Source organism: Macrobrachium rosenbergii, chromosome 41 (assembly GCF_040412425.1).
Source record: "Macrobrachium rosenbergii isolate ZJJX-2024 chromosome 41, ASM4041242v1, whole genome shotgun sequence".
Lineage (NCBI taxonomy): Eukaryota > Metazoa > Arthropoda > Malacostraca > Decapoda > Palaemonidae > Macrobrachium > Macrobrachium rosenbergii.
The window spans coordinates 74,861,868-74,933,956 of NC_089781.1; the positions used below are offsets into that span (position 1 = coordinate 74,861,868).

Consider the following 72,089-nt stretch of genomic DNA (forward strand, 5'->3'; position numbering starts at 1 on the left):
TTTCCCCTATTCCTTTGTACTTTATTTGGGTTCATATGCTCGTGCCAAGTCTCCCAAATCCTGGCTTTCCCATTATCACTCTCATTTCTCCTAAGATATTCCAATCTCTCCTAATCCCCGTCTATTCTTAACCTCACTAATCCCCATCATTCTCGTAAATTTTCTCTCGCGTTCCCTTTTAATTTCGTGCTCTTTCGCATTTTATCCGTACACTCCTTCGCCCTTTACAAAAGAGAGCATTTTCTCTCGGCTGAATTTTTGAGCGGAACAAAACGCAACCGGGCTAATCGCGGGTGCGTTTTATTTGCATAATCCGGAAGAGTTGGTTAATATTTAAATGAAATGCGGAGTTGTTCTCATGAACTCCTGGGCGCTCAAATGAAATTTCTAAATTTCCCTTATAAAAATGGTGGAATCTGGCCGCTGCCTTCATAAAGCTGACAGGCTTCAGAGCCTCCCTTCGTTATATAAGCGTCACGATCAGCAGAAACCAGCTGCTCTTTGTTCGCAGGACGTGTGTGTACGTATGTATGTAGCCTACCGCATGCCGTTAGCGGTAGCCTGTACTTTTATGTAAAGCGAAAACGCAGACATATACTCACGCAAGACATAGTGGTATGGGCGCATTCCTTTAAAATTCGTTGTGCTATTATTTACGTTATTAATGAATTATGCAATTGGTAGTTAACTGACTGTGGTGGGTCATAGCCATGGTGAGTATGGGTATGTAGCTAGCACCCAAGCTCAGAGTACTTACTGAGGACCAGAAGGTTAAACACTTGTGGAGCCACCCCCCTTGTATGAGAGAAAGACTTATAAGATAATATAAATGTTTGTGTTTTTATACATATATATATATATATATATATATATATATATATATATATATATATATATATATATATATATATATATATATATATATCTGTGTATATATCCTCTGGCTTGATGCAGATAGCCTATAAACATCACAAGTCCTCAGTGAATTTTTTGCATATATATATATATATATATATATATATATATATATATATATATATATATATATATATATATATATATATATATATATATATAGCTTGTATGTAAATATAAAGTAATTTGCTGATGAATACAAGGGTATATGCGTCAATGCACATATTTTTCTTTTACATCAGCAATTGTTTGCCTGCTTCTGAATGCAAATCCCAAGGAAACAAATACGTGAAATTCAAAGAGATAAGACGTTCTGCCGTCGCCCCCAGTAAATCCTTTCTGCTTTATTGGATGCCAACGCCTTGCTCCGCGAGAAGGGATCATACCTTTTAAATAGACCCTTTTGGTCGACCAGATCTTCCCAAAGAAGCCCGGGGCGATGAGTGGTTCCGAGAAGGAACTGTGGCATCAATATCTTAAGTCTCTCTATCCTTCACCCTATCCTTCGCTGGTCCTATTGAATGGAGAAAATCGAGGCGTTATGCGTCCGGGGATACGAAGTGCGACATCTGCTCAGGACCCCAAGGAACATTTTTTTTTTTCCTTTCTTTTTTGACTCGCCTGAAACCGAAATAAGATCTTTGCTTACGCGCGAAAGCAACTCGAGATTGAATAACAGGATTACTGTAACTCTATTCTTCCTATTGTGAGGATTCAACAACAGATATACAGTATTTGGGGAGAGAGAGAGAGAGAGAGAGAGAGAGAGAGAGAGAGAGAGAGAGAGAGAGAGAGAGAGAGAGAGATGGGGGTGATGTGGCCATTGTATTGTTATAGCTCTTGAAATGCTACCTAGCTGTGCACGTAAAAACTAAATCAGTAAGCAGGAGAAAATTACTCATATGATATAGTTCACATGTGTGAAAGAGAGAGAGAGAGAGAGAGAGAGAGAGAGAGAGAGAGAGAGAGAGAGAGAGAGAGAGAGATGATGTGGCCATTGTATTGTTATAACGCTTGAAGTGTTACCTAGCTGTGCGCGTAAAAACTAAATCAGTAAGCAGGAGAAAATTATTCATATGATATAGCTCACATGTGTGTGAGAGAGAGAGAGAGAGAGAGAGAGAGAGAGAGAGAGAGAGAGAGAAAAGGACTGGCCATTGTATTGTTATAATATTTGAAATGTTACCTAGTAGTTGTACGCGTAAAGACTGAATCAGTAGGCAGGAATAAGCGATTTACATGATTTAGCGTACATGCGTTTGCGCAAAAGCTGCTTGACAAACTTCTAAAAATAAGAATCAGAGAACTTCTTATCGAAATCTACTCTTTTGAGTGATAACGAAATCAATGACTGAAATTATTCTTTTGGAAACGCATTACTCTTACTTTTCAATTCAGCTCTTGGGGTAAATTTCACGTATTTATCAAGGAAATCTGAATATGATCTAACCACTTTGTAGCTGAAGTCCATGCGGGTGTGTTCCTATAGGAATTACTAAATCAGCAAAGTCATTCCCTGACTTCTTTTGATTTGCAACGTAAATTCAGAGAGCGTCAGACTAAATGACTGATCTAGTTTCTAATATCAAAAACAGATGTTTTATTTTTCAATTTGTAGCTTTTGTAATTCATGAAATATTCTCTCTACATTCACTGGCTGTTACATTTCTTTTCTAGTTAAAACTAGATTTTGTCTGTTTGTTATTGTATTTTAGAGTGTTTTCGAATGTAGTTTTATAATTGCACCGGTCCATTATTTTTTTCGAAAGTAGATCCATGAATTGTTTTTGCTTATTATTTCGCTTGTTACGAGAATTTTGATTTATAAGAAATATCAAGCAATTAAAATTTTCCGAGCCACCGCTTTTCAATTTTTGGGTAAACATCAAATTCATTTTTATCATTTTTTTAACATTTCATAGATTGTATTTTGTCTCCCTTTGTTCCGCATTTTTTATCTCTAACTTATTTATTTTTATACTATGACACGCTACTGAATTATAAAATTGAATATATATCATTTAATCAACAGACGTGATCCATCTTGAGAAAAAACCAACTTAGAGTTTCCCGTTTTTTCCTTAATAAAATAATTGAAATTGAAATTCTTTATCTCCCTTTGTTCAGCAGTTTTTGTCTATAGATTATTTATTTATATTGTCAAACACCACTGAACTATAAAGTAAAATTTGTATCACTTAATCATTAGACTCGATTCACCCTTGAGAAAAAATGCGAATCATAGTTTCTCGTCTTATATTAATATAATAATTGAAATTTTAGACACAAAAGTCGTAGATCAAAAGGTTTTGCGAAGTATTTTAGTTTACATTCATAAATAAAATAATATAATCAAAATAATACTGATTCACAACTAGGAGCTTATCCTAGGAAACATTTTGCCAGTGAAATGATCAGCATTTACTCTAGTCAACTTCTCTGAGCCGAGTCTTTAGCCTTTTAGGGAATTTATCCATCTTTCCTTGGAGTATTGCCCTCATACATTTGTGGGGGCGGTGGCCGTGGTTCAGTGGTAGAGCACCGAGCTAGCATTTGTTAAGCTGTGGTTCGATTCTCACTTGCCACTCACCCAGCCTACCCAGTTGTAGATGGGAGTCAAAGGCTGGGGAAAAAGGGCCCTGCCACCCACTCAGCGTCTCATGACCAAGTCTGCATGCTTCCATGCAAGGCATACCTCATCGCCATTATTGGTGTGACTGACTCTGACTCGACTTAGGGTACATATATAGATACATTATATATATATGTATACATATGTATATATATATATATATATATATATATATATATATATATATATATATATATATATATATATATATATATATATATATATTTTATAATATACAAGAAGTCGCTGCACACCGCCGCCCCCCTCCCCCCACCTAATTTGCCCTTTGTTTATTGAGAATAGAGTCGCCACTGCATGGCCGATTGTAGTTGACCTAGATATCAGAGAAAAGTTATCAACATTTTGATCTGTCCTTTGTACCTGGAACCGATATTGAGATGACACGGATAAAAAAGGGCAAAGATAGGATACTGAATGCTGCTCCCTAAGCAGCTTAGCCCAATTAAGCTGCTTAAAACAACCTTTCTAAAGGCAAATTAAGCTGCCTGAATTGTCTTTTCCGCAGGACCCCTGGGAAGAGGCAACTGATCGCTGACTACCTGGCAAATGACACATCATTTGCACACTGCCCCAGTTATCAGCAGAAGTTTTGCACGCGGCACCGACACCCAGCCGCAGCCTTAAAAGGGAAAGACAGGAGAGTGAGTTAGCAGTTAGCAGTTAGCAGTTAGTCGTGTGAGCAGTAGACATGCATTAGCAGAAGAGGGCTGGTAGCCACACACGCGGGCGAGTGATACATTTGCTGAGAGGCCTTCATCCCCGCCCCCTTGGTCCAACTCCGGACGACAGTCATCCTCGAGAGACGGCGGACATCGCCATTGTGATTGTCCCACGTCATCCTTCGCTAGAGATCCGCTTCCTCTAAGGTAAAGCGCGAGTAAAGACTTTTCAGTCACGACAGTTTGCCCTTTAGAAAGTTATTGGAGGGCCAATATTTCACCTCTGTCCTTGTGCCAGTTTGTCCAGTGCCATTTCCAGTGTCTTGTGTTCAAGTGTAAAGTGGTTATTCATTCCTCGAGCCCTTGGCACCCTCAGGGCAGACTTGAGTCCTATTCTGTGGTATATTTTCCTTTACTGGCGTGTAATGTGCAAATCTCTCTTGCAGAGGGACCTATTCGCAGTGGACCCATCTTGGACTGTGCCTTGCCCTTAGTCAAGACTCCGGTAGAAGGATCTTCAGGCGTTGCAAGCCCTTTATCAGTTTACCTATCCATTTTCCCTTCTAATGCTTTCTTTTGTAAATATAATTCCTTAATTTATCCCAAGTGTTTACGTAACATTTCCTTATGAAGTAGAGCCCTCAGCTCCTAAAATCATCTCTTGTTCTTTATTTTTTACGATTTCCCTTTATGCAAGTCAGAACTCCAAGGCCAATTAAATAAAGTTTCCATTGCCTGCCTGTAAAATACCATAAACCCAGGGAAATTCATAAAATGTATATATATATATATATATATATATATATATATATATATATATATATATAGATAGATAGATAGATAGATAGATAGATAGATAGATTAGAGATAGATACAAATATTGTTTATTTCGCTTGCACCCAAACGGAATTTTAACTGATGAGTGCATCTGCGCCTGCCAGGATTCAAACTGTGGCCTGGTTTAGATACGACGTTAGACAGTAAGCTTGACTTGGTGATGTACTGTATATATAAATATATGTATATATATATATATATATATATATATATATATATATATATATATATATATATATATATATATATATATATATATATATATATATATATATAAATATATATATATATATATATATATTTATATTAATAGATTAAGCCAAATATATTGCTAACTCACTTACACCCTAAAGGAATTATATGTGAAGTGCTTCTATGCCAAATAACCAGGTAGTCAAACTCCTTGTCAATCATTGTATCTATACCAGGCGACTGTTTGAATGTTGGCTGCCACAGAAACACTTGTCAGTCCCATGGTATAGTGAATTCGACATTAGGTGATATTTATGACTTAATATGTGTGAATTCATATATATCTGTATACTTATATACTGTGTATATGGGTATCTATGTTTATATATATGTATATATAATATATATAAATATATATGTATATGTGTGTGAATTATATATATATATATATATATATATATATATATATATATATATATATATATATATATATATATATATATATATTTACATATATATATATATATATATATATATATATGTGTGTGTGTGTGTGTGTGTGTGTGCATATATATATATATATATATATATATATATATATATATATATATATATATATATATATATATATATATATATATATATATATATATATATATATATATATATATATATATATATATATATATATATATATATATATATATATATATATATATAAATGAATGAATTTGATGTTCAGCATGGAACCCACTACCCGGGATATCTGAGAGCAAGTCTCTGATACTTTATTAATATGATGATTCCTCTATATCCCGGTGTTGGATTTCTAGACCTATTGCCTCACGAAATTTATAATACACCTTCTGCACTTATGCCTCGTCCAGCCTTGAGCCATTTTAAAAACAATCTCCCCTGCATTCCCATCGTTGGCTGTTGCATATGAAGAATTAGAGGAATTTATTTCTGGTGATAGAAATTTATTTCTCGCTCTAATGTGGTTCGGATTCCACAGTAAGCTGCAGGTCCCGTTGCTAAGTAACCAGTTGGTTCTTAGCCACGTAAAATAGGTCTAATCCTTCGGGCCAGCCCTAGGAGAGCTGTTAATCAGCTCAGTGGTCTGGTAAAACTAAGGTATACTTTTTCTTTATTTCTTCCGATTTACTGAACGCACATTTACCCCAAATACTGACTTCATTAGGTGTTCAACACTATGCCAGCTTTAATCATTTTACTCCCAACGTCTCTTCCTTTTCAAGGAAACTGCGCTGATTGCTTTTTTAAACGGAGGTAATTAAACTTAATTGGCTAAGGTATGGACCCCGTCTCTGACATGTTTGTGTCTGCTATATTTGTGGCAATTTTTCAAGTAAGTGAACAAAGTCAAAAGTTGCCTTTATTGATGTAATAGTTATATATACTATATATATATATATATATATATATATATATATATATATATATATATATATATATATATATATACTGTATATATATGTATGTATGTATGTATAGAGTACATATATATGTATAACTGAACCACGGAGATATGGAACGTGCCTTTATTCATGCATATATATATATATATATATATATATATATATATATATATATATATAGAGAGAGAGAGAGAGAGAGAGAGAGAGAGAGAGAGAGAGAGAGAGAGAGAGAGAGAGAGACACATCTAATGTTTACTTTCACAAGATACATATGTAGTATTAACAGCCACAATAACCACTTACCCTATCTGTTTTTTCACAGTTTGGATTTGATTATCAATTCAAACCTTTGGTTCCAGATGAGAAATGAATAAAGACTCCCTTCCCTTCCATGGTAGGGTTCGAACCCATACAATGTAGTCAAACTGAGGTTACCACTTTAACCACCAAGTGAAGAAGCCTTCCCCTTCCATGGTAGGATTCGAACCCATGCATGGTAGTAAGACTAAAGGTACCATACAGTGCAAGTGATAAATGTATATTGGAAGTCATATATACATCTGTCTGTCGAATTCACATACATTTTATTTGAGCTGGGATAGTCAAAAGCATATCCAAAAAGTGAGGGGCATCGAGAAGTTAAACCGTCATCGTGGCATCAGCAAGACACAAACACACACAGACAAATACACACACAGACATCAGACATCACACACACACACACACACATACACATATATGTGTGTGTGTGTGTGTGTGTGTGTGTGTGTGTGTGTGTGAGAGAGAGAGAGAGAGAGAGAGAGAGTTTTTTAAAGAGGCATGTTATACGGTACTGTAGCGTCAAGCCTTTATTACAGGGTAATTCAGTTAAATCTGAGTCTTACAAAATGTCAGTCCTTTGCCGACCTCGATTAAATTATTCAAAAGAGATTTGGAAATTAAGAGGTTCTGACAAGGTACCAAGAGGGAGGAACTGGAAATATAAAGGAACCCTTTATTTAATCACAGGATGTACGATATAATCAAATAAGAGGAAAAAGAGACGACAAGGTTTCAAGTAAAAATTCGTAATCTAAAAGACGATGAAGAAAGATCAAGTTTAATTCTTTAGTATTTAAGCAAAAGGGAGGAAATATTGTAAGGAAATGGTGAGAATATTATTTTCAGTTCTTATACATTTTTGTGACTTGACTCGAAGTGATGATGAGAAATTTAAAGGACCAATACAGCAAAGCCTGACAATTATCCGACTATCTTTTTGCACCAGCACATTTTCTCTTTAGTGAGGATGTTACATCAGATACATTGGGATGAGGTAATAACCCCTTGCCCTTTTTCACCCTGAGTCCGTTTATGGAGGGTGTTTTGTCGACCTTACGCAAATGAGACTTCATAAAAGGAAAAATACAAATAACAAACAAAAATGATACAAGTATAATCAATCAAGGCCACCGAAAATGATCTATCTTTCGGTAGTCTCGGTATAATACTGTATGAGCCGAAATCCATGAAACTTTAACCACGGGCCGGTGGTGGTCTGTCCTATATCGTTGCCAGATGCCCGATTACGGTTAAGTTTAACCTCAAATAAAATAAAGACTAGTGAGGCTAGAGGGATGCAATTCGGTATGTTTGATGACTGGAGGGTGGATGATCAACATACCAATTTGCAGCCCTCTAGCCTCAGCAGTTTTTAAGATCTGAGAGTGGACGGACAGACAAAGGAAGCACAATAATTTTCTTTCACGGAAAACTAAAAAACAAAATCCCTTTAAAATTACTTCTAAGTACTGGTCATTAAGAAAAAGATTTCACCAAGGCGATGCCCATAAGAATCTCTAAAAATGAAAAAGTAAAAGGATTTTTATGTGTATAATATTCTTAAAGTACAGGTAAAGGAGAAATTCACCTTTTGGATATTTTCAATATTCTGTCTTAAAAAGGAAGCAGTCGCGAATAATCTTGACAGAGGTCGACGAAGGAAATTTACATAAAACCAAAGTTTTTCCTGTGACCCCATAGATCCCTCTGAAATTGGATCGTAAATTTCAGCCGAATCTCTTATATATCTGGTTAGACAGAGCAGACGCCTGACTTATATTTGTTTTCATATAAATTATTGCTTAGTTTTTCTGTGGATCGTATTTTGCACAGATACCCGTGAGTGAATGTAAATACATATACATCCATATAGATGTATATATACACATATATAAGTGTGTGCGTATATATATATATATGTATGTATATGTATATATATATATATATATATATATATATATATATATATATATATATATATATTTTTATGTATATATGTGTGTATGCGTATAAACACATACGCACACACACACACACACACACATATATATTATATATATATATATATATATATATATATATATATATATATATATATATATATATATATATATATTTATATATATATATATATATATATATATATATATATATATATATATATATATATATATATATATATATGACTGTAATGTAAAAGAAGGTCGAGATGGCGAGACCTGATCCTATGGACAAAATCAGTGATTTTGTGCCTTTGACGTATTTGTATCAAAATTTAATTTACTGTGAATAATTAAACTCAGTTAAGATGAGTGACCTTATTAGGGACGTCCTCGTTCCTACCCTCTATTAATCTCATGCATGCAGGTTGCTTTCTTTTATTACAAACATTTATCAACACCATGGAGCTGTTAATAGTAGTACTATCTTCGCCAAGAGGTTATGTTTTTATTTGGCTTATTTGTTTTTATGGCTGTAAGCAGGATTATGCAAATGCATATATATATATATATATATATATATATATATATATATATATATATATATATATATATATATATATATATATATATAATTAGATGTGTTATGTAAATTTCACCAGAGGTGAGCCTCGTGACTATCAACCAGTGACTAAATTCAGGAGGAACAGAAATGTAAGTTTTGTGGAGCAGATTCCTCGGCCATAGCGGAGGTTTGTGTTCTCTAATCGCTATTTTAAGCTATGTTTAACTTTTTTCATTTATACCGCCATCCAAACGTGTCTCATTTCATTCCTCCTTTCTTCCTGTTTCAGGTGCTCTTCGAATTTCAAAACCCATTTTTTTTTTTAATTCCGTGAAGCACTAGTACATTTATAAGCCAGTATATATACTGAAACCTAACTAGTTCGTGATATGAAGAAACCCGAGAAGTTCACAGTCCAGTGGCTTTTAAAGCAGTAACTAGATTACACGCGTTTACAGGATTAACCGGACTTCATGCATTAATTGGAGTGAATCTATCTCGCCCTCTGTACTGTCTGGATTACGAGCGCGTTAGCTGTTACAAGTCTGTCAGATTACTATTCATAAGCAATCAGTCGCAGAATTCCCTTCGTGATGGCGAGAATAACATGGGAGATATTTTCTTACAACCTCTGTGGGCTATGCGACAAATAAAACAATTATAAGCTTCGTACGACAAAAGATTCAGTGATTTTTAGTAACCAAATGAATCACTTTGAGACCTTTCATGTTTTCCATAATGCCCAATTACCATGACGAATTAAGTACTACAGTCTTCAAATGTTTCCAAATTATGAAGGCAGAATATGTGAGCAAAAAAATGTGTTTGGAGATTTGCCAGTGTATGTAATATCACTTTTACATTGCACCAGAACATCAGATCTGCATGCCTTCGTTTATTGGATTGAATTGGGAAATTAAGCATCCGGGTACCTTAAATCTTATATGAAGACTCACCAGCCCCAAGAACAGTAATCCGGTTTGCCTTGGTATGAAGGGGTTCATCGTCGTTATAGTAGTCATTGTGGACACAATTTAGCCACACCCAGTGGTAAACAGGGATCGGCACTTTGCTGTTTCAGAGCAGTAACGAAATAATCAGTTTATCGAGAAGCATCACCAGTCATATAGCTTACTATTGTTGTCCCTCTTCTTGCCCCTATTAAAGCAGGTCATAAATTCTCTCTTTTTTTTCTTTTACAAAAGCATGAGAATCAGTATACATAAAACTTGAAAACCAAGTACTAAATACAGTACTACCATTTCAGGACAGTAACATAAGATTAGACGTACTAAGAACTTCAAGATATTGTAACATGCCAGATGTACTATTAAACCGAGTCATGAATATCGACATTTAAAGGACAAGACTTGAGGAACAATATGCTTTGAAAATTTCAGATTTCTTCGACTACATACTACTCACGGAGCCGGAACCCCGTTGACAATGAGATGTAATCACGGCCTTATCCGCAGATTAAGATTGGTGCCATATTTTATTGTATTATCTTGAACACCTTATTAGTGCCGGCATTCAAATTTTGTTACAAAACTCAACGCCCTGAGAACTCAAATTAGGTATGTGAGCTAATCCATATTGTTTCTTTTTTTTCACAGGACAATCGATTGTCGTTAATGAACTTGGTGTCCCTAGAGTTCGCATCAGGCATATAAACAAACCCACGTTACATGGCCAGTGTTTTCTTCAATGTGTGCTTGTGATTCTAATCCCCTGTCCTGTCTTCAGCGCCACCTTAATATTTTCCGATGATAAATAACAAATCAGCTTCAATATTCTCAGTCTTTAGTTATTCTATTCCCCGCTTCCACGTGTCTTGAAACTCGTTAAAAAGGAATGATTATCCAGTGCTGAGATTCGGACTGTTTTTTCCCATTTTATTATTATTATTATTATTATTATTATTATTATTATTATTATTATTATTATTATTATTATTATTATTATTATTATATTTTGCATAAATCTCCCATACGAATTCCTTCATTGGCAGTGACTTTTTCGGACGCTCATTACCGTCATCGACTCCCTGAATCTATGCTGCAATGTCTAGACCTTGCTAAGTTGGTTAACTTAGTGAAGCAAGTTTGTGTTTTCCCATATGAATACATTCATGTTAATAATAACAATAATATATAACACTAAAATATTATTATTATTATTATTATTATTATTATTATTATTATTATTATTATTATTATTATTACCTTATAGTATGGATGGCGTTAGTGAAAATGTTCCTTCAAACTAAGTTTTGTACAACGATCCATTAATGCATAAACTTTTTTTTTTTCCAAATAAGTATATTCTTATAGTAAAGATAAAGGACTTCACTCCAGTTCACTCCGCACTCCATTTAGCTCCCTAACCTTTCCAGCGCTGTTCATTTTTTCACCCCAGGTCACTTTGAGTCACCTTTGCGAAAGAGGCTGTATCCAAGTTCCACTTTTCAAAATTCAAAAGGCCCTCTTGTACCGAAAACCCTGCCCCCAGTAACCGCATTCACGGTCAGTATGTTCTTCGTCAATTTTGTTTTCACTTTCCCTGGTTATCTTTTTCTTTCGTTTCTGTTCTCCCTATTTATGTTTGAGTTTTGCTCCCTCCTCAATAAGGCTGCGCTTATTTTCAAACACACTTTGACAATTCTGTGCAGTCAGTCAGAAATATGATTTCGGCTAGCACGTTGTTGGCCCAGCGTTCGACTCTCCGAGCGGCCAGTGAAGAATTAGAGGAATTTATTTCTGGTGATAGAAATTCATTGCTCGTCATAATGTGGTTCGGATTCCACAATAAGCTGTAGGTCCCGTTGCCAGGTAACCAGTTGGTTCTTAGCCACGCAAAATAAATCTAATCCTTCGGGCCAGCCCTAGGAGAGCTGTTAACCAGCTCAGTGGTCTGGTTAAACCACGATATACTAAAACTATAGTCAGAAATATGAGTCATATAGATAGTCTACCGGTCACATCAACCAGTTCTACATAGGAGTTTTGTAATAAGCATTACCTCATAACTTCTCTGTTGCCTGATGTTTATGTAACGCTTTGCACTGGAAGCCTTGAAATCCGAAAAAAAATGAATTACGAAATTCTTCATCCATGAGTGGGAGACCCGAACCTAAGCTAAATAAAATGGAAAATCTTATGTTGTATCAGAGCTGCTGAATGACAAAAAATCCAAACTGGTTTACGAGAACCATATTTTTGCACTCCTTCTTAAATATCTATATCTGTATCTATATGTATAAATTCCTTATCTTTCTTTGTGACCCTAGAATCATGTTATCTTTTTTAGTTTACGAAGGGTCTTTGGCATGTCTCAATCAAGGGAAGACTCTTGCAGAATGGCTTGCTCTTTTAGGCAAAAGAAAAGGATAGTACGTCTGCATTTCCTCTGACTTCATTTCTCTTCTAAAAAGTCTTGAAAGTCCTATTTCATTTCCTCTCTTGGTCTTTCCATTAATTCTACTTCTCCATCTCCTCCTCCGCCTCGTTTCTCTCTCGTTAACTCCCCTCTGAGGATTTAAGGTGCTATCATTAGTACATTTATGTGTTTCTGTTGCTGTTACTTCCTGGGGGTACATAATGTATCCCTCTGTGCGCCAGTACTTTGATGATAACATTTAGGATTTCAGAAAACAAGCTTCATATATTCTTATATCAAACTAAATTTGATTCTATTTCTCACTCAAAGCATAATATGGTCAAACTTGTTCTGTGTTAACCATGTCTTTGAAGTGCGAATACATGTCAAATTTCACTTATTAATTTTGCTCTTGATTCGCCATTAAACTGCAAGATATCAGTAGGAAGTTGCATTTTCCTAGAGTTGAATCTTTTTACTGTAAGAGAAATGAATTAGTCTTTCACCACTTCCCTCTGACTGCCTCCTGGTCTCTTAGCTAAAATCACATCAAAAAACATTTGCTAATCCAACTTCCTCCTCCCCTCCAATCCAATAGTACGAGAGCTGTCTCTCCCTCTGAGGAAAATGCCCTCCAGCCTTTCGCTCTTCTTCTTTTTTTTGCCGAGACAGGCCATTTCCAATGCCTGAATACATATTTTTCCTTGGAGTTTTAGGAAATTAATTAAAAATTTAAAGAGCAGAATCGATGTAACTGATCTGCTCTCTCTCTCTCTCTCTCTCTCTCTCTCTCTCTCTCTCTCTCTCTCTCTGCTGGCTTGTGTGTTCGTGAATTGCATTGTAATATTAATCCAGATAATGCCTTTACCTTTATCTAAAGTGAAGCGTTTCCCTTGTCATACTTTTATCCGATACAAGAAAAGAATTTGGAAAATGCTTAAACGGGACCCTTCCTGGTATGTGCAACTCTAAACTCAAAGAAAAGAAACATGAAAGAAATAATGAATAAAAGAGAACCTTCTCTTTGTTATTCTCTCATCTAAGTCACTTGGTTGGGTCCATTCTGTCCCAACAACACTTCATGCACTTTGACGTGTCGCCAAGGCCTCATCCTCTCAATAAACTTGAGGACAACAATAGGGTACCTGAAAGCAGAGAGAGAGAGAGAGAGAGAGGAAGGAAGGAGGGTGGGGGTATTCCCTGACCAAGGCCCAGGGCTTCTTCGTCCAGCAAGTAATAGAATTTGGGGCAAATAGGAAGCGCTAAATCTAATTTTCTCCGGCAGACGTTTTGGGGGAAATGGCCAGCTATGCTCTTACTTAAGCCATAAGCCTTGTGGCTTTGTCCACAGCGCTTGACAGATAAAGGACAGAGACAGAGACACGGAAGAAAGAGAGACAGAGAGACATAGACAACCCAAACAGAGAGACGACGAGCTTTGTCTACTAAGTGGTTTTCCAGACTCAAGCGAATGGTTTCTGACAGATCCATCATTGAGACAAGAGACTTTTAATTTAATTATGGGTAGAATACCATTCTCTCTCTCTCTCTCTCTCTCTCTCTCTCTTCTCTCTCTCTCTCTCTCTCTCTCTCTCTCTCTCTCCCAGTTAGTAACATTCAGAGCGAGGGGTTCTTACAGAAATAGAAAGGCCACAGTGAGTAAGTGTGCTATCCTGATCAAGGGAAATCTAATTTTCCTTGTCCTGAGTCGAGGCCAGTTTATCTTATTGCTGTTAGAATAAGCTTATACAAAAAAAAAATCGTATTGCTGTAAACGAAATTATGAAAGGCCAGGTCAAGATAGCATGCATATATTTTACATCGCTTTAGTCGTAAAATTAAATATTAATCAGGACAAGTTTATTCTGTGTGTGTGTGTGTGTGTCAATGTCTGTCTGTCTTTGTCTCCCTTTCTTTAAAGAAAATTCCAAATAGGTTTCTAATGTCACCTTCTTCAGAACAGCATGAAATAACCAGTTTTTTATTACCTAACTTCCTTTTAATTATTCATATTAGTGATCACCAACAACGCAGATCAGAGTAGTAGTGGTCACCTAAATGTGAATGTTTTAGGGGAAAATGCAGTTGGCTGAACCCAGAGAAAAAGCAGCTGGAATGGCAGACAGCCAGCCAGCAGCCGGGACCCGAGAAGCCGTGTAACAGATAAAACCACTCTTGGCATTTCTTGCAAAAGGGCGCGGTAACACATTTCAATCCAATTTCTTACTCAGCGACTGAAACATGTCTCCAAGTGGTTCAATCAGTAAGTCCTCACGTCCCGGTCGCGCTTCGAATCTGTTTAGCTTCTGGGAGGAGAATAAAGAATAGAGAAATTAAATATAAGGAGAAAAATGTTTCGGCTGACATATCATAAAACCAGAGAGTTGGGTCGACTGCGGTTCCCGTTTATTTGAACAGTTAGTACAAGATGTGATTTGTGCTCTACCGCAATTCTTAAGCTTAATAATCAATGCTATTAATGCATTTAAATCGCGATTTTCCAAACATTTTAATGACTAAGAGTCTTATATCCGAATTTTTGTATCTTTTAAGGTTTTAATATTTTTCCTCACAAGAGGTTTATATCCGAATTATTTTTTAGTTGTCAATATTTTCCTATCAAATGAGGTCTCACATCACTATTTTTCTCCCTTTTGGATGTCTAATTTTTTTATTTCATCTTTATGATGATTTTCATTTTCCATCAAAAGACGTTTCGTGTCCCTAATTGTCTGCCTTTTAAATGGATTTAGAGTCTTTTTATCACGAGGAGTTTTATATCCATCTTTTAATTCTTTTTGATTGATCACAAAAGACCTTGTACCGGCAGATTTCCATTTTTTTTTTTTTTAAGAAAACTTGTAATCTTATTTTCGATACCTTTCGGTGATTTTAAATTTTGTTTATCACAAAAAGTTATCTAATTTTTTTTTTTATTTATCGTTCACAAGTGACCTTATATTCCTGATTTTCCTCTCCAACAGAGGTTCTGTATATATCCCTGATATTCCATTCTTCCTCTTATGACAAAAGTTTTAGAATTTACCTTTTCCCGTGCCTCTTTTATCGAATTTCATTCTTTTTGGTGATCGCAAGCGAACACTCGTCTCTTGATTTCAATGCATTCTGTTCAGTCCTGCAAAATTGACATTTCGTAACCTTCGTGTTTTTTACTCTAGAAATTTTAACCTTTTTGTTGGTACTAAATTGCTTCGATATCACCACTTGCTGAGCAGTTCTTTGATGTGACACGTACCCTTGCCGCCTGCTTTGATCAACTGTACACCCTTTTGTGTTCCCTTGTAGTTTGGCGCTTGCCCTTTTCTTGTCTAAAAGCATTCTTGCTGGGAAAATATTTAGTGATGATCGTGAGCCTCGGGGAATTTCTAAAATTTTTGCAGGGCTTCGAAGTGTAGGATAGAATGATCAACGCTGGTTACCCGGTTTTATTTAAACATATCATCAAACTTTTTTGGTGGAAAGGAGGATGCGATGTATACTTTGCAATATTCAGAAATTACTGACGGCGACAGTAACCATTGTGGTTGTGATGCCAGATAACAACAGTAAATAAAACCTGATTGAAAACAATGTTAATAATAATATTGGTAGGGTTAGTTGCTTGTCCCATGATTCCTTGGGCAACTTCATGTTCACAGTTGTGCATACAACAACAACAACAACAAATAATAATAATAATAATAATAATAATAATAATATTATTATTATTATATTATTATTATTATTATTATTATTATTATTATTATTATTATTATTATTATTGGTAATAGTGAAGAGTACAGAAAAAAAGCTGATAAAAGAGCTTGAAAGTATCCGCAGGTGCAGAAAGCTGAGAGTAGAAGTGAGCGAGAGTAAGTGGTTGATTTGTATAGGTAGTTTGGAATAATGACATGATGGCAGGATAATAGAAGAGGCGAGTCGTCAAACTGTTGGAGCAGAAAAAGTGACAAGACATGTGCAGAGACTGGGAAGAGACTTGGGGTAAACAAAGAAGCCGAGGCTGGAGTGTATGAAAGTGAAGTGTTGTTGATGAGCTCAGATGAAAACAAAATGGTGCAAAAAAGAGACGAGCTGCTTGTGCAGTACGGGTAAAGTAAAAAATGGAAGTGTGAGAAATGAGGAGATATAAAGGGGTGGTAAAAAAGTTAGCCGGGATGAATGGATGAATCAGAGCTTTTTGAGATGGTGCACTCACTTTATAAAACTGTAGGAAATGAGAATGGTGAAATGAATATGTAACTAGGAAGTGTCAGAAAGATTGATAGGAGAGGATAAATAGAAAGTGCTGGATAGTTGAAGAGGAGTTGAAAAGAAGGCTCTTGATATACAGTAAGAGCAATAGTGCGTGCAAGGGAAAAATAAAGCGCCTGGTGTGTGTGTGTGTGTGCATAAGAGAGGGAGAGTATTGGTGTTCGATGTGCTAGTGATGAGTCTTCTGTGGGGGTAGATGAAGTAATTAACGTCGTGGAAGTTTTCTGCAGAACGAGATCACCCAGTATCCAGAAGATAAAACATGAATATGACAGTTACCATTGTTTTCTTTTTCTCTGGAGCCCCTTTTGTAAGAGAAATTACTGAATGCTGGAGTAATAGTTAATAAAAATATTGATATTTACGACCGTAATTGCTTGTCTCCAAAATTACTTTAGTAAACTTATGTCTACAACTGTGTTGTACGGTTGTTTCACAAGACTACGATTACAGATAATTTAAAAAAAAAATAAAATGCATAACATGAGCTACTGTACATTTCACTTCTACATGGCACTTCATGAAAGCTGAACCTAAAGAATATCATCTGAAAAAGAAATGCAATGATGATGAAATAATAGTAACAGGAAAAGTGCACAAAGTCAGCCGGACTTGAGAAAATTGTTATTAGAACCAAAGATTTGGGAATAGCGTGGGAACACTGACCTTTTTGCAAGACATTACAACCTTAGGAATTTCTAGCTAAATTATATGTAATAATTTTAGCAAGTTTACTTTTTTTAACCGCCCTATGTCATTGTGGTAAATTTCTGTCCTTACTTTCATTTCTTTCAAACGTCCTCTGCTACAGTAGTAATTTTTCTATACTTACTTTTTACTCCTACCATGTCAATTATTACTGTAGCAAGCTTATATTCTTACTTTCACTTTTACGCCTATTAAACGCCTTCTGTCATTGTTACAAACCTCTCTCCTCATAAAGCTTTTACTGCTACCAAATGCCGTCTGTCTTTATAACAAACTTCTGTCCTTGCTTTCATTTCCATAAAACGTTCCTTGGTACTCTAATGAATTTATTTTCTTAGCCTTACTTTTATCAGACGTCTATCCATCCTTCCATTTCTAACAAACGCCCTCACGCCCTCTTTGAGAGAGAGAGAGAGAGAGAGAGAGAGAGAGAGAGAGAGTTTCCCTTATCTGGGGTGGCTTCAGAAGATGTAAACCCCTCTGGTTGTCAGCAAGATTTTCGGAATGAGTTACCAGCTCCATGCCCCTCTCCATCGTGGTTATTACTCACCATGATTCTCTGACTACACTGTATATAACTCACTGTTAAGTTCAACAGCTCTGAATATGTCTAAATTGCTCCGCCTAGGCCTGCAATAGAGCCTGGCTCATTTGCTGATAAAGAGAGTATCCTGGTTGATAATATATATATATATATATATATATATATATATATATATATATATATATATATATATATTATCAACCAGATATATATATATATATATATATATATATATATATATATATATATATATATATATTTGTGTAAGTGTCTGTGTGAGAGAGAGAGAGAGAGAGAGAGAGAGAGAGAGAGAGAGAGAGAGAGAGAATTATATGGCATCTAAGTGGGAATCGCTGGTAATCGTGGTCACTGCAAAATTTGGACGGAGGCATTTAAATTGTAAATTAACTCAATTTTAAGATTTTTCTTCGTAAATAGGGTATAGATTAACACTCTGGAGATGAAAAAAAAAACCCCTTTGCCAAAAAGACCACGCGCATCTAGATTATTACATCCACTTTGGCAGATATATAAAGAGAAGTTCTAATTAAACGGTGGATAATGTGTAAGAGGAACCAATACACAAATTCAGATTAATTGTCTTATCATCTACTGATATCGATTGTGTCGCGAAGGTATCTATTGTTGTTAGCAATATGTAAGTGAAACTGGTTATTATAGGCTCCCATGTAACCTGATCTAGTTCGTTTTCTATATTGTTTTACTCAACACTATTTTCTATGGAAGTGAGTCTGAAATTTTGAGATATTGTTTGATAATTTGTTCCCAGTTCCTATGGCGGTCCACTTTAGTGGTAAGGCGTGACGGTATTTTTAGTTCTGAAGTGCTAGTATTATGCCAGATCTCAAGGACTAGAGAATACTTTGCCAGTTTTCACGATATGCAATTTTTTATAAGTATTCATGTATGTCAGTTTTTCAAGTGTTTATATATAACGCTTATGTTTTTATTTTCCTTAGTCAACAAACATCCCATCAGAACATGCCATAACCCACAATAACCATAAACTCACCTATTGGAAAGCCGCCTCCCAACCTCAGGAAACCGACCCCCAACCCCCTCCTCTCCTTTCCCTTAACTGTCTCGACTGGCACAAAAACAGCCACCACATAGATTTTGACCAATTTTGACCGGGATGTAATATGCTGGAACGGGCGGAATACGGCATTTTTCGATGAAATTTTGACAAAGTCATTCATGGAGATGAATAATTACAAAACTTCAGATCCATAAGCCTGGTAATTACTCAAATTTATAGGTATACAAAGGGTGACCAGAAATTATGAGTATAGTATAAAAATTAATTTGAAACTGATGAGTTAAAACTGATGAGTTAATGTCGAGGGAAACGATGAGGATTACGAAGTAGAAATAGTGGATAAATTAGATATGTTGCAAATCGCGAGGAAGATGAAAAGAAACGTAGGGATCATCGGGGGTAAAATTGGATGAGAACATGTCTGTCAGTGAGTGTGTAAAGTCCCCGCTCAACGCGTTCTCTGTAATGAACATCCCGTTTTCTGTGGTGCCTTGGCATTTGACCTAGGGTCGGCCGAACACAAATTATTATCATTATTGTGAATTGTATATTTTATTGTCTATTCAAGTGACCATGCATTATGTATATGTAACAGAGTATTTTTGTAACAGACCAGACATTGTTAATCATTATGTTTTCTGTATGTACCTGTCCTGTTTTTGTAGAGAAATAGTTTGACCTCAGGTCACCTGAAAATCTATGTACCCGCGGTCTCTGTGTTATACGCAGACGTCCGCACGCCGCTTTATAAGTGGATCACTTCCTCAATAAAAATGTTGCGCAACATTTTGCTGACAGGACCAAAACGGCACATCTGCCACCAGCCACAAGGGAAAGGCAGGTGACACAAGATCCAGGGAGATGGCTAGTTATCAACACAGCATGCAATGAGCCTGACGACACTGACACCCCATTCACAATGAATGAGCTTAACAAAGCCCTCCAAAAAGGAAAGAACACAGCTCCAGGATCAGACATGATCACATACAGCATGCTGAAAAATATGGGCACAGCAGCCAAGGAAGTACATCTCCACATAATCAACAGAACATACACTGAGCAAGTCGGACCCACACAATGGAATCAACAAAACACACAACCAATTTCCAAACCCAAGGAACCAAACTCCTACAGGCCCATCTCTCTCATCAGTTGCACAGAAAAGACTGCAGAGAGAATGGTACAAAGAAGGAATAGGCACACAAAAATGCCTAGCAGATGTAATGTCAACAATTAACAACAGAAAATCAATTGTAGTTTTTCTCGATCTAGAAAAAGCCTATGAACTAGCCAGTGCAGCCATCATCCTTGCAACCTTGGTGGACAAAAGAGTCAAGGGTAACCTGTTAGCATGGGCCAAAGGATACATGCAAAACAGACAAGCCAGAGTCACCTTCCAAGGAGCAAGCTCAGATTTTCTCAACTTAGAAAACGGAACACCACGGGGAGGAATACTTAGCCTCTTCCTCTTCAATGTACTGATGGAAAATGTAGCCACAATCACCCTCCCAGAGAGAGTTGAAATTTTCATATATGCAGACGATGTGTGCTTAGTGAGCACACACAGGTACAGATCCTACCAAAATATGCAAAATGCAGTAACACAAATTGAAAATAGCAAATCTTGGTCTAAAAATCAATACAGCAAAAACCAAAGCAGTGGCGATTAAACATGATCTAAACCCAAACGAAATACAACTCATGGATGAGCCCATTGAATGGGTAGAAAACTTTGTGTACCTAGGAGTAAATATCAACAAACAACTCTCCCCACGTAAAGAAATAGAAATACTCAAGCAAAAAAATCAAATGCAGGCACAATGCCATGAGAAGAATCACCTCTCCAAAACAAGGAGCAGTATACCATGCCCTCAGAACTTTCTACATACAGACAATAAGGTCAACTGTTGAGTACGCAGCACCTGTCCTTACTTGCCTCACGAACACAGAACAAAAAAAGCTTCGAGGTAATCCAGAACAATGTCCTAAGACTCATCACAGGTGCAACCATGTGGACTAACTTGTGTGTCTTGAGAAACGAGACAAATTTACAATCTCTAACTCACAGAATAGATCAGAGAAACATATCCATACTGCTAAAAACCTTGAAAGGTAACAGGAACTGCCCACTCAAGAGAGAAATCAAGAAAAACATTGAGCTTCACGAGGAACTAGACACCCCCAAGACATATGCTGGCGACCTCCTAGCAGCTTTAAGGAGACTAAAAATGCAAAATCAAGCTGCCGCAATCAAGGAAGACACGCCAATCACAGAGTACAAAGAACAAGCACCCTTGGAGCCTGAACTATTCAAAATAAACTTTACGATCCTCCCTGCAAGCAAAGAAGCATGCACTGCTCAACAGCTAAGACTAGCAGCCCAAGAGGCAATCAGGAAAACTGCAGCCACAAATGAATATTTTACCGATGGATCAGTAGATCTCAGCATCCCGGCAGCAGCAGCTGGGGTCCACTCAACAACCCTCAAAGGATGCTGGAGGCTCTCTGACAATGCCTCGACTCTACAAACTGAACTAATTGCCATTGCAAAAAGCTCTGGAAGACTCTCAGCATAGGCAGGGAAACACAACAATTCATACTGACTCGAAAGGAGCAATACAGGCTATAACAAAAGAAAAAGCAAAAGAAAACAGACTTCTATCAAGCATATGGGCAATCGCAAGCCTCCATCAAAACAGAAACAAGCAAATAACATAAAACTGGATTCCGAGCCATGTGGGAATCCAAGGAAACGAAGAAGCAGATTCTTTAGCAAAATGCGGGTTGCTATACAGCACCATTAGTATCAAAATCACCCCCTCGCTCACACAACTGAAAAACAAGGCAGTAGCACACTGCCAACTGCAGGAAGAAAGCAAAGTTAGAAGAGCTGTTTTCGGTGGCTCAAAAACCGCCAAATGGTACATGGACACCGTAAACCTAAAACCACGCAATATTTAAAGACATGCCACGGGCCCTAGCAGTCATAATCCATCGGCTAAGGCTAGGATACCAATGCACATGGCAAAGAATAGTAGACAACCCCCAACCTTGCAAGCACTGTGAAACAGTCCCAGAAGAGCCCCTGGAACACTACCTTCTTGACTCTACAGAAACAGAACAGTTAAGAACAAGATATGAAGGAAATGAAAGAACAGCTACCCAAATAACAAAGCACATACTGGCAAACATTCATGAATTTGCAGGCTTCCTATGCTCTTACCCACCGCCACGGTAACTCTAAAGAATCTTTGCCTTTAACCACCCGCTCTCCTTCCCAATTCTTAAAACAAACCAACAGACCCGACCCCTACTTTAAACCATACAACAAATCAAAAACCATTCCATCTCATCTCTAACTGCTGACTCTTTAGAAATCACTCTCTCCCCTATCACAAAATCACCTTTTATCCGCCACAATCAACACCCAACAAATGCACAAAACACATACACACACAAGAATTAGGACCGGACAAGGAACATGGCTTTAGATCATCACGAGCTAGCATACTAGCTAACTGTGCCTACTACTCAAATTCTTCTTTTTCCCAGTTTGTTGGCCTCTCCCACTAGCCAACACTCACTGCTATCATACTTTTGTCCTCATCTGATGGGTACCTTAGGGTTCAAAGAGGTTGCAACCTTGCCTGTTAAATCTTTTCACTTCAAAATCACCCCCACCAAAATCACTTTCATGCATCATAATAAAGTTTTCATCTAACCTACCCATCTCACAGACTCATCAACATAGAGTTACGGCTGCTCTAGGAGCAAGAGCCCGTGCTGGCACAAGGCCAGATAAATCTGAAACAACAACATCAATAAACTATTACGGATTGCTCTATGAGCAGGAGCTCGTGCTGGCATAAGACCAGCTTAATCAAAAACAACAGTCAATAAACTAGCAGTACTTGTCTTCCTGCTCATTATTTCGCACCTCTCTCACAAGTGTTTTCCATTTGCGTGGCATCGTGTAACTTAGTTTATACATGAGCATATCGATTCTAACGTAACACAACCTAGCATCTGCAATGATTGAACCATCAAATAGCTGTGAAACAGTCTCCCAGTTATTGTAATACTGTCTGTGTAGAAGGAAATGGAAAGGAACGTGACTTAGAGAATTAAGGAAAGCGGCAAATGTTAAGTAAAAGCAAGAATCCAGTGTCAAAAGTATCAGTATAACACAGTTCTTAAATGAAGTTTTAGAAAGGAAAAAGGTCACTGAGAATTATTGTAAGAAGAAGAGAGAAGCATTAAATAGAAAACTGAAAAAAACGTGTGGAAACAGGATGCCTGTGTAAGGGAAAGCTATGGAAAGCAAATTCGGTACTGCGAAATTAATAAATGGACCTCAAATAAGGAGTGGAACCAGAAGAGACCAAGGAAGAAGTTTGAAAATTAAAGAACTTTTGAGAATATGGAAGAAACACTTCTCCATGGTTCTGAATAGAAAGAACCAGATCATTTTATGCAAGAGGCACCATTACAGGAAGCTAGTGAAAAACATCTGATTTGGTAAAACTGCAGGATAGCTGAGCATGCTACACGATGCTACATAACTAACTTACAAAGCAGAATCATTGTATGATTTGTAGGCAAAGCCTCGACCTCAAACCAACCAGTGACGTGTTAGGTTAAATTAGGTTTAGCTGTGTCCAGGAGGCGAAGCTCCCTTGGTCAGAGTATGACTTAGTGCCATGATGAAATGTGATGTTTTCTGGGAAATAATTGTGAACCTGTTCCACAGTTTTACCGACAGGTACTTTAGCAACCTACAAGCGGCGTGTAAAAAATTGTAAAATCTTCCCCCTTCCAAAAATTAGAATGAACAAAACATCTACATTAACCATCTGAACTACTACAGTATTGAGGCAACACTTCAGGATAGATCTTTAAAATTACATCCGCCAGAGAAGCAAAATATGCCACGGAACTAAAAAGGAAAATTTATTCTGGTGGCTCTTACTAGACCGTCTCAGAAAAAGAAGAATTTTCTCCCTTAAAAGAACAGTTGTCAAAATAGTGCCTCCATCAGGGACAACAAAATAAATATTTAAGGAAAGTGGTTAAAGATGGGGCCACTGATTAAAAAATTGCCTTTCATTCAGCCTCGCTAGAACTGCGCGCAGTAAATAAGAAAAGAGGAAAAGCCTATGAAGTGAAAGGTTGAGTGAATCAGTGCTACAACCATGTCCCACACCCTCTCTAACCGATGGTAATCATGTGTTAGCCAGCAGTTTTTATATCCCTTGTGCTTAAACGTGTGGCATGAATAGAGATTGTGTATTTATTTTTATCAGAAAGCTTGCTACTTTTGATCTTTCAAATTTATAACCAATAATAACTTTGAAGTAATACAGTACTTGAATCCATACGACGCCCGTTTAGTCTAAAAGGAAAATTGTGAGGAAAATTCCAAAGTAGAAGGGCGTAGGTCTTGAACGAGTATATTTGTTATTACGTGATTGCTTTGGTCGATATTTTGAAACTTGTAACGATATTGTTTTTTTACAAACATCATAAAATACTGTTGCCCTTTTCAGGTTTATGATGTTATATATATATATATATATATATATATATATATATATATATATATATATATATATATATATATATATATATAGAGAGAGAGAGAGAGAGAGAGAGAGAGAGAGAGAGAGAGAGAGAGAGAGAGAGAATAAATTTCTGTCATATAATTGGCGACTTTTCTAATCCCATCTTCAACATATATTAGACATGAATTATATTGCTCCTTCTAGCCTATACGCCACTCACCGAGGAAAGAAATTCGATATTCCGCCGGGAATATCAGATTATTACCCCGATTCTTCCTACTCACTCTATGACGTTTCAGTTGGGGAAAGAACCAACAGCTCAGTTGTTGATGTAAACAGCTGACAGACATGGCTGACGTGGATAATACAAATCTGGAGGTTTGACAGACAAAAACCTTTGTTTTAACAGTTATATCGTGTATGATTTGTCTTTGCGGTTGTTAGCTGGTTTCATATTTGATGTTGTAATGTTAATGATTTTGTATTATGTGGTGAATATGTGTAATTTTGTAGATAATGGCTTCCGAATTTTGACGTACGCTTTGGCTAAGCTGTAGTCTATTACCTCATCATACATTAGCCAAGGCAGAGCTGTCAGAAATTCCTCATGTTTTGAGATACTAATCGTTTTAACAGTTAGCTAGAATGTTGGCTTTTGAATCAGTGGTTTTCAGAAATACCTTAAACTGCCGTAGGTCAGAGGTGGCTTTGTCCAAGGCTAGGCTACCCCTAGCACAGCACAAAAGCTTATCCTAGGGGCTAATGCCCAAGAAATGCTTAGACTAGCACAGAGTTCCTGGCCGGCCTCTTGCTGTCACGAGACCGTAGCTTAGAATAGGCTTTGTTAATTCTGCAGAACATCCCTGACTATAACGTTTTGTGTGTGTAAGAAAAACTGTCAGGCGTAAACACAATGAACGTAAGCAGTAAATATGGTAAATGCTATGTACAGTCTAGGGTAAAGGCGCAGACTGCTACTGTGGCCTGGTTCCTGGCAGTCACTGACCGGATTATTCACTGCATCTCATTTGTTTTTATTTATGTCCATTGTGTATTGTTTATGTTTTCTGTGTTTTGCTCAAGGATTAAGCTATTTTCATTCCCAGGTTGCTGGTACTGAACACAGCACCCATTTTGCATTTAGACTGGTAGTTATCAAATTAAAGGGACTGGTAGTTACCAAATCAAAGGGACACATTAGTAGTCTTCAGTTTTACCAAACCTAGGCCTTGTCATGTGCATAAAGGAATGAGGAAACCATTTGGCTAAAAGCAGTCCAACAAGGTTGATTAACCCATACTTTAATACAAGTTCTCAAAATTGTGGTTTTTTTGCTTTTCATTATCCCCGTAATCACATTGTAGAGTTGAAAATAGGAATAGCCTACTTGTTATAATGTGTGTTTTGAATGGATGTTGCATTCATTCCTTTAACAGATGAGTAGTTTCAGAGATATTTGACCCACCTCTAATATCTTAAAATTGTGGGAGACTGCCAGTGGGAATAGAGTTTTGGTCATTTTTACTTTGAGTCATAATCATATTATGTAGTTGAAAATATGATTACCTAGTGTTTTAATGTGTTTGTTTGTTTTTGACGTTCAGTTTGGTAACAAGTTAGTTGACCAGTTAGAGATAATGGACCCTTATATACTACAACAATGGGGGCCCCACATTGGAAAACAGTATTTTGGTTGGGGGTAAATAAATGGAATATCAAAAACAGTATTTTGGGTTGGGGAAAATAAATGGAATATCAGACAAACTTTACATACTTTGATATGTTACTGATAGCGACTAAGGTAAAGTTTATTGAACATTTTCAAAGTGACATCATGCACTTGGTAAGGACCTGGTGACCTAGGTTATGTCAGTGGGGTTGGCCATGAAGGATACAGTGCCCTAGGTTATGTTAGGTGTGGTTGGGTTAGGTCATAACCATATTAATTTTGATTTGAAATGCCTGATGTTAGGTCTGGGGGCAAGCCTGCTCCCAAGCCAGGTAAGTACTTGGTGCCCTAGGTTAGGTAGGGGATCCAAAGGAGCGGCTGGGGATGTGAAGTGCTCCCGCCCCAGTAAGGACCCAGCACCTTAGTCAGATTTGGTTAAATACATCCTGGTATTCACTCAATTTGTGATGTCCCCCACCCAAAAACCCTGCTTTCACTGTGGTCCCCCATAATTGTTGGATATAAGAGGAATTAGTATATCTAAAACTACTCATTTGTCAGCGAAATGAATGTCAGAAATGTTCAGAGCATCCACCTGGTATTATTTTACTTTAATACCACAACTCAATATTGGAGTGTTTGGCCTTGCGTTTAAGTTTCCTTGATGTGCCTGGTATGAAAATCTTAGGAAAATCTGTTGCAGATATTTACCAACAAATGTTGTTAGCTTTTCTCTGTTTATGTTTTCATGGTTGAGTGAGTGAATCTCCCAGTGAAATATTTTTGTCCCAGTGCAGTTTGGGTTGGAATGGCTAGCATATTTGAGCATCATTTGTTATTTTTAATGGGAAATGTGTCAATGTGAACAATACTGGAATTGGAATGGTTCTTTTAGGTTTCATCAATAAAGGGGATTTTGGAATTCAGCCGTTACTTTAAAACAAGTTTTAGTTCATAGTCATTGTTCCTTTGTATTTCTTTTCTTTTGTCACTTGAACATTTCTCACATTCATTTCGGTAACATAATAGCAGTTTCAGTATAATGGATTCTGTATCCTACAATTATCAGGGCTGATATTGGGAAGTTAGAGTTTTTGGGTGGGGAAAATACAGTGATATGGCAAAGATATATTATAACATTGCCATGGTAGCAGCCTACTTCAAATTCTTGTTCTGATTAAGGTAAGGCTTGATGAACGTTTGGTAGTTTGGTAAATTTTTACTGTAAATCATAATTATAATCTGGATAAAAAATATGATTTTCAAATGTTTTAGTGTATCTTTTGAATATTCATTTGTTTCAGTTGTAAATTAGTAGGCTAGGCCTACTTTTAGGGACACAGGCCTTCTCTTCTATCCTACAATTAGGCTTATGGGGACCACAGTTGGGGAGCCAGGTTTTAGGTTGGTGGAAAATACGAAAAGGACGTATTCTAAAATCACCTTGATCCTTATGCAAGTTCTGATTGTGATTAACAGAAAATTTGTTGAAGGTTCATAAAGTAACATTATATCTTAGGTTAAGTTAGGTTGCAACTATACTATGTACTGTATTTGGATTTATAGTGCCCTAGGTTAAGTTAGGTTGGGGTCCACCATTCCTGCCTAAGTGAGGACCTGTTGCCCTAGTGTTAGGTTATCACAGGTGGGATGCTAGCTAGGTAAGGACCTGCCCCTCCCCCCCAAGGTTGTTAGGTGAAGTTAGGTTGGGAAAATGACACCAGACAACATTGTGGAGTAGAGACATCAAAACAAACCATAACCACTAAGTCATTGAACAGTTTTGTTATGAAAAAATTTCATAAAGTGTACTAGAATATACATTGATAATACAGTGTACTATTTATACTTCATCTGATTATAGGTTTAAAAATAACAAGTACTACCATTTAGACTAGCCCAGTTTGAGTTGTGCACAGCTAGCTTATTTGTGTTTGGCAGAGGGAGGGCCTTAATAAATTTGTCCATATGTGTTGGCTAAAGTCAATGACTGCACTTTTTATTCTTTAACTATGTATAGGACCTTTGCACAACTTTTGAGTACACCTCCTAATATCTGTATACATACCTAATTGTCAAATCCATTAGCTGTCTACCAGCGCACATATTCCTCATGTTGAAATATCAGTAAAGGATTTAGTCTTATGGCAGCAAACACTTTGAGTGATAATATGAATTAGAGAATCCAGTAGAATAGAGGAATTCTGTACATTTGTGACATTTTGTATTTAATTTGTTGCATTATCAAGTTAATTTAGAAATTTTCCCCAGATTCCCGACTTTGTGGATCCTGGGGGCTATGGGGAGGTTTCAGGAGAGATGGCAGTCCCAGGGACTGTTGGGAAGAGCCAAGCTGATGAATACAACACACTAGATGAGCCTGTCAGAGAAACAATAGTAAGTTTATTCCAGATGAGTTTTGATATTTCTTGTATGGCTGATGTGACAGCATTTTTCTTTGTTCAGAAGTTATGAGATTATTTAATGGAACTAAGTGATACATATGTTCTTTGTTAAATTGTTGCTGCATTAAAGATACTCAAGAGTTTAGTTATCTACCACACTTTAATTTTTCTTTATTTGTAGATGAGAGATTTGAGAGCAGTAGGGACAAAGTTCTACCATGTTTTGTATCCTAAAGAGAAGAAAGCTCTGTTGAAAGAATGTGAGTATTTTATCATTTAACACTGACTTTCTTGTATTTTGGGCTGGATTACACATGATGTAGAAAAGTTGATCAACAAGAATTGTTCATGTTTGTATATTAAAAAAACCAAAGGAAAGTGAAGTTAATCAGGCTTATGTTGCATATATTAGTTCTTCCTCACCTTAATTCTGTTTAAACCTTGACTTAGCACCTTATGTGAGAGTATTTTGTATGTTACTTGAGGGGAGTGACTGGTATATTTATGTGTAAGGCGCTGGTTTGTTTTTGTAAAGCAAAATTGGTTGTATGAGATACTGATGTATTCTTATGAACTATAAACCATTTTTCCCTTAAAGGTCATTATATAGATATGCAGAAAAGCAAATGAAAGGAGCTCTGCTAGGATGGTACTATTGGGTAATTACTTCATTATGTTCAAGGTGGTCCTGTTAGTAACCCTCCCGACTGTGTAAGTTGATCTAGTATAGGTTGTAAGTTAAACACTTACAACCTAATTATCATAGTATCTGACTTTGCATTGTGCAGTTTGCCCAAAGTTAGCAGGTACCTTTACCCTAGTAGGGCAAGTGGGGTGAGAGTTGAGATGCTCACCTGGAAGTGCCATTGAGTACATTAAACAATGGTCTGTATAAGGTGAAGGATGAGTAAGAAATGAAAGTGAATTGACCTTTGGATAGGAAATGAGTTACTGTATGTCAATAACTGTAGACTAATAAATAAAAAAGAGAAGAAAGTGAATTGCTTATTATGCCTGCTCATAATGCAGATCAAGTTTATTACTGCTAGATAAGATTTGATGGTACCTTGTGGATGGTTATGGCATGTAGATGTGCAAGTTTCCAAAAGTGGGCTGCTATTCAAAGATTGGGAGGGGAGAGAGGATGCAGCCGTATAATTCATCTGTGTGTGGTGCCCTATTTTTTGGGCTAGATAATTTATTATGTGACTATTTTGCAAGCTTTTACAATGGGACAAATTGAAAAATTATTAAGGTACTTACAAGTAATGTCCTTGAGGTATAATTAGATGATGGAGCCATACCTCTTTTATTGCAAGATAAATTGAGTCTTAATAGAATAAGGATGATATGGGAGTGATGGTCCTAATATAGACTTATAAAGTAAGGTGGTGCCTCTAACATACTGCAAGGTAACTTCACCAATTGATGGGTTATACTGGAATGAGCTGGTAAGGTTGGGATTATTAGTGGTTGTAGTGTATCATCCAGATGCCTTAGGTTTTGGGTCTTTGCAATAAATGTTTTGGGTAAATAAGAGACATAAAGGTTACCAGGTTTTAATGAGGAACCTGAGCAGCCAGTAATCCATGCTATCCTGATTTGTTTAGAATACACATACTAAGAAAGCTTTTGCTTGTTCCACCTGTTTCTCTGAGGGTGCCCTCTCAAGTTGTTCACAAAGGACTTAATGAGCTTGCTGAGAGCAATGGTGTAGTTGCACTTGGGGGGATATAACTTAGTAGGCATTTATTATCAGACAAAATTCTAAAGTTCTTTCATTTGTGTAGAATTCATGAGATTGACTCCACTGGAAAAAGATTAGACCAAAGAAGACTATCTTTTAGCAAAAGAATGATGGCCACCTTTGGTGGTTTGAAGCATATGTACTGTATTTAAAGGATTATAGAAAAGTATTAATGCAGTATATGTTGTAACCTCCAACTTCATCCCTTTTATTATAAGTTAAAGTAGTTAATTTAAAACTACCAGCACATTTAAGTTCTTTGATGCCTGTAAATCTTATATGAATTTTTCTGCTTTTTTAGATCGGGATTGAATATTGCAATCTTTTAGTGTATTATTTCCATATGAATCAGTGCAAAGTGGACGATGGTTAATTTAGTTGTCCCCTATGACGAGTTTTTGTTTCCATAAAGTTTACATGTATGTGGTTTTTTGCTTTCAGGGGACCTGTGGGGACCACTTATATTGTGTACATTTCTTGCTATGTAAGTACGCTTTTTTGTCTTTTAGTTAGTGTTTAGCAGGATTGTTTTAGGTATTTAAATTGTGCTCTCTGGAAAATAGGTTTTAGAATAATCATAGTGCAGAATTGCTTTGTACTTCAGCTATAAACTGTGTAACATTCAATTTTTAAGAATCTTGATTCATATTAAGAACTGGAGACAGGTTGTAATTATGCAAATAGATCTGTGACTTTTGTAATGGGAATGTTTATTAGTTGATACATTATATTACATTTATTAATATTAGAAGAATTTTTTTGTTATATGTACATTAATTTCCCACCACTAAATTTGGTAATTGTAATTGTCAAATGATGGTCATTTTGGTATTTTTTTATTTCACAATGCATGGAACAAGTTATTATTAAGCTCTCTATTTGCCACATAATGTAGCAAGGCTTTTGTGGTTTTTCAGTCGCAAATTGTTGTGAATAATGTCTTGCTAACCACCCCATAACTTCTTGAAAGATATTGTTGACACAAGCAGTGCATGCATGATTTCTTTTCCCCATTGCTATCTTCTTGGAGTGTGTTATCCCATGCCTCACATAATAGGTTTTATTTTCTACTATACTCATATTTTGAACTTTTCTTTGGTAGCTAGTGCTTTGTAAGACACAGGCTTTTTTGGCTATGTTCTTAGTTCTCAGCCCTACTCTGTCAAAAATGATGATCGGTAGGCCCCTGCCTCAAAAGACAATTGATGTTAGTTTATTCTGAAAGTATCATTAATCTTGTTTTTGCTGATGTAGCAACCATCATATATGTATATTTTTAATATATCTTCCTGAAACAATCTCGGGACACATTTCACGAATGCTCAAATGTATTGTTTTCAGTGTGTTTTTTCCAAAATCTTCTACTAAATTGAGCACCTTAATAATCCCCAGACACAGAGGCTTGAGCATTCAGTCCAATCTCCACTGTATTTGCAACTATAGTACTCAGACTCAGTATTTATGGTCAGTTTGGTTTCTAATCCTCCCAGGCACTTCCTTTAGTGTTTTACATTTTTCTTGTCCTCATGATTCACATCAGCCTTACAAAATATAAGGCAATTTGTTTATTTTCAACAATACAGTTACATTACATTGTCTATGATCTGCTGCTCATTTCCTACAGCATGGATCATCTTCTCTGTTTAGTAGGTCATACCTTTGACAATAGAAACTTAAGGTAATATTAATCTGTCTCTTCCATTATATACCTCCACTTTGTTTTATCTCATCTTGATTCTTATGAATTAAGTTTCTAACAGCTGGATCACATTTCAATACATGATGCCAAGTATTCCCTGTCATTAGTTTATCAGAAATTTAGTTCAGTACTTGGAATCTTGTTTTCTGTATTCTCAACATTCTGCAAATATCATTTTTTCTTTTTATCAGGTTACTTATAAGGTCTTTCTTTGATGCTTCTCTTGAGGGTGAAAGCTTTTTCATATTTTTTATAATTACATTATCAACATTACCAACTTTTATATGCAGCATCATCACTCTCCTCTTAGTTTCAAAATTCATAATTATTATCTGCCCTGTAAATCTGCTGTCAGCAACCTGAATTCCTCCCAAAGCCTCAAGTACATCTTTTTTTTTTCTTTAACTCTCTGCTCATTATTTGCAGACTTAACAATCTGAAGGTTCATTTCAGTACTTTTCTTCCTCTTCATGACTGCATCAACATGTGAAGAATTCGATGCATGAGCACTGAATACCTCTCCTATATTACTGATGACATTTTCACATCATCCACCTTTGCAAAAATATGATTTAACCATCTGCACTGATATTAGCCCCAGTTTCATGCTGCAACAAAATAACTGAAAATAAGCAAACCTTCAGACTTTATAAATAAACTTTACACTGGATTACATTTGCTAATGCCAAACTTATATTCAGCACTATACAACTAACATCCAGTGTTCCCTAAAACCATCGTTGCTGTGTAAAAAATTCTTTGAGGAATTTGTACCAAGTTGCAACTACTGCATTATATACCCATAATTCTGAAAATGCAAGTTAATGGTGATGAGTTAGCTTTATTTAGTCATTTTGTTGCTAACATCAAAGAAACTACGCTGAATAATTTGAACTTTGGTAGCACACAAGACCTTTCATAAAGAATTTGGGGTTGTCCAAGAGTCCTCTGACCAGGGAAGACCTGAAAGTCTAGGCTATGTCAGCTTTGGATGCATCCCTCTGTTTGCCTTTATAACTTACACTATTATAGGTCAGGTTAGGGTACAGAATCCATGTCCACTCCACCTGGTAGACTATAAAGCTGTAGGTTAGGTTAGGATGCGTCCTGTTATTGGCTTTGCCATATCTTTTTGCTTTATTTTTACTGTATTTGTTATTTTTTGTTATAGACTTCAAATATCAATCATATTTTTTATGACAGCTTTACTTTTGGCTGATTCATTTTACTATTCCTGTTGGTGCACTTTACTCATTTTTATCCATTCCCCACTCAAAACCCAGCATTTCCACTTTGGTCCCTCCCTTACCAGTTATTGTCAGATATACAGACACCACCCTACTTACAAACGAGTTATGTTCCTGACAGCCATTTCTATTTGATTGTTTTGTAAGTTGGTTACCGTACTCTTCATGCCCATTGAAGTACAGTATTATATAAAATCAATAGAGTACAGTACTGTAAGTTTTTTCATCCTGAAACACAATACACTGTACATACAGTATCGTATGTACAGAATAGGCATGCAAAACAAAATTTTAACTGACTTGTTTGGATCTCGGAATGTTTGTAAGTTAAATGTTTGTGAGTAGGGTGTTGTCTGTAGTGGTAAGGACAATATAAAAATAATGGTCAAAACACATCAAAAAGCAATATAAATAGTTGTTAAAATGTATGGTTCATATCTCGCTAATTTTATATGTATTTGACAAGAAGTTTGTACCCCATATGAATTAGAAGTCTTCAATTCGTTGGCTTGCTTAAGAATCATGATGTCAGCCCCCTTCCTCAAGTAGTGCCTTGATGAAATAAAGATGTTTGTCCATTTTTCTCTTCATACTAACTAAATGTTAATATGTCTTTTACAAATTCATACCTCTTTACATGTGATACCTTAAATCTCTATCCCACTGATTGGGTTTGTTAAATTAGCTTCTGCTGGCAGAGGCTTGGTGACCTTTATTACCGGGTTAGGACAAGTTTTTTGGTTCATTGTTCCAACTTGCTGTTCTTTGAAATGCCAAATGTACCAGAATAAATTATCCTTTTTTTCATAACTGAACCTGTGAAGAACCCATTAGTCACACCAACATCAAAGTTGTGTTGAGCAGGTAGCCACAAATTCATTCAGCTCCCCTTTTGTTTGCCAAACAAGTAAGGAAAAAAAGCAGTTAGCAGATACAAGAGATGTAAATATAACCGCAGAGACTGATTTTTAAAGCTATGAAAAACATTTGTTCTTGCAAGTTAGAACTCAACCCACTTAACTTTCATTATTTGTGGTTTCTAGTTAAGTAGTTTTATATTATAATTTTAAGTGTTTAATTGTATTTCATCAAATTAGAACTTATGTGCTATGTCATAAAAAATCTTAATTTTAATCTTATATTGGTTTGGGTAAAACTGTAACATAAAAGTATTTTAGATGTAACACATTTTCATTTCATATATTCGTAAATGCTTTTGTAATGGTATATGATAGTCGTTTTTCTCATTTCTCCTTAACTTCAAAATGTATTTTACATCTTCACAGGATGGTCCAAGGTTCAGAAGATGCAGATAAACATGATGGAGGTCCTGAATTTGCACAAGTTTTTGTCATCGTTTGGTTAGGTGCTGCAGTTGTTACAATGAATACAAAGCTCCTGGGTGGCACTATGTGAGTGTTTTACTTTTTTTGGTTAAATAATATAACATACATGTGATTTATAATTACAGTATTCTCTGAAATAACATCATCTTGTTTTTGCATGACATAGTACTGAATCTTACTTTTTTCTTCCAGATCATTTTTCCAGTCTGTATGTGTGTTAGGGTATTGTCTGCTGCCTTCCTGCTTTGCTCTCATCTTGTGTCGTCTAATTCTTATTGCAACTCAGAATAAGCTTCTCTTTGCCCTGAGATTCATCATTACTTGCATAGGCTTTATATGGGCAACATTTGGTAAGTTCATTTCTGTAATGCACCTTTACTTATGTTTTACAGTATATTTTATTTCATATGTGCTAGAGTGGCTCATGCTCAGTAATTGTAAAGTAGTGCTACATATAAATTATGACAAAATGGCTTTGTTTTGTAAACTAATAGTGGTTGAAATTCATAAAAGTCGGACCTTGTATGTGTGAGTATTGTTTTGTGTGTCCTGCTCTAACGCTAAAGACTTCCGTAGCTTTTTAACATCTCCTAGAAGTACTTTTTAGAGTGCATTTCAAGGAGATCATAGTGACAAATAAGTAAGGTGTAATTGGAAATATGTTATGAATAGTGTCAGAGAATGAAATTAGGATTTTGTGAAATTTATTTAAGTATTATAAAAAGCAAATCATCCTCTAAGCATTGTGTTGGGTAAGATCCCTCTGTTCACTTTCAGCTTCAGTTTGAGAACCAAGGTTCGATTGTACTCTGGTCATGGATCTTGATGTTACATGATTATACTTATTTAAAATCTCCTCCATTTTCCTTGTCTTTGTCCATGTTTCTACTACATAAGAGTAATATGACCAGTAGAACATTTCATTAAATAGTGTTCTAGTTGCACATACTTTTTTTACTGGTTCAATGTGTCCCCAAGGTAACAGAAATGATCGGCTTCTTTCAAGACCTGCCTGTCTAGCACAACAGGTTCTCAACTCTCCTGTCTTCCTTGTTTGGTTTCATAATCAGTAAATATGAATTGAGATAAGTTTTCATTCATTTGTGAAAACATTAATAGAAGCCTGAAATACTAGTTCCAACATTAAAACATTGTATCACATTGAAAAGAATTTGAATAAAAATCAGTGAAGAAAGCATTCCTTTCACACTGGATTTAGAACCTTGAAATACTAGTTTCAACATTAAAACAATGTATCACATTGAACAGAATAGAAATAGAATTTAGGCCAAGCACTGAGACCTATGAGGTCATTCAGCGCTGAAGCAGATATTGACAATAAAAAGGTTTGAAAGATGTAATAGGAGGAAAACCTTGCAGTTGCACTTTGAATCAATTGTTAGGAGAGGGTGGAAAGTAAGATGAAAGAAAGAGAATATGAATGGAGACACAGTAAAAGGAAGGAAAGGGATTACAACTAGGGGCCAAAAGGACACAGCAAAGAACCTTCAGTAATACCTACAGTGCACCGCGTGTGGTGCAGTGATAGTACTAACCCCCTACGGGGATTGTATCACATTTGTTTGGGTTATAGTTACCTCACAGTTGTAAGGTACATGGATATACAAGAAAATACTTTGGTTCTAAGAATAGTAACAGAATTATACTGAATATACTGTATCATGATCCAAATTGAGTTTCTGGTACTAAATATCAACTCTGTGATCTATAGAAAGTTCAGAATAATCTGTGAAGAACCCACCAGTCTACCACCTCATAAATTAGCTACTCTGCGTATGGTATATAGTAATTTGTAGGAACAATTACTAAAGCTTGGATAATTTGTTTCTTAGAGGCATATCCTCCTTCCTTTTTCAAGATTTAATAGTTCATGGTCCATGAACAGTCAAGATATGATGGTATTGGACAAATTCACAGGAGTTGCTTTCTACAAGCCAAAAATGTCCAATTTCTGTGTTGCATTATGAATACTGTACCTAGTTGATGTTTGCTCTTGTGAATGTTGTCAATTTTTCAACCAGCTTGCTTATCCAATTAAATGAAACACTGAATCCTCTAAGTAGATGATGTGATGGCTCTTTTTCTAAAAATTAAAAAGAAAAAAATTGGTTTTGTTGCTAGAGGAGAAAATGTAGAAACCTGTTTATTGCAATGTGTTAAATTAGAATCATAGGGAACTTATCATAGTTGTGATAGTGATTAGGCATTGCTATTTATGAACATTGGTATTTAGAAAAAAAAAAAAGATGTAAACCTGAACTTAGTATGGTGTGATGATATAAATATACAAAAAGGAAATGTAACCATAATCTAGAATTTAGGGCTGGAGGCCTTCTGTACAGACCCTGTATATATTTAAATGGAATTTTGTGATGTCGTTTTCATTTCAGGCATCACTGTGAGAGGCATTTATAGATCACCAGTCAGTTTCACTTGTGGAAAAGATTAGATTTTTTTTTTTTAGAGTGAATAATTGTAAGTGATAGAAGTAAAGTAATTGTAAAAAATAATGAAACAAAAATGGATTTGGACAAATTCAGTGGTAAACTTGGAGTCCATACATTTTTCCTTATTAGAAAAAGTTTGTAAGAGACATGAATTTAATTTAGGATTTTAGGGAAAGAAGACAGTTAATATTTAAGGATTTAGGAGAATAGGGATTAGTGTTGCACGAATATTTAAGGATTTAGGAGAATAGGGATTAGTGTTGCACGAACTGTTTGTAGGATGGAAGAAATTAAATGTATTGCTCCTCTCCCCACAATTTCTGGGAAAAATTAAGTGTATTGATCCTCTCTCCACAGTTTATTAAAAGCATTTGTGACATGTTCAGTGGTAATTATAAGTAGCAAAGGTTTTTAAATTGTGTTCATTTTTAACACTGCCATTAGTAATTAATTTTCATGTTTATGATACTGTACTTGACTGTCATTCTCCTAGTAGCGCTGACATTAATTGGAATGACAGATGATGATATCATATATTGAAAAAATACAGTCACTGTACTGTTTTTATTTGGAAACTAGCAGAAATGTTTTTGACCCTGAAGACATACAAGGTTTGTAAAATATTACTCTTAGTAGAAGGTCATGTCCAAAGTAATTTTGGAAGGCAAAGTCAAAATATTACTGATTTTTTCCTATTGTTTCTTTCAGCGGCCATGGTGTTCCTTGGAGATAGTCAACCAAGTTCAAGGAAGGCCTTAGCAGTGTATCCCATATTTCTCTTCTATTTTGTAATATCATGGCTTGTCATCTCTCATACAAATGTTTGAAGCTTGCCTTCCTTACATCTAAAAAGTAGAGTTGTTTTGCTAAAATTATGATTGTAAATTATAGGGAAAGTTAGATAGCTTTTAATTAGACTATTTTCAGGGTTTGAAAATACTATTCATCTGAATAAGCAGTTGTCTTTACCAGCAGTGGTGTGGCTTATACATCTACAGAATGCAGTTGAGTGGATTTTTTTCCCCGGTGGTTAATGTAAGTTATGGAAAATTCATTGTACAGTATAAGTAAAAATTTGTTCGAATAATAGGGAATTTTTTTTATTCAGGTGGTCAGTAAACATTTAAAAGTATAATAAAACTAAGTTTTATAAGTCTTATTATGGAATTAACTTTTTGGTGGCTTTGCGAGCTAGGTATGCTTGAGAGTTAAATGCTGGACTCATTTGAGAATAACAAGAGCATTCAAGATTGCAACAGTTTCTCAAGCACATTCAAAACAAGCTTGTTGAACAGAATCTTTATTAAAAACAGTTTGAACTTTTTTTTTTCCTACATGTTACCTTTGCTTAAAATGTTTAGTGTTCCAGTTTATTGGTGAAAAATTGCAGTGGAATGTATTACTCAGCCAGCAGTACTGTTTAATGTATTTAGCAAGGATTTATTTCTCCATGCAAAATGCTTTTCTATTTATCATGAGATGTCTCTATACTGTGTACTGAGGTTCAGAACATAGACTCATGTCTAATTAATTTATATGATTGTTGGTGTACATTAACATTTAAAATAAGTGTATCAAAGAATGCTATATTTTGTACAGAAAGATTTTCTTTGACGTTTCTAATCTTAATGTATTTTTCAATATGAGCTTAGAATACGTAAGTATAAATACAGTGTATACCTTTACCCCTTTTGGAGAAAAGTTTTATTCCTTTTCCAAGATTTTGACTATTTGGCTCACCAGCTGAAATAAGACAAATATCTTTTGCTGTTATCTGCCAATTACAGGAAACCATTTTCTCCGTATTAGTTTTGTAGAATGGTAATGCGCAAATCCCTGAAACTATTGAAGATGGAATGGTCATCTTGTTGTTCATTGCTGCTTTTGCTGCATGTTTAGTTAATTTATATTTTCAAGATGATTGACAATTAGCAGTCATTAACATCAAAGAACAACCCAAAAACTGTCACTAACCTGTTTTCTTTCCAGCCAAAGGTTCTAGGCATTGATTCTATAGTTTATGATTTTCCATGATTTTGACTTGTGAGGCATACTATTTCAAACAGATTTTACCAGTAATGTACTATTCTGGGGATTTTTCAAATCGGAGAACCTAAGCAAGTAACTTATTAGACTAAGGCTTGTAATTTTATATCAACTTCAACAGTTTGTTGTAAAATATTTAAATGCCTAACTCCCTCTTACCATGCCTCTTCAAGAATGTCATTGTGTTTTGTTATTTTTTGAAATACCATAATTTTCAGTAATATACTGGTAATTTTGAACAAAACAAATTGTGAACATAACAGAGACAAGTTATTTGTTTGAAAGTCAATCATTGTTATGGAAAAATTTTCAAATTGCAAGATGATGTTGATTTTTACTTATAGCTTGAAGTACCATGATCTAAACTATTTAAGTTGTATAATAATTTTCCATTTCCCATTTGTAGTAATGTCATTTCACTGTTTTTAAATTTCATTATCATTTTGCAAAAGTTGGGATTGGAAGTGGGTTGTTTTTAGCATATTATTCTGTACAGGGATGTAATTGATTCCTTACTTTTGTTAATAGGAGGTGCATTAATTCTCCTTTTCTTTCATGAAAATCATTTAATGTTTCTTTTATGTATTCAGGCCTTTTGCACACGCATAGTACGTGTCAGGCCATGTATGTGGATACTGGTCTGTATGCAACCCTATGACAGAGCCACTAAATATAGAATTTAGATTGTTTTTAAACGTTGGTCTATGATTTTCTGTAGGTACACTTTATACTTTTGAATTGTTTTATGTGTAGTCACTTATGATGATACTTGATTAGAGTTTTTGAGACAGTCTTTGGATTTCTGTTTAGTATTTTTGCTGTTGTCATGTGTTTATCTAGGGTGGCGTTTTAGTCTTCATTAGATATTTATTCTTCCGTACCATAAGGTGCTCTTATTTTCATAATTTATTATGTTAACCAAAGCTGATGTCTTGAGTGCCATTCTTTTTTACTTATCTTTCCCCATTGATAAGAATATTTAAAGTATATTTTTTTTGTGGAAGTGGTAATTAGGAGCATTATACTGTTACCTTCTATTATCACTGATATACCACCATCACTTTTGCAACTTTATTTCTCCATCTTTTATGCAATGCTACGTTATCTTGTGAGGTTTTATGACTTTGATTTCTCCTATTGATTTATTTGTTTGCTTCTTTAAGAGAGCTCCGTTAGTCATCTTGACTTCTGCAGCTTCATTTCCCCTCTGGAGTTTACTTGAAGCTGCTAATATCTTTTCCTTGAGATTTGCTTCCTTTATGCTGGTAATATTTCCCCTAGAGATTTGCTACCTTTACTTTCAGAGCTCAGTGAGAATGTAGATCATGGTGAATGGTACTTGAAATTGTTTGTTTGTATCCATGGGTTATTTTGAGTGTCTCCTTGTGTCCAGAGTGAGTGTTACAGTAATATTGTTTATATTAATTTATGACCCCCTCTTGAGGGAAGTTTGGAAGTAAAATAGTTGGCACTGGTTGACATTTTTCCACTGGCATAGAACAGTTTACCTGTTCATATAATTACTCTTAATATAGATGTAGTTTATGATATCTCTGATGAACTTGGATAAATTTTTTGGGCCTCCCATTTTGTATATTCTTTTTTCTTGTCAAATATATACTTATATTTTGCTTTCCTCAAGATAGTATTTATGGTTAGAGTTTATTTTTACTGCCCATTGAGATGGGAGAATTAGTTTGTTAGTTTGGTTTTTAATGAGCAGCTTTGAAATCTGACAGATAGTAATGGTTTTGAAGTCATGATTCACCTTTTCCTTCATATTTTTCATATTAAGTTCCAAGGGGATTTTGTAAGGGACCATGTTTCAGTATGCTTCCCCCTTTTATTTTTGTCTTTCCTGTTTATTTTAAAGAAAAGTGAATAATAAACTATGAAACTTTTGTTTTAGCTAGAAAGATAGCTTAATTTGATGCTCAGACATTTTCGTTCATGTAACTGTACTGTATATCATTCTTGTACAAGTATCAAACATCATTTCATCAATGTAATTGCTAAACTGCATAAAAAAGTATTATTTTTCTTTACTTTTATTTGTGGGAGTTGTTTCTTATTATTTAAGATTCAGATAGTAATTCAAGCAGAAAGAGTTTAAAACACAGAGTGATAACAGTACAGTATTTGGGTTTCAAGTTGGTTTTTCTTTCATTTATGAACACCAACGTGGATTTTAAAAAACTCCTTGGTAATATCCTTTATTTTATTTTTGAATTCTTTAGTGTTTTTGTTTATTGTTACACACTTTTGCTTTTTTTTTTTTCCTGGGTACCTAATTGGATTGAGTTCCTGTTGATGCTTTATAAGTTTCACATTTTCGAGGCTCCCAAAAATTGAGGTAACATACATTCCAGGTAAGTTATAATAATTTTGATTGAAGTGTGTTGATGTTTTATTGGTTCCAAAGTTGAACAAATCATTTTAGACAAGGACAAGGTTATAATTATGAAAGTTTGCTTGATAATCGGGTGCTGTTCATATGCTGTCGTATTGAAAATGACAGGCAGATACCCCCTTTTATTAAACTGTTTATTGTTCTGCAAGGTCTAGTGCTGCTCTCGTTTGAACTAACATTGACATGCTATAATTTTTGTTGTTTCTATATTGAAATGATCTATAATGTACAGTGCTGAAGATTGGCTTCAACAGTATCTGAGTAATTGTTTGGAATTCAATGGCTTTTGTAAACCTCACAAATTCCTTTATTTTGTATTTGGTACATTAATTTATAAAACTGAGTTTTCGTCATGTATGTACATACAGTACTTGAAAAAAGGACACCAGCAAACCAGTCAGTGCCAAAGGAGTATTATAAGGTTTGGTTGAAAAGGAATTAGCATAAAATACATGCTTTTAATTGAATTAATTTTCTTTTGGGTTTTTGGATAGAATATCACTCCTCCAGGGTATTCTTACATGATCCCTCATATGTTTATTTGTTTGATATTTTAAAAGAATATGGTCAGTTAAAAATTATATTTTCAAGCACAGTATTTATAATACAGTAAGTATACTGTTTATTGTAAGTATTTCAGTTCTATTATATTTCCAGAATATAGCCAAGAGCACTGAATAAAATGCTTAGATTTTTTGCGCTGCCTTTTGTGAGGAGAGTTGTTATTGGTTAGCCTCGAGTTACCTAATTTGCTGTTTAATGTTCTGTATATATATGAAGCTAGAAGTTATTTGAGTTGCTACTGGGAGATATTTTGTTTTAATGTAATGAAGAAGTTTGTTACCTAAGACACAAGTGATGCTTTTTTTAATGTGGTAGCACATTTTTCATAATAAATAATAAAAGATAATTGTTCATGAATTTTCTTTACCTGTTGGTTATCCATGTTTTGTGCATGAGGCTAAGCCAAGAGGTGAAGCTAATCAAAAAAACATTTTCTTTGCGTTGAACCTTCCACCATCAGGAGGGAACCCCATACTCAAATGTTATCAGACACCATTCCTAAGTTCAGTTTACTGAACAAGAAACATTTCAACTTTTGCTCACATTTCCAGTGTTTCTCCATTTTTTACACCATATCATTAGTTGCTATTTAACTAAAATTATGCTCTTTCACATTTCATCTGTGTATGATATTGGTAGGTTTTGTTCAACTTTGCAATAAAATTTAGGCAAGAAAGTTCAGGGAAATTTAGTGTAATACTGAGCATTGCAAGTTTTTGCCTCTTGGGAGGTGTGTATTATAGGCCTTTATGGTATATTGCACTGTGGACCATCTTTTTTTTATTGTAATGCCATTTTGATTAACATTTATCGTGCAGCACCATCGTCAAACATTTTTACATCAATTTGCTTTCCGTTCGCCTTGCTGCATGGATGTTTCCTGCTTCAGGTGAATTGGTTATTAGCCAGACCTCTGTATACTGACTTTATTGAAATTGGATAACGACCGAGACTGCTACTGCTGGAGATGCTGCAACCCACCGATCGTGCACAGCTTACGAACGGAGGATGAGTACCTTCAAACATGACAGACATTCAGTTTGTATAGCATGTAGGAAGGTGCAATGTAGCTTAACATTGAGGTGTGACGAATGTAGGGCATGGTCAAAAGATCAGATGGAGGATTATGTTAAACATAGAAAATCTCTAGCTTCCAAGAGCAAACGTAGGGAACCAGCTGTAGAAACTCAGAGTCTAGACAAAGAAGCTTTAGAATCGGAGTTATTTAGGAAGTTAGAAGATAAATTATCAGCTAGCTTGACAAATTTATTTTCTAGTTTCATGACAAACTTATCTGACTTCAAAGAGCAAAATATGAGTGATAGGGAAATAGAAACTAACTGGGAAATAGAAACTAACCGTTCTTTTTCAGCTCCCCTGCCTGTTCCAGAACCAGCCCTAACAGGTTCCAGGGGTCATGGAGAACCGCAAACCTCGAAGGTAGGATCTGCTGGCGCCCCCGCCGCGGAGCAGGTAGTGTTAGGAGCAGTTTTCCCCCTTTCTTCGGATGATGTAAGTTCCACTGCTCTTTCTCAACCTTCCCTTTCAGGCCACCTTTCGGGGAGTATTTCAGATGCTTTGTTAGTTCATCCAGCATCTATGCCATTAGCGGGTTTGTCTTCGGTGCCATCTGCAGCGAATCCTGTACCTTCTCAGGCTTCCGATCAAGTTGCAGCGGCAGTTGGCAGGGCACCTGCCTCAGCATTTAATGTTGCGGTACCGATAGTTTCCACAATCGCCCTAGTACCTAAGCTGTCTGGTGTTTCGTCTTCACCTGTTTCTTTGGGTTCGGCACCTCGTAATTTTCCCTTCGAAACCCTTTCGAGTTCAGGGCCAGTTGGGACGTTCTGTACCTGCCCAACATCATCGGCAGGAGCGCCAGTGGTGACTCCGAGTGTGCCATCTTCTTTCTTTCTTCCTTCGCTTCCTCCTTTCTCAATTTTTCCGACAGGTTCCTCTGTCCCTCCGGCTAAGGCGGTCTATGTAGCTTCGGTTTTGATTTCGGGTCATCAGGGACCCTTTCCCTCCTTCTTTAAGTAGGGGACCTTCTGTTCCAGACTCCCAGTCTTCATGCAACTCTGCTACATCCCTTTTTGCGTGGTGTGTCTGTTGGAGTGGGCGTTGTCCGCCCAGGTGTGACCGACCCAGGTGTTGCTTCATCATCTTTGGAGGGTGCAGGGTTTGCGCAACCTATTTCGATGACTCCCAATATGTTCAGGACTGATTCGTCAGGGGTCCATCTTGCGCATCCAGGTGTGTCATGTTCCAGATCATCAGGTTCAACGTTTGCTAGGGGTCAGCCTGTCTCATTTCCGGTTTCGGCTTGGTCGGACCAATTTGATAAAGACTGTTCCTGTGGAGAGAAGGATTAGGTACCGGAGGCTAGTTTTCCTTCGGCCAATGAGTCTGAGTACAGACTTATCCACTCGCTGTATCCACCGTCCAGGTCTCTGGAGGAGCTGACACAGCATAACCAAGCTATGTTCGAGTCGCTTTATGCAACAAAACCGGTGGTAGCACAGCCACCAAAGACTCTAGTCTGGTTTGGCAGGGTCGAGCAGGCTTTGAGAGGGGCTGGCAATAGGTTGGCATCCTTGATAAGATCGGGTAAGCAGGATTCAGCCTTGCTTCCTATTTGGAAGGGCTTTTATAGGGTCGCGGGTAACCCTTCAGCAGGTGTTAGGGTGCCGCCGAATGAGTCAGTAGAGGCTCTTTTATCTCGGGTTCCATCATCGAACCGTCTAGTATGTCTAGTATCTATTTTGGCCAGGGAAGCCAGTATCTTGGAAGACACCTTCTGCAACCAGTCGGAGGCGTTATCACACACTATGTGGATGCTATCCGGTCTGATGGGGTTCCTCAAACAGGATGGTTATACTCCGTCAGACCAGACTCTTTTTGACAACCTCATCATGCCGGTTTCCATGGGGCTTGCACACCAGGCAAATGTTTCCGCATGATGTACTACATTCTTCGGGAAAAAGAGGAGGGACTTCTGTCTAAACTATCTGCCTCCTCATTTTCCGGACATTCACAAGAGGGCACTGCTGACGGCTCCATTGATGCTCAGCAGCAGTTTGTTTAGAGAGGAAGACGTTTCAGCAATGGTCAGCTTTGTGTCATCTACCTCAGCAGTGGAGTCGCAGCAGGCCATGATCAGGGTTGCAGCGCAGAGTGCCAGATCTCCGAAGGGGACTAGAATGTCCTCTCCTTCGAAGCGCTCTCGCTCCAAGTCTCCTGGAAGTTCTCCTAAGAAAGTACGCTTTTCGTCCAAGCTTTCCAGTTCTGCCTCAGATCCGAAACCTTCCAATGTTAAGAAGGATTTTCGGAAATGGGAGACATTCCCTTCGCTTGCACCTGTAGGAGGTTGCCTTGCTTCTAAGAAAGTACGCTTTTTATCCAAGCTTTCCAGTTCTGCCTCGGATCCAAAACCTTCCAATCGTAAGAAGGATTTTCGGAAATAGGAGACATTCCCTTCGCCTGCACCTGTAGGAGGTTGCCTTGCCCCTTTCTGGGACATGTGGAAGGAGTGGGGCGTGGAGAGTTGGGTAGTGAAGGTCTTAAGGAAGGGTTACAGATTCCCTTTTCACTCTCATCCTCCGCTATCCAACTCACCAGTGCATCTTCCCAGTTACTCCCTTTCTTCCATCAGGGGGTTAGCTTTGGCGGCAGAAATCCGAGCCCTTTTAGAGAAGGGAACCTTAGAGTTCGCTCCCCCTTCTCCGGGGTTCTACAGCCGGATCTTCGTGGCCCCCAAAGTGGGAGGATTTTGGAGACCTATCATAGATCTCTCGGGTCTCAACAGTTTGTTACCTCGACGAAGTTTCATATGGAAACTTCTCAGTCGATGCTGCGGTCGGTCCGGAAGGAAGATTGGATGATTTCAGTGGACCTCGAGGACACTTATCTCCAGGTTACAGCTCATCAGGAATCTCTGAAGTTCCTTCATTTCTCGGGTCCAACTGGAACATTTCAGTTCAAAGTCCTCTGCTTCGGTCTGACCACAGCACCTCAGGTATTCACAAGGGTGATGTCTCCTGTTTTGGACATCATGCATCGTCAGGGCTTCCGAATGAGAAGATACCTCAACGACTGGCTGGTTCAAGCTTCGTCGGAAGGCGAGGCTCTAGAGGCAAGGGATTTTCTTTTGAACCTATGCCAGAAGTTGGGCATAAGAATCAATTTCGACAAGAGTTCTCTGTTTCCAACTCAAGTAAAGATGTACAGGCAGTCCCCGGTTAATGGTGGGCTCGATTAACAGCGATTCGGTTTTATGGAACTTGTTTAGCAACGAAAATTGGCAATTTTCAGCGCCGAAAATTGCCGATTTCCACTTATCGGCGCTGATACATACCTAACAGAAGCACCAATAACCGAAAATCAGCACTTTTCGATTTCCGCTTATCGGCACTGATAATTGGGTATTGGCGCTGATACATACCTAGCAGAGGCACCAATAACCGAAAATCAGCACTTTTCGGTGCCGATAACCCCCGAAAATCGCCGAAATCGCCGATTTTCAGTTATCATCACACCCTCAGAAATGGAACCCCGCCGATAACCGGGGACCGCCTGTACCTGGGAAAGACAATTCAGATGTGTCTTTTGAGGGCTTTCCCAACAGAGGAGCGGGTTCTGGCAATTTTAAGCCAGCTGGAAACTTTCATGTCAAACAAAGTTCAACCTGTGAGCTTATGGAAAAGCCTGCTGGGCCAGATGGCCTCCCTATCCCTTCTTGTTCCAGGGTCTCGTCTCCAGATGTGTTCTCTGCAGGTGTGTCTTAGGAATCGCTGGGACTTTCGAGAAGAGAACACGTCGAATAATCTGGGACGATTCTTGCCTGAAGGATCTTCGGTGGTGGTCAGAAGAACATCATCTGACCACCGGCGTAAGATTGGACTCCCCCCTTCCAGACATACATCTGTACACAGATGCCTCAGGTCAGGGTTGGGGTGCAACCCTGGAGGAATCTCAGGCTCAGGCCCTTTGGAGGATCTGGATCGGGAGGAGTCCATAAATTAAAGGGAATTAAGAGCAGTTGAGGAGGCTCTAAGTTGCTTCGCAGAACAGGTAAGCAACAAGACTGTAGCGTTGTTCTGCAACAACGTTGCAGCAGTATCATATCTCAAAAACGAGGGGGGAACAAGATCACAGGTGTTGAACAATGTAGCACAGAGAGTTCTCCGTTGGTGCAAAGAACACACAGTTTCGCTCATTCCTCAATTCGTGTCGTGAAAGCTCAATGTCTTGGCTGATGCTCTGAGTCAATCACAGGAAGTTCTCGGAGGGGAATGGACATTGGTGCAAGACGAGGTGCAACTGCTGCTCAAGGGATGGCCAGTGATGGTAGACCTATTCGCCACAAGGATGAACCATCGCCTTCTAGTCTACTTCTCCCCAGTAGCAGATCCCATGTCTTGCGGGACAGACACAACATTGCGCTCGTGGGACAACTTACAAGTTTATGCATTTCCTCCCTTCAGGATGATACAGGAAGTCTTAGCAAAACTCAGGAGCTGCAAGAACACTCAAATGACCTTGGTTTGCCCATTCTGGCCCCAGAGACCTTAGTTTCTGGACCTCCTAGACCTGTTGACGGAAGTTCTGGTATTCCTCCCAGAGAGGAGAGATTTACTCAAACAGCCACACTTCCACTACTTCCACTGGAACCTCCGCATGCTGCGTGGAGACTGTCCAGCGAGCTTCCCGTCATGCAGGACTCTCTAAAGCAGTGGCTAGACAACTGTCTTTCTGCTTAAGGAGTTCAACCAGGAAGTTATGCCAGGCCAGGTGGGCAATGTATCGTGGATGGTGCCGAAAACAAGGGCATTGTATTTCGCACCTGTCAGTCGCGAAAGTAGCAGACTTCCTGCTATTTTTAAGAAGAGACAAGAGACTTTTTTTACTCTACAATTGCTGGGTACAGGTCAATGCTGAGCAGTACGTTCCGCTTACACCTTCCGGAACTGTCAACCAGCAAGATTATTCATGATCTGTTAAGACCTTTTAAAATAGAGTGCCCAATTCTTCAGCTTCGGGCGCCCTCTTGGGATTTAGCGGTAGTGTTGAATTTCTTAAGATCGGCAGCCTTTGAACCTTTGGAGTCTCTGCCCCTAAGGCAATTAACTAAGAAAGTTCTATCTTTAATTGCGCTGGCTACAGCCAAGAGAACCAGAGAAATTCGGGCTGTATCCAGGATAGTCTCCTTCTCGGGGAGAGATATTTTTCTTTCTTACCTACCGGAATTTTTGGCAAAGTCCGAATCTGAAATGAATCCTTTGCCAAGGGCGTTCAAGGTTGCATCCTTGGAAGACTTTGTAGGAGGCGATATTTCCAAGATGGTGTTATGTCCAGTTAGGGCTTTAAAAGTCTATCTGTCTCAGACCGAGAAACTTTTGCCTTGTCCGAGAACGTTATTCGTTTCTCCTAAATGCCCTTCGCGTTTGATCTCCAAGAATGCAATCAGTTTCTTTCTTCAGGAGGTTATCCAGAAAGCGTCAGAAGGCTCTTCATCAACTTCGGAACCTTCGACTTTGTTTGCGTATCCGAGGGTGCATAGTATTAGAGGAATGGCAACATCTTCGGCCTTCCTTAGAAATTATTCGGTGTCGGCGATTTTGGAAGCGGCCACTTGGAAGTCGGTGTCGGTCTTCACTACCTTTTACCTCAGGGACATCCAATTTTCATCAGAGAAGGGTTACTCGCTGGGTCCTTTTGTGGCGGCCAACACGATCTTGTAAATGCATGATAAGGTCGGGGGAGGGGGAAAGTTTGGTATTCAAGCTAGTCTAGGGATTTGGAATTCTCCATTGATCAGGATCCATAAGGGGAGTATTAGGCAGGACATTAGCATGCTGAAACTAGGCTGAGCCAGGTTGATAGGATCTTTTCTCGAAAACCCCCCTTCTGCACAGATGTCGGCTGCAACATACGGCAAAGAACCCGAAGAGACTGCACATTCAACTTCTCCATACATGCGAGGCTACAATAGCCACATGGGAGGTTCATCGTACCCCTCCATACATGAGAGTGCTTTGATTAGCCATATGGGAGGTTTGTCGTTCTCCACTACTCATGGTAGGCTGTGATTAGCCACATGGTAGGTTGGTTTTTTGTTACTCTCTGTCCATGAGGAGGTTTGAATACCACATGAGAGGTAGCTCGACTCAGACGGTGCCGAGACTTGAGACTGACTTCGAGGGTACTCTCTCTACAGGCATCCTCTCCTGTCGAGTGGTTAACCAGGTAAGGATACATACATGTAGGCAGAGTAGGTGAATAATGAGTTGCCTGCCTTCCTGTGTGGCAGGCCAGGCTGAAATCAGATTGATCCCACCTTAAAATTTTGTTAACTGGGCTAATTCAGGTGTTCAGAGAGTATATTGCAATATGAAGTTTTCATAATAAAACTAATATTGTAATACTTACCTGAACACCCAGATGATTCCCACCCTCCTCCCCACTTCAATTTGATTAGTGAATTACGCAATTGGGGAACCCGCCCTCGCTCGGCTGGAACGTGCAGCAGCGTTGCCAGCGGTGTTTCAGGTAACTCATTTTGACAAGATTTTCCTGTAAGCATTGGTAATGCTGACAGTTTATTACCCAATTAATGGGTAAAAGTTACGGGGATGTAGTTCAGGTTGATGGGTAACCAGGGCTAATTTAGGTGTTCAGGTAAGTATTACAATACAGTATTAGTTTTATTATGAAAACTTCATTTATATTTTCTTCTCTGCGTTTACTCTACTATAGTTAGGCAAAAGTACTTAGTCAGTGTTGAGGGGCCAAATGGATATGTGCATTGATATTTTTTCTTTTACAAGCTGTATTTCATGAGGAATAACCTTTTTTTTGCTCTTCTGAAAACTGTTACTAATTGTTTAAACCCTTGTATTTGTATAGATTTGGCAAGAGAAAATAATGGTAATTATCACTTTTTACCCATCATAATTTTATTTCTAGCTCGAATCCTGCATTGAATTCATGAAAATTTTATCAGACATTTGATTGTATCAGATACTAAAAGAGCAAGAAACATTCAATTAAGGCTCAACTACATTGTCAGCTAATTAGGCAGTTTCCATAATGTCTTCATATGAGAATGTAAAGGGACTTTTTCCTTGGCATTATTTTTATACTTCTTTTCATAAGACTTAAAAGCAAAGATGTACTGTAGTAGGTTTAGAGGTTCGAGCTATATCCTTGCTACCAGCAGTGTAGAGGAATTGTTTAACAAGAGCTTGGTGTTAAAATGTACTCCTTGGTTTGATATGACCTGAGAATAGTTTTGGTGTATGAAGCACACTATAAAAATTTTATTTTTTTTATTTTTAATGCCTGGTGTTTTGTTCATCTCACAGCTTCATTGGTGTTGAAATGTCACTTCTGACAGTTACAACTTGTGCTCATGGAAGCCACATCTCATAATTTATCGTTAATGGAAATCACATCTCAAGATTTCTCATTATGAAGTGCCATCAAAATGTGACAAATCTTCAGTGTTCCAGGGTATACAAGGTTAGGATCATCATTCCTTCAATATATGTTGTTTTGCAGTTTTCATTTTTATATAAGTAACTTACCAAGTAACTACATAGCTATTAGTTTCACTTAACCGCAGCAGTTCTAAATTTGAAATTCGTGGTAACAAGCTATTGGGTCTTCGGTTAAGGCACTTATGGATCAGGTAAGCGTAATTAGTGTTGGTGCAAGTGGAGGAGGTGACTACTCGTCCCACCGATGCTCCTAGACAAAGGTCAATGCTAGACTCCCCCCAAACCTGGGAGGAATCAAACCGGAAGTCCAAGGGAGGTTGGCAGGGTTTGCCCAAGGGTAGTTGCCCCCTCAACTGAGCCTGTTGACCGAACTCAGGACTTGGCGGATCGCCATTGGAAAGGCGTTCATACAGATTTGCATGCTCTGTCGTCCAGTGATTCGGACACCAGTGTGGATGGGGCATTAACGTTTTTCAAGAGTGTCAAGGCCATTGAAAAGGCATGCTCCTTCCGTTGAGTGCGCTTCCCCTCCCCATGTAAGATTCCCAGGAAACAAGCACAGTCCTCTTCCCTCCTGCAGTTTTTGGGTTAATCCCGAGCAGGTTGTGCATAATACTTTGGTGACAGAGAGCCAGTCTTTGACACAGCATTCCTCATCCAAGTTGTCTGAGCGTCCAGTGGCCGAGCGCCTGGTTTCTAAACATCTAGTGTCCGACCGTTCTGTGTCAAAGTGCCCAGTGTCCGAGCTCCCAACTTCCGAACGCCCAAGGTCCGAGCATATGGTATCAGATCGCCCAGTGTCCGAGCAATCGGGTTACAAGCACTGAGTGTCCAAGTGCCCAACTGCCGAGTATTGCCCAGTGTCTGAACGCCATGTGCCAGAATTCTTGCCTTCGGTATGCTTGGCGCCAACACTTACCGTCACGGATCCTTCGTTGGAACCTATCCAACGGCAGTTGGATAACATCCTTGGACTTTTACAAAAGCGACCTGCTGCTACACAGGATCAGGCAGACTTAGCTCCATTCCCCATTACATCCAATGAGGAAGCCGACGAAGAAGCCATTGATCAAGAACATCCTACATCAGCATATTTGGCACTCTTGAGGTACAGTACTTCCTCTTCTGCTATCCAACTTTCTTCTCTCCAAGGGCCCTGTCGTCACCTGATTCAGCCTTCATGATGAGACAACTAGTAGAGGCCTCCAGACTACTGAAGATGGTCCTTTCCTCATCCTCTAGGAAGGCATTACAGAAGTGGGCATTGACAGTTGGTTAGCAGGAAAGAGGGAGCTTGGTAGAGCAATTTTCAGTGTACCTCCCTCAGCCTGTCGCCAAGGAGGTACTTGTCCTACTCTAATGGGGAAACACCTTCGCTGGGAGTTTCTGCCTCCTCCCAAGGTGACTTCTCCAGCCTAGTGGAAGCAACACGGAGATCAGCTCTTACCTCCGCTAAGATTATGTTCACGTCTTTGGAATTAGACCATTTTGTGAACGACTTTTTAAAGTTTTCGAAGTATTCAGCTTCCTAGAGTGGACAATCGGGGCAGTGGCCAAGAAAATAGAAGACTTTAGTACACTTCAAGAAGACTTTGCTGCAGACTGGCTGGGAGTACTCTTGTGCACAGATAAGGCCATTAGGGATGGCTCCCAGGAGCTGGTTACCTTACTCTACATGGGGGTTCATAAGAAAAGGGAACTGTGGTGTACCTTTACCTCCAAAGATGTTACTCCCTCTCAAAGATCTGCTCTCCTGTTTGCGTCTTTAGATTGGTCAGCTTTATTCCCAAGAGCTAAAATAGAACAGATCGCGTCAGGCTTACAGAAGAAGTCAATACAGGACCTTTTGATGCAGTCAACAAGGCGTGCCAAGGAACCAACCCGTGGAACTTCGGTCTCATTCAGCACGAGAACTGTCTTCCCACTGCAACGGCAGCCCCTTTGAGGCAGAAGAACCAAATTCCAGCCCAACCCACACTCGAATTTGCGATCAGTCCAGCCAACCAAGAAGTCGTCCTCCAAACCGGCCTCTCGCAAGTGAGGTTCCAGTCCTCCGTGTCCCCATAGGAGCCCAGCTTCTCCAGTTTTGGGAAATATGGGAAGCCAGGAACACAGAACCCTGGGTAGTAAAAGTTCTACAAGAGGGCTATGCCATCCCGTTCAGGGAAAAACCTCCTTTGACATCCTCACCCATCAGCTTAACAGCCTACTCGGAAGGCTTGGAGAGGTTTTTGGTCCTGAAGGAAGAAGTATCGTCGCTGCTCAGCAAAAGAGCTGTGGAGTTGGTCAAAGACGCAAACGCAGAGGGGTTTTACAACTGTCTGTTCATCATCCCCAATGTGTCAGGAGGTTGGAGACCAGCCCTAGATGGCAGTGCGTTGAACTTTTTTGTGCAGACCACCAAGTTTAAAATGGAAACGAACTGTTCAGTCCTGTCAGCCATTCATCAGGGAGACTGGATGGTAATGATCGACTTGGAGGATGCGTACTTCGAGGTCCCAGTACATCCGGACTCAAGGAAGTACCTGCAGTTCATATTCAGGGCAGGGTCCCTCAGTTCAGAGCTCTCTGTTTCAGCCTCTCTACAGCTCCGCAAGTATTCACCCGTGTTCTCACCCCTGTAGCGAGATGGCTCCATCTCATGGGGATCAACATCTGTTTATATCCGGACGACTGGCTACTACGCTCCCCATCAAAGAAAGGATGCACAGAAGACCTTCAAAAGACTCTACTACTGGCCCAAGAGTTGGGTCTTTTAATCAGTGTTCAGAAATCCCAATTTACTCCATCACAGTCGATTCTCTATTTGGGGATGAGAATCGATGCTCTGACTTTTTGGGCTTTTCCGTCCCACAAAAGGATTTAGGACTGCCTGAAGAAAGTAAGAAACTTCATATCTCTCCCAATGTGCACAGCCAACAAGTGGATGAGTCTGCTGGGCACTCTCTCGTCCATCGAGAAGCTTGTGCCTTTAGGAAGGTTACACATGCGTCCTACAATTCTTCCGAAAGGCCAGCTGGCAGAGAAAAACTCTCCCAGACTCCTTCATTTTCTGCATCACTCCCGAGATCAAGGAGGATCTTCGGTGGTGGCTTGCAGAAAAGAGGTTCTTAGTAGGAAAGTCATTGCACCTGCTGAGCCCCGACCTAACGTTGTACTTAGATGCGCTGGATCTGGGTTGGGGGCCACTTTTGAACAACATGGAAATATCTGGGAAGCAGTCATCAGAAGAGAAGAAATTACAAAAATGTAAGGAAACTGATGGCGATTCACTTGGCCCTTCAACATTTTGCGATGGAGACTTGCGGCAAGACAAACACAGTCCATTGGTACAACACAACCACATTGGCCTACATCAAAAATCAGTGAGGGACTCATTCCTTCTCCCTTTAAGAAGCAGCCAAGGATCTTCTTCTCTGGACAGAGATCAACTGTACCAGGATAATTATTCGCTTCATCCAGGGAAAGTTCCACGTTCTTGCGGACGAGTTAAGTCGCTACAAACAGGTCCTTCCGATGGAATGAACGCTGAATCCACAGGTGTGCACCGACCTGTGGAAATGGTGGGGAAAACCATCGGTAGACCTGTTTGCATTGTTGAGGAACCATCGCCTCCCCGTCTACTGTTCTCCAGCCCCCAGACCCTCAGGACGGATGCCATGCTCCATGACCGGTCAGACTTGGATGTCTACGCCTTCCCACCATTCAGCATGGTGAGGGAAGTCCTAAAGAAGTTCATGACCCACACTAATGTGTCCATGATGTTTGTAGCTCTGTTTTGGCCACAGAAGGAGTGGTTCCCAGACCTTCTCAGTCTCTTAATAGACTTCCCCAGACTTCTACCTCAGAAGAGAAGCTTTCTAAGCAGCCTCACTTCCATTGCTTCCATCTAGGCTTATTCTGCTCTCACTCTGACAGGCTTCAGACTGTCAGGGAGTTTGTCAGAGCAAAGGGCTTTTCAAGAAAAGTTGCAGAAGTCGCCAAGTGCAGAAGTTACTCTTCCGCTAATGTCTACCAGGTGAGGTGGACAGTCCTACATGACTGGTGCCGAAGACACGGCATATCATCTTCTATAACCTCTGTAGCACAGATCGCTGAGTTTTTAATATTTCTGAGGTCATCTTGAGGCTTGGCTACCTCTACAATCAGAGGTTATAGATCTATGCTAAACTCTGTGTTCAGACATAGAGGTCTTGATTTGTCTGCTAATCAAGACATAAGCAATCTAATTAAGTCCCTAAACACTTCCAAGCAAGAGAAGTCTACATCAGTCACCTGGAATCTAGATGTCATCGTCAAATGGCTCTCAGGCCCTACATTTGAGCCCCTTCATGCCTTATTGCTGAGGATCAGCAAATTACCCACCTTCAGTAAGCAAGTGGGTTTTTCGCAAGGAGATGTGGTCTGCTCATTCACACCTGGATTACTGGCAAAGAATGAAACCATGTTCAGCCCTTGGCCTCGTTTGTTTACGATCAAGAGTTTGTTAGATATCCTTGGGCCAGCAGACCAGGAGAGAACTCTTTGCCCAGTTAAGAGCTCTTAAGTATTACTTAGATAGGACCAATGGGATCAGAAGTCCCTCTCAGAATCTTTGGTATTCGGTAAAGAACTCCTCACAACCATTATCTAAGAACGCCTTGGCCTTCTTTTTAAAGACTGTTATTTCCGAGTCACACTCGAAGATTCAAGAAGACAATCTCTCTGTTTTTTTTAAAGTAAAAGCCCTTGAGATTAGATCAATCGCCACTTCATGGGCTTTTTAGAAGAACTTGTTGCTCTCCACGATTCTCCAATCAACTTATTTTAGAAGTTAGAATCAGTGTTCGCCTCCCATTATTTGCACGATGTGGAGACAGTCTATAATAATTGTAATAAAGGATGCTGAGTTTTAGGATGCCTGGTGGTGCCGTGTACCGGGAGTACCCACCAGTCATGGTTTTTAATGGTTGGGTGATAGTTTTAATATTATGTGGTAAGGAATTTCTGGTTGTATTCATTGTACTGCACTTAGGGCAAGGGCATTTATTTTGTAAGGCCTTGTCAGTCTTCAGAGTACTCCTCAACTGCAAGGTTCTCCCACTGAAGTAGAGACGACTCTCGGCTTTACTGCCACGTCACTACAGGTTGAGGTGAATGCCAACCAAAGGCAGTATCTTCCTGCTGCAGCTGTCACCAGGTAAGGTTACAACAGGCATTACACCAATGCTAGCTATCTTTCTATTTCAAATTCATCTCCTATAACAAGTGTTTTTAGATAGAAAGTGTCCATGGTTCCCACCTCCTGTCAGTGTGGGATTCAGCTATGTAGTTACTTGCTAAGGTACTTATGTAAAAATTACATATAAAAAATAAAGTTTTATATATACTTACCAAGTAACTACATGATCCACATCAGATATTCTTATGAAGGCAATGATATTTCTTCCCAGTGGGTCAGATAAAGAGAGATGGCATTCCCTCACCGAGAGAAAAATAAGATCTGGAACACTCGACAGGCACTCTCCTTCATCACTAATTAGGAAGGAGTGATATCTCATGACAGATTTTTGATGACTTTTCATACCAGAAATGTCCCAGACTGGTCCAAGTGTATGGTTTCCTTTAATGAGGTGTAGGTGTGGTCAAGAAACTTAGTCCTGTACCACCCAAGAAGGCACACTAGTGATGGATAAGGTAATGGAGCGGCCAAGACAGACAAAACATAAGATTTGCTCCAAGTGCAAGTGTCATCCGAGATCAGGAACAAACCAATGTAAATTGTTTGGGGGCAATGACCACAGGACTAAACTTCCAGTGAAAGTAAATCTTTATATCATATACTCAATGAAGACTAGGGCACATAATCATGATGTCGGCCTCTCAGAGTGACCTTGAAGAATTCTCGTGTGATGGATGCAATATTTCTACATCAAGAATTATACCCCATGGGGGTAGTCCCGTCAGTGCACTGTAGGCATTACTTTAGCTTTTTTGCAGTGTGCCTTCACCCTCTAGCTGCAACCCTTTTGCTTCTTTTACAGTACCTCCTTTCATATTCTCTTTCTCCCATCATACTTTCCACCCTCTCCCAACAGTTGGTTCATAGTGCAACTGCGAGGTTTAACTCCTGTCACACCTTTCAAACCTTTAAATGCCAATTTCTGTTTTAGTGCTGAATTTCATAGGTCCCAGTGTTTGGCCTTTTGCCTAAAGTCTATATTCAGTTCAATTCAATACATCAAGAATTAACCAAAGCCAGTGACCACAAGGCTAAACAACTTCCCTGAGGTAACTAAACTTATGTCTTACTCAGTGAAGACACAGCACATAATCAAGTTGTGTGCCACTCAGAGTATCCTTCAAGATTCCTCCAATAAGGGAGGTTGTTTCTACATCAAGAAATAACCAAAGCATTCTTGGCAGCAAATACTCAGTGTATGGGTGTTTTCAGTCCATAAAAGCAGTTCCACCTAGCAGGACCACTGATGATGTTTCAGAGGCCAAGAGACTTATGCTTCCAATTTGACAGGTAAGGTACCTTCCAATAATAGTTAAACCCTGGCTTCAACCTAGTGCATTAGAAATTAGACAATTTTGTTTAGTGTTAAGAACCAGAAAGACTGCAGCATGCAGAAATGGTTCACATAATATATAAAATCATACAAACAAAGCATATATTTATTACAAGATTAAGATTACAACAGTATATTATTTCACACATCTGAAAAAATTCAAGACAAGATTCATAACATAGCTATATATTAACTACCATACAATGGAATGGCTTATATATAAAATACTTTAGTATGTGGTTTAAAATGAAATTTAACCAGATATACACAAAGTTGGGTTCACACAATTTTAATGATTTACGTTTTTGTGATTAACTTTACCTGATGAAACAAAAGCTTGAAAAACAAGTTAAACATCTACAAAATCTCATGGCAAAAGTAAAAGCCCAAGATCTATCTATGGTCTAAATAATGTACAATAACAAACTCAAAAGTATGCATGTAATATTAATACCTGAAGCATAAGATGTCCTGCAATCACTTGGACCAGCCATGTAGCTGGAATAATTTAATTCAAATAAAATGCAGTATTTACAACAAACTTCAATACTATAAAATGATATGATAAATGAATTCTTAGTTGCTGTCAAGTGAAACTGAATTACATTTCTATTGCTCACCTTTGGAGAAAACTTAATTAATGCTAAATCTACATACCTTATATAACGTGTAACATTTTTATAGCATAAATATACATTTGTAAAGTATAAACATACATTACATTCACAAGCCATAATCTTGCTTTGCATGACATAAGGTGGTGACTAAATGATGATGGCTACTATTCAATTGGCTTTCTTATACTCTATCCTCTCCACCTTTACTTCATCCCCCACCAACTGATAAACGTAGGTGACGACTGTTGAGCTCTGGATATCCATCAAAACAAAGGATGGTGTGATCTCTCTGTTGGTAAAAAAATTACAGCATTTATAGAGCATGAACCACAGTGCTATTGCATTTTATACAAAACATAAGTATTCAGCTTAGCAGGTGAACAAATTTTTGCAAAACAAAGCTGATATTAAAGCATTTAAATTTTTCACAAATATCTAACTTTGTGGCAACTGTAGACATTCTTTGTGGCTATCTTCCAAGAGCTCTATTTTAAATATGAATAAGACTTTTACTTTCATCATGATTTGTGGAATTACACCACAAAATGTTGCCCAAGGTCTGAGATGATGTTAAGCACATTTGGTAAGCAAAATATTGTTGTGCTGGCCTCATAATTTTTCAAATGTTTATCAAACTGGAGCATAACCAAAAATGTTACTAACATCATCTTTACAAATCACTTACCCATCTAGGGCACTGTAAGATCCAGTAGCTGAGCCAGGGTTAATGAAGAAGCGGCCTTCAGCTTCAAATGCCTCAAATTTATGGGTGTGACCCGAAATAAGGATGTCGGCATCTAACTGTCGAGCGATGAGAGACAAGGATGCTGGGTCACCCCAAGGAACTACTTGATGACCATGACACAATCCAATCCTAAACTGCCCTACAGTTACTACCTTTTGTTCTGGATAACTGGTCTGTAAAGGCAATTAATTGTGCTGTTACAAAGTTCCAGTAAAAGAAAAAATGAAAACGGAAATGTTATCCATAAAGGAAAATGTTTAAATGAGACATAATCTCTCAATGAAAAAAAAAGTTAATGTCCGTGAATTTTTATTATGGGATCTGACATAAGTGCACTGAAGATACCAAAGACATAAGAAACCCATACAGTATTCAGAAGGCAAAGACTTGTCACCCTGATATCTGCATATGTAATAAACAACATACTTGAATATACAAAAGCATTAATCTATGATTTGACTTACACTCCATACCCATAATTTAACTTCCCAAATTTACTTATATCAGGATTGATTTAAGATAACAGCATTATACACTACCTCATCAAAATCACCACGGACAACATGAACATCTGAGGCAAGGGTTTTGAGGTAGTCATAGCTCTCCTTGGTGCAAAGGTTCCCTGTGCAGAGAATATGCTGAATTCGCCCAGGAACTAATAACTTCTTGAATTTGGGTGGCAAAGAGCTGACCCTATGCGGGATGTGCAAGTCTCCCAAGACCAAAACAAGCTGTAAAAAAGTAAATCAGTAATAGCCCATACCATACTAGTTCAAGGAGTTTATCTTTAAAAAAAAAAAAAAAAAAGGCATTGCATAATTGGACATATATAGTTTAAAATAAATTACAAAACACATAACACAAAAAAAATAATTATAGAAGAGAATTACTAATATTTTGACAAATAAAAATCCTCACCAGACTCTGATTTTGTATAGAATATATTTATATACTTAGTACCTTGACATTCCATTATTGATTTCAAGTGGTTACAAGCACTACACTTTATATAGTACTTATTCCAATTAAAGTTTGTATAACTTAAGACAGAAGTAAACAGTTAGGCTAGCAACCCAGCAAGAGGTGTTTTTAGCCCAACCGTAAGTTACAGTAAACCTAACCTAACCGAACCTTGTTTTCCAAAAAATGATTTACATAAAACCTATAAAGATCACTTCCTACTTAATATTACTTGTGCAGCAATCTATGAAAACAAGTATCAAAACCCAGGAGCAAGGACATACTGCAATTCACACAAAATTTTGGCTAAAACATAACCAAGTGTTCAGTAAAAAAAAAAAAATAAATAAAATAGATATACTAACATTTTTTTTATCTGATGGGTCAAGGCAAGGCTAACTGCACAAAAAATATCACAGCCTGCCACTCAAATTCATTTAAGGCTTGTTAGTTATCAAACCTGAAGTCTGTTAAACAGGTCACACTGACCTAGTCTTTACATTGCTCAGTCTACCATGTAGGAGGGTAGTGCTGTCAGTGCACCTCTCGTACTGCACTGTAGACATTACACAAGGTCCTTTGCAGTGTTCCTTCAGCCCCTAGCTGCAACCCCTTTAATTCCTTTTACTGTATCTACATTCATATTTTCTTTCTTCCATCTTACTTTTCACCATCTTCTAACAACTGTTTCGTAATGCAGCTGCGAGGTTTTCCTCCTGTTATACCTTTTAAACCTCCTTTACTCTCAATTTTCCTTTCAGTGCTGAATGACCTCGTAGGACCCATTGCTTGGCATTTGGCCTAAATTTAATATTCCATTCCATTCCATTTCATTTCATTGGGTAAAATTGAAGACTACTACCACGGCCCTCCAGTTCGGTATGAACTAGTTGAGTGCAGAATGGGTGCCGTGTTTAGTACCTGCCCCTTGGGATGGATGTAAAAACAAACATAAAAAAATAAAGAAAAAGCAGTAAATATCCTGGTTGTGCCTGGCAGGAACCAGGCCGTGGTGGCAGTCCTCAGTTGTACCTTTCATTGCTCAATCTAAACTATTCCAAGTGTGTGTGGGTAAAAATATTTATTTCAATGCATTTCAGGGGACTGGTGATAAACCACAGGCTAGTCTGTGTGATGGAGGCAGAAGAGCATATAAATGACCTAAAGAGACTGTTTAGGTTAAGTTATGCTGGTCTGGTGACCATCCTTCTCACATCAGTGTTCTTAACAATTCTTGCCTATTCCTTTTCTTCTTCCTGTTGCCTTTCCTGTTCCTCCCAAAGGAGTGAATTCCAGTTGGGGGGTGGGGGGTTTAGTGCCGTCAGTGCACACCCTTACTAAAGGTTCTTTGTAGTATCCCTTCAGCCACTAGCTGCAACCCCTTTTGTTTCTTTTACTGTACCTCCTTTCATATTCTTTTTCTTCCATCTTGCTGTCCACCCTCTCCTAATGATTATTTCTTAGTGCAACTGTGATGTTTTCCTCTGTTTTCCTCCTGTTACACCTGTCAAACCTATCTACTCTCAATTTCCTTTCCAGCATTACATGATCACAGAGGTTCCCAGTACTTGGCCTTTGGCCTAAACTCTATATTTCATTCCATTCCAAAGGAGCGAATATCGAGTAAAGGGTCTTGGCCACTGCAGGCCTTGCAAACATTTCTGTAGTAGACATTTCTGAGGGAATATGACCTAACCAGATTTCCCTACCTGGTAGATCTAAGTAGTAGCTCCGCAGCGGCGATCTCCTTCTAACTTGACTTATTCTACAGTTTTCTGGTTGCTAATTATGGATTTACCTTCAATTTTTGTTGCATGAATGTAATTAACATGTAATTAACCCCTGAAGTCCATCCAACAAGGGGTTTCCATATGCGATCTTCACAAGACAGAGCACTGGTACGTCTGTTTGGAACGGTTCATATCTCATAAGGCAAGTGCAATAACGTGTTAAAGTATGGGTCCCCCCTGGGCCAGTACTAATCACAGCGAAGGGACATTCCAACCCTCCGATGTCAGTACTAAACATGGCGAAATGCATTTAACTCCCTCCTGTTAGCGAATCGCTCCCTCTCGTTTTTCCCCTCCAGAGGGGACCTCCCCAACGTAAACATATCCGCTCCATTTGCGTGTTCTTGCCCACCCAAAACCCCGAATTCCCACACTGTCCCTTTACTGCTGAGTAGAGTTAGGGGGCAAATAACAGTTGGCCGACAACAAACAAACTCACCGCAGGTATCAGAAGCCCTAGAAGTGTACAAAATACCAGTTTCCAAGGTAAAAACAGGTACGGAGCTCATACTTAGAATTACCCCCTACCTTAACCTAACCTAACCTCGGACCCCGCCCCCAAGTCATTCGTGACCCCCTTCTTCTGCATTCTGCCCCTCCCAAATGCTGAAGCAAACTTCAAATTCTATACAGATTAGGGCTAACCCACAGGCCTAGGCAATCTAGCCAAACATAGCTGTAGCCTAGGCTCTACTTCTATCCCTTTGACCACTCTAGGCTATATTATAACCAGGTTATACCAACATCCTGGTCATTAATGAACAACCTACTTGTATTTACGTAACCTCAGTTCATACTTTACACGGTTTTGAATTTCCTGTTTAGCCTGGCCACTTCGTATAGACTATAGCAGGCCTAGCCTAAGGTACGTAATACGCCAAATTTTTAAAGCTAAAGACTATCTAAAGTACGTAATCATCCAATGACACCGTTAACTGCGTTAAAGCTCCCTGAAAACTTACCATTATGGAGGTTTGGTGTCAAGAATAACAAAGGGGAGGATCGTCCCAGTCAAGTGACAATCCACAACAATAACCGGGGTTTCGGGTGGGTGGGTTGTCTCCTTTGGGGGTCCTGTACTGGGGGAGGGACGCGGGGGTGATGTTCGTAGCTCGCAGCGAAATCTATGAAAACATCGCGATTTAATTATTCGGGACAAATAGGTTACTACGGCTTTAGAATGGGATGAAATTTCTTAAAGGATAACAATGTTCGTATAACCATCGTTTGTTCGCAAGGGAAGAAAAACTAGCAGTACCAGTACCAGTATAGATAAATACCTATTACAATTTACAAGTCGATCGATAGCATTCCACATTCTGGATACAGGAAATTTTGTTACAATTGCACAACTCATGTGAACAAAGTAAAATATTCAAAGGTAAGCTTTGCATGCAGAGTAATTTTTTTTAGAGAATTGATATTTCAATCGAAGTCTGGAGGTGTTGATGTGCAATTTGCCGTTATTTGTTTATTAGCTGTAATGGATTTTAATTTTTTTTATTATCATAACGGACTTACTAGAACAACTTGCACTAGGCCGGGCAATTGTAAAGTCCAGCTTTCATGTTTCTTTACTCTTTCTAATTACCACTAATAACTGTGTGTTCTAAATATTGTATTTCTTGTCGAAGGTGTTCCCTATAGTCATTTCAGCTCACACCGCCTGGAAACGATAGTTATTTATATTGCTTACAATTTCTATTTGATGAAACTACTAACAAAAAACGAACTGAAATGGCTGTTGCTTTGGAAATAAAAACTCGTCAGTCTTTAGTAACAAATGGTAAGATAAGAAAATAGAGAAACACCTGAGGTAGAAATTCTAGGACGTTTGCTTAGATTTAGATAAAACCAGCCTTGTGCTGGCAGGGGCTCTTGCTCTTGGACAAACAGCTAAATCATTTAGCTATGTGAAGTGGGGAAAAGGCTACAAACTCAATTTAAATATTAATCCACCTAAAGATAGTTCAGATGCAGGTGTTTAATTTGCACTTACGAAGATGAAATAGATAGTTTAGAAATCGGAGTGAAGGGCAGATGAAACAAGTAGAAGAGATATGGAACTATAATCATAGCATGTGGCGTGTCAAAGCGAGATAGAGAGGCAGAGATTATGATGACGTGTCAAAGAGAGATAGAGAGGCAGAGATTTAATTGACTGAAGCAGCAGGATAGAGAAAAAGACCTGATAAAGGTAAGCAACAGATGAGAAAGTAAATGTATAGTTTAGGTGGTAGGCTAAATCGTGTTTTACAGGAAAATATCGTATCCACATCATACAGGCCCACTTCCCATCATTCATTCATTTTCATTCTCCGAAACATCAACAACAAAATAGTTAAAGGCTGCATAAATGTTTTAATTTATCCACTTTTCTGTTTCAGTATTTGTGTAGTAATTTTCAATTGACAACATGTAGCCTATGCACAGACTCATCGGCCAAAGCTTCTATAAGTAGGCCTACGCGTTATTTGTTCTGCCATTAGGTGAAATTAATTAATTAGCATTAGCCTTGGACTTGATACTTTTATTTACTCTAAAGAATCCTTTAAATGCGGCCATTATTTTTAGGTATGCCATAAGCATTTGCGTGTAGCCTACTTTACGACTGGCTTTTAATGAGAGAACAAATGCGAACACTTTTACGTATAAATTTGTAAATAAATGCTGTTCGTACTTGTTATTCCTTCCATTATCACTTCTTGTCCCTCTTTCTGTTGTAGGGTCAGTAGATTTTCTGTTATCGTCTCTTTTTAAAATACCGATGAGTAGCCTACCGTCAGTGAAGATGGCTTAGATGGGCCACAAAGGTTGGTTTAAAGGAACACAACTCAGAAGTTCTAAGTTTTGAATGCCAGTGATAAGAAGCCCGAATACTAATGAGGAAATTAGGATACTGGAACGCTAGATAGTAGTTATAGGTTGTTCACTTAGGAAATAAATTGGAACATGAATGGAGCATGGAATGTACAAAGCGAAGTGAATCAATATCATGGTAAACACGCACAGGAGCACTTCCCACTGGTGTTTTAGCTTGATAGTGATGTAAACAGTATGCAATGGCGAGAATGCCGATCTTGGTGGAATTTTCTCATCAACAGAAGTGGATTTTATTGGACAAAAGTGATAATAGAGGTAATGAGGATATTTGTGATATTAAGTTCAGCATGAATGGGCACAGAGGTACCAATGCTTCGAAAACTGAATAGGCTATAATGAACGTTTTTCAGGATGGTTTTCATAGTCTATGAAATGATGAATCATAGATGAAATTAAGATGTCGAAAATGAAAGCTCACAGATTTTAATCTAATGAATATGGACAATGTTCAGAGAGTATGTGTGCGAACATGTCTAATCTGAAGTGTTCCAAAACATATTAACGCGAAAGTTACAGCAAACCATAATAAACGGTTCAAGGAACGATTCTTGAAGTTTTGTTTTTGATGACATTTTTTAGTAATGATAACTAATTTGTAAAAAAAATTCTGTGCTGTAAATTTTCATCCAGCGTTAATTCGCTGTACATTTCTTAGGAAATTGAATTCTCAGCCCAAATGAACCAATATGTCACATTATTTGTTGTTACCCAGACAAAAGGCAACAGAGTTCGAATCGTTTTCTTTTAAGTAACAAGTGTAGCAAAACTTTTTCTGGGGTGACCTAAGTAAAACATTTCTATTACTCGCGTAGTAAAAGATTGTTGCATTTTTTGAAAGGTGCCCTTTCCAGTATTTAAAAAAAAATTACCATTAGTTTTAGCAATTTTTTTGTCAAAAATGTAAATACTTGAGTACAGTTTAATAAGCGCACAGATCAACGAGTAGGCTACCTAAGATTGGAAGGTTCTCTGATATGGTGGAAATTGCGTGCCGTCATTTCCCTTGTAACAGTGGTTTCTTTAAGAAGTAAATCTAAGATATATACTATTGTATGAAAAAAAGTTTTATGTTTTAGAAACATTATTAATTTGTGACATATTATAAATAAATCTTCAGGAAATCAAAGCATGGGTTGATGAAAAAGGAACACAACTCATACTGAGTCTAAAATCCCCTTGACAGATGGTGCCACTTGTTCCTCAATGATAACTGACCTGGAAGTCTGTGTGTTACTTCCTCTTTTCTTCGTCCTTGTTTTTTAAGACTAAACAAGGTGCGAACTTTGAGATCACTTCCCTCTTATTTGACAGTAGACCAACGAAGTGCTTGCTACTCGTGGGAGAATACTTTTGTGAGTAAATTTGTGTTAACTGTAAGGTATTTTTAATATTCAGAGCTTGGAGGATTTAGTGCACTTATGATCAACATGGAATATATAGTTCCTGGTGTTCGGGAAGTTGAGCCCAAGAAATTTCACGTTTTTGTTGAGTTGGTTTATGAATTTGGTGTATTGGAATGATCGTGGTTCTCGTGTTTTAAAAACCGTAATTATCTGTTGGAGTTATCAACTTCTGCTTTATTGGTGGGCTTTGGCTGTAGGGATGAGATTTGACAAATGCCTCAGGCGATATTGTGGCTCTGAATATGAACAGGTTGTTAATGACCCATCCAGTGTGTTTGGTGCTTAATGCATAAAAAAATTTATGAATATGAATTAAGTTTTCAGGTGACCCATCCAAAGTGTTTGGTGCTTAATGCATAAGATTTTGAAATTTACGAAGTCTGGTGTCCTAAGTAGTTTACTAAGAACCCGAGTAATCATTACAAAACTGTTAAGTGTATACGGTGACCAATAACAGCTTGACTCGAGCTGGTAAGTTTTGGGTCTTTAGCAAGAAAGTTCTGCAACTTAAGTCTGAGATATCGTAACGTTTTTCATAAATTTTAACATGTTTGATACTTATGGCAGAACTGGACCCCAACTGCTTAACGCAACATGGTATTTTATTTCCATATTTCCTGGCTAGCCTAATTGGTCAGTTACCGAGACATGGATAGTAGCCCGTTTAATTGCCTGTTGTGTACAGATGGTTACGGCTGTTCTTTTATGCAGGGTTATACCTTACATTGACCTTTTAATCAAACCATGCCCAATTTTAAATTTGTTCCCAGTGTTACTTCGGGAAAACAGAATGCGAGCACGTGGAATGCATGATGTTGATAGCAGTCAATTTTTATATGATTTGCAACAGATGACTATCAAAAACACTTGGTTTTTAAGGGCTTACAGATTAACCACTAAACTGCAATGTCAACTTGTTTCAGAATATATATTTGCCTGTTGAGGTTAATTTTCGAATTTGATAGTCCCGATTTTCGGAACCACGGATTAAAAATGTCGATTTGTAATTTTCAACTTGGTGGTTAACGATAATTATACTAAATATTATTAGTTTAAGTTGTCCTTGCACTAATAAAAGCCACTTCTGTCAGCTGTCACTTTTGGAAAGGAAAGCTTCTGCTAAGGTATTTTCATTTTCTTGAAACCACATGGACTGTTCATACTGGTAATAGCCTGAATTGGTGTGAGAAAGGTTAATGACCTTGCCCTTTCAGTTACCGACCTATATACTGGTTGGATTATTTAACCGTGTAGAATTTAGGACAACCAGTGCTTGATGCAAGTCCTGAGATACCACCAAAGAGAGTGCTTTTGTTAAATTCTACTTTACAAATATCTCTTGGTATGTTATTCCTTAATTACATAATACTTAGTGATTAATGTAACTACAGATGCATAACTATAGTTTACTTAAGGCCATCGCCATTTCGTTCTTGTTTTATGCAACCCCATCCCTAGTTTGTCATAATTTTTTTTTCCTTTCATAATTGATCGAAAAATTTGACCTGGCTTTCTTCTACCCTTCAAAGTATTAACTCCATAGTTTATAGGTTATTATTTTGATGATGGACGATGTTAGACGTTTGGAAGGGGCTGATTTACCCCCTAATGAGATTCATTCCCTTCCATCTTCAGTTTCCTTAATCTTTCCCGACCTCCGCATTTCGGTTTAGCTGAATTGGCCAGTCACTTAGCTTCGGCGAATTATGATGTATATTTTAGGTTGTCGGATCACTAAATTCCGTGTAGTAAATTTTCATGGTAGTTATGGAAGGATGGAATTATTTGAACCGATGTTGGGAGGTTGTGCCTGCGTGTCAACTGTGTATCTTCCATCGTCGAAAGTCATGGCTGAAATTTCTTACCTAATTCTGGTCTGAGAATTTGTCTGGGGTTCATGTATTATATCTGTACCCGTGTCACTAATGAATCTCTGATTCAGAGTAAACTCGTTGGCATACTAGTGTATATAAAGCTTGGTCGATATGTGTAAGGTTTGCAATTTAGTGATTCTGCAGTATCCAGTCTCCTTTGCTCGCTGTATATTAAGTGTATCTAGAGGCATCATTGTAGGTTGCTGTTTCCGGTTCAGTTTCCCCACTTTCCGTCCTCCACCCCTTGCTAATTTTTTTAAATGTTCATGACTATTTCTTAGTTTTATTTTCACTGATGTGTTGGTATAACACTGTTGGGTTATATATTTACTAGGTATCTTGTTCGCTTCGGACAACGACCTTTTGATATACATTTTGAAGATAGCTTCCAAATGGAAACCCAGGACCATTATAGATATAAGAAAGGTTCAAAGGGCACCCTATTTTGTTTGTGCTCTTAATTAGGTTGACAGAAGTCGGAAACGACATTTGGTTACATAAACTTGTTCAAATGTAGTTCCAGTATCCTCAGAGGGACTGGGCAGCCACCCCCATAACTTCCCTCACCCCCATTCCTACCCTCAACCCCATTATTACTCTCGCCCGCACCCCTTCCCCCACCAAGTCTTAAGTTTGAGAGTGTGGTTTTCCATTAGTAGCCTACCTAGTAGACAGTGGAGGTGACTTGTAATGAATTGAACACTTCCGCTTGGGATGAATTTCATAATCTTCAAAATCTAATATTAAACTGTTTTTAAATGATTGTTCCTCAGTAATCTAGGATTGTCTTCAAAACCTAGAAACCCCAAAACACTTTAGTCACTAGATAATGATCTGTGAAAGTTTTTAAATTCTTTTTGTACTTATAAAAATGTTCAGTCAGAAGCTTTAGTCTACATGGCGGTCCCATGTAAGTGAAACTAATTTCTTCTGCCAGGATAGTTTATTAACTCCATTACTGGCTTGATGGTTACTTGTATTTATACAAGAGAGCCGCACATTAAACTGAATAGCAAATAGTCATTGAACATGTCATAGGTGCAAAACTTACCCATAACCATACTTGTGAACGAAACTTCCAACGTCGAAGTTAAGAGTTTTTGGTAATAAGTTCATCCAAATAGTAACGAAGTTATTGTTAGTGTTTCATTTACCATTTAACTGGAAGTAATGTACAATTTATAATTTTCGTCAATTTTAGAATTTTTACACACATTTTTATCCTCTGATCAGTGAAGTTTTGTTTGGTCACTATTTGAATGAGCCAAATTGTCTTAACAGGTAGTAAAATTTAGCCATATTGCTTTTTTTTCTAGTCAGTGACGTTGGTGCTGTCAGTACATAGACGGGTGACTATTAGTAAAAGACAAGTACTATCTACATACTGGTTCCTGTGACAGTGTGTGGACTTAAATGTGTTTTGTGAAATCGTCATAATGAGGTAAAACTAAAGCCAACAGTAGTTTGTTCAGCGGCAACTGAGTGCTTAGTTCCCTGCATCTTTTAGGAAAGGGGGATTTTGAATATTGGGTAGCTTGTGGTGGCAATTTATTCCACTGCTCAAAGAATGTGGATAGTTAAAGGTGCGCAGAAAAACTAAAATGCCAGAAAACTGAGGTTTTGATCGATGTTTATGGGCTTTTGTATGTGTGGAACAAACTATATTAATCTGTTTTATGGTAACATTCAATAGTAGTGTACAGAATATAAGAGCCTTAAAGAAACCAATTTTGCGAGTTAAATTTCGAGTATCTAACCTAGAAAAGTTAGAGACCTAGCCAGTTTTCTGGTTTGCTCTATTAGTGTTGAGCACATGGTATTTACAACAATGGTTACTTGGTTAAACTTGTGAATCATAGGCTTTTATTCATGCTAGTCTTAACAGCTTTCATAGGGTCATGACGAATGGTTTCTAAATTCTAGTTTGTATAGTGTTTGTAAGGAAACTTTGTGATTTTACTCAAAATATTTGCCAAAAATAGGACGGCTTGTCATAATTTTACATTTAAAGGTACTTACGTGGATGCCGAAACCCTTACGGTGTCATAAGGTCAGGATATTATTGAACAACTTTGATTGGATGTTTTTCGTTGTGTGCTTAAATAGTGCTTAGTTTTTAATGCGTTTTGTAAAAGTCATAATGAGGTAGTTTGTTCAGCGGCAACTGAGTGCTTAGTTCCCTGCATCTTTTAGGAAAGGGGGATTTTGAAAATTGGGTAGTTTAATTGCTGTACATGTAGGAAAGTTGCAGATTTTATTTTTTTCTGTTTTGTAAATAGTTAGGTTGTTAAACTAATTCTTCGGCAGTATCGAGGTCTCTAGCTAAATTGAAATACAAGTTATGTGGTTTGGGTATGTTAACATTAAGAGAACAGATGGAATGTAAAATACGTTTTCAGCAAGAACGGCCAGAAGATACCGGAGATAAGGTGTAGGTGTGGACTCGATATGAAATAGGAACGCAGGCAGAGTTCCCGAGAAAACTCTCAAAGCAGTGACCCAATATTTTGGAACCTGAAGCACAGTTGTTATACAGAAAACTTATTCATTTGACTTAGGTTGAGTTAGCAATCGCGTCGCCACTTGTTTATATAAAACCAGTATACGAGTAGTTAGGAGTGCATACCGCAGATCTGTGGTGTTCTAGCCCCGCGGCGCGGCGATTTCCTTCTAACTTTTCCACAGTTTTTGGTTGCTAATTATGGATTTACTTTCAATTTTTGTCACGTTTTTAGTTAACCTGTAATTAACCACACAATTTCATCCAACAAGGTAGGGGACCCAATGGGAAAGTCGGGTTATGGGTGGGGTATACCACCGACAGGTGATTTGCTCCTCTATCGAAGATGGGAATGCGGCGAAAGGGGTTTCAGGAGGGATTGGGAAGCTTCTCCCGTCGTTGGGGGGGCTTGTCGGGGTATCCATACGCGACCCTCACAAGGCTTTCCAACTATTGCACCCGCTTGTTTGCGTTGGAACGATTCGTAAGTCGTTTCATATCAGCACACCGGGCACCGGCTGATTCCTTGCTGCGCTCTCCTCTGAACCTGTAACACGCCACCTTTGGCTGTTCCCTGCGTAAACTCTAACGTCAACTACCGGGAAATTGTATGTTGTTACGGCAATTATGAGATGTTCATTCAGCTGCGTCAAGATCACGGCCTTTAAAAAAAAAGGGCGAATTTTAGACCCCAGTGAGTACCGTTGAATTATATACAAAGCTTTTTTCGGAGGATTTTAGCATATTTTGGCTGCTGCACGTCAGCATAGGTTGAAATAATTTGGGGACGTCTGTAACTCTAATTTGACTAAATCCTGGAAGGTGGCCCTTTTCACCGGGCTTAGGAATGTCCTAAGAATGGTTTTCATTATTAGTTGGTCTAATGTATTGAAATTTTGGTAATTTTGGCTGAAAATGGAAAATACCATTCTAGTTTTCTTCTCTCGTTTTCTGTGGTTGGACTGATGAGGCCACGGGGTTTTGGTCCCAAATGTACAATGTAGACACCATTAAATTAAGAGAACGGACGAAGGCCTAAAGTTTTGACACTATTTATATGGTAGAGAAATTTTCTCCCCGATAGGTGGTCGTTGCCTGCGGTAAATTTAATTATCCTAAACTTCTTCAATCTATAAAAATACTGTATTCAGAACTGAAGCGATTCAGAGTAGCACGTGCACTATTTTTCTTTTAACAATAGTGATTAACTACCTCACTTAAAATGCAGCCTGGATTTGACACATCTTGGATGAATGCCAGTTTGTTAAAGGAAAATGTTAAAATTTGTTCCAACGTGATTAAAATGCTTCTAATTCTGGTGTTTAATGCTAAAGTATCTCAGCTATTTTAGAAATAGGTTGTACATGGACTCAACGTTTTAGCACTACAAAATTTCGTCCCGGGTTTTAAAACAAGGCAATCAGTGTGAAATTAAATTTGAAATATATAGGTATATGTATTAACGGGCAGCTTTGCATCCTGAAAATTGGATAAAAGTTCCTGGAACTGTGAACAGTTTGAAAATTTTGATTTGCTTAGCAGGTAAAGATTTTAATGTTGGGAATTAATTTGGAAATGTTAAATACCACATCAGTGGTTTAGTCTTAAGTTCTCCCTGAG

The 72,089-nt window shown here is 38.0% G+C and overlaps 2 protein-coding genes and 1 long non-coding RNA gene across 4 annotated transcripts in view; 2 read left to right on the forward strand and 1 right to left on the reverse strand.

Moving 5' to 3' along the window:
- The first annotated feature begins 25,299 nt into the window (after window positions 1-25,299).
- LOC136826900 (protein YIPF6) lies at window positions 25,300-42,991 on the forward strand. The gene is made up of 7 exons (XM_067084432.1): window positions 25,300-25,422; window positions 28,985-29,110; window positions 29,300-29,378; window positions 31,307-31,349; window positions 35,098-35,223; window positions 35,350-35,507; window positions 38,334-42,991. The coding sequence occupies exons 1-7, from the start codon at window positions 25,393-25,395 to the stop codon at window positions 38,450-38,452; spliced, it is 681 nt and encodes a 226-aa protein (XP_066940533.1). The 5' UTR covers window positions 25,300-25,392; the 3' UTR covers window positions 38,453-42,991.
- Window positions 42,992-57,789: 14,798 nt separating this feature from the next.
- On the reverse strand, window positions 57,790-63,064 carry Vps29 (vacuolar protein sorting 29). The gene is made up of 4 exons (XM_067084433.1): window positions 62,772-63,064; window positions 59,599-59,790; window positions 59,000-59,232; window positions 57,790-58,603 (listed from the first exon to the last, which is right to left on the reverse strand). The coding sequence occupies exons 1-4, from the start codon at window positions 62,772-62,774 to the stop codon at window positions 58,483-58,485; spliced, it is 549 nt and encodes a 182-aa protein (XP_066940534.1). The 5' UTR covers window positions 62,775-63,064; the 3' UTR covers window positions 57,790-58,482.
- Window positions 63,065-63,241: 177 nt separating this feature from the next.
- Window positions 63,242-72,089, forward strand: part of LOC136826902 (uncharacterized) — a 16,432-nt gene continuing 7,584 nt past the window's right edge. Inside the window, exon 1 of one of the 2 annotated variants that reach the window (XR_010849744.1) lies at window positions 63,242-64,006. This is a non-coding gene — a long non-coding RNA (uncharacterized lncRNA). Of the gene's footprint in view, window positions 64,007-65,892; window positions 66,045-72,089 lie in introns of those variants that run through there. The other variant, XR_010849743.1, reaches the window with a different exon arrangement.

Bases quoted from the DNA above. Each gene is read 5' to 3' on its own strand.
- LOC136826900 (XM_067084432.1), top strand. From the start codon at position 25,393: ATGGCTGACGTGGATAATACAAATCTGGAG. The intron at 25,423-28,984 runs GTTTGACAGACA...AATTTTCCCCAG, and splicing joins TGGATAATACAAATCTGGAG to ATTCCCGACTTTGTGGATCC. The intron at 35,508-38,333 runs GTAAGTTCATTT...TGTTTCTTTCAG, and splicing joins CTTTATATGGGCAACATTTG to CGGCCATGGTGTTCCTTGGA.
- Vps29 (XM_067084433.1), bottom strand. The intron at 59,233-59,598 runs GTAGTGTATAAT...TTGCCTTTACAG, and splicing joins TCCGTGGTGATTTTGATGAG to ACCAGTTATCCAGAACAAAA. The intron at 58,604-58,999 runs GTAAGTGATTTG...TTTTACCAACAG, and splicing joins TCTTACAGTGCCCTAGATGG to AGAGATCACACCATCCTTTG.